Source organism: Bos javanicus, chromosome 7, assembly GCF_032452875.1.
Source record: "Bos javanicus breed banteng chromosome 7, ARS-OSU_banteng_1.0, whole genome shotgun sequence".
Classification (NCBI taxonomy): domain Eukaryota; kingdom Metazoa; phylum Chordata; class Mammalia; order Artiodactyla; family Bovidae; genus Bos; species Bos javanicus.
In genome coordinates this window covers 43044542-43105153 of record NC_083874.1, presented here as the reverse complement: position 1 = coordinate 43105153, position 60612 = coordinate 43044542, and the positions used below count along the sequence as shown (strand labels likewise).

The following is a 60612-nucleotide window of genomic DNA, read 5'->3' as shown; positions in this document are numbered from 1 at the left end:
GCGGAAGGACGTTGACCTGCGGCCTGAGGGTGGTTTCAGCTTGTGCTGTTGGTCAGTTTCTCTCTTCTTGGATCCTCCCCCGTGGACGTTTCTGCAGAGGTCTTGGGGGCAGGACTTTTGGGGCTGGGCTCATTTGGGGGAACGCCCCCACACACACATACACACACTTCCTGCAACCTAGGCCTGCCCCAGGGGTCTTAGTAGGCCGCATTTGGTGGCAAAGGGGACAGGATCCCTGGGGCCAGGTTGCCACACTCCTGTCTTGCACAACAGCCTTCATGTACTTATGCCTCTCAGCCTGATCAACCAGAGCCGGTGAGTTCTGAAGTCACAACGAGCTGGAGCCCTCATTGTCTCAGCTTAGCTATCTCACTTCTCAGGAAATGCCCCCTCACTTCCGCCGGGGGTGGGGGGCGGGCAGCACTGGGTGTCATCGCCCACACCAGCCAGTCTGAGTGGCCCTTAGAACGACACAGCTGTTCCTAGTTTCCCTTATGGTGGGATCTGTAACTTTGTCATGAAGATGGCCACCCTCTGACTGGTTACTTGAGGGTTTCCAGGAAAATAGCTTAGGATGACTCCCCCTCCCTGTGGAGCCCACTGCAGGGGAGACATGGGCAAGGTCTCACCCCATTCCTGACTTCATACTAGTTACAGTGAGAGCACAGGGGGCAGGACGAGCTGCTGGCTGTGGTTCCACTGGCTCTGGGAGGGCTTTGTGCCTGGGGATTCACTGCTTTTCCAAACATTCCTCCCCTTACAGAGGAGACAGTGGAATCCTGGGGAAGCCCCAGCCAGACTCCAGGAAGGCTCCCCTGGTGGTGGCCTTTGAGTTTAAAATTCACATGACATAAAATTCACCATTTTCACCAAAGCATACAGTGATTTTTAGAATATTCACAATGTTGTGGGACCATCACCACTACACAATTCCAGAACATTCTTATCACCCCAAAATAAACTCCATCCCCGTTTGTAGTCACCCACCCCAACCCCTGGCCCCCACCATCTATTTCCTCACCCCATTCAAACTCCTGTGAGTGGAATTAGACAGCACTTCTTTGCTTTCTATGTCACTTATGTCATTCGAAAAGAAACCCTGTCCCCATTACCAGTCTCCTCCATCTCCTTACCTCAGCCCCTGACAACCATGAATCTACTCTGTGTGGATTTGCCTGTCCTGGACTGTTCACATCAATGGAGTCATATACTGGTGGCCTCTTGTGTGAGGCTTCTCTCTATGAGCATCATGTTTTCAAGGTTCATCCACATTATAGTGTGTGTCAGTGCTGCTTTTCATGGCTGAGTAATATCCTATGATGTGAATGGACTATATTGTGTTTACCCATGTATCCATTAATGAGTATTGTGCTGTTGTACCATTTGGCTTTGTGATGCTGTACAAGACTTTTTGCATGGGCTTGTGTTTTCATTTCTCCTGGGCATGCACCATGGAGTGGAATTGCTGGCTCACATGGTCACTTTAGGTGTTAAAAGGAGCTGCCAGGTTTCCCCACAGCTGCTGCTGGATTTCACATCCCTGGCCAGGAGTGTGGGGGTGGTGGCCTGATTTCTGGCCCCTGGGCTCTGCCAATTGGCAGAGCTGCATGGTGGCGGGTTCCCAGGAGAAAGTTGCAACTCCATGTCCCATTGCTGAGGTCATGCAGTCACAGGCAGAATTCTGATTCATGGGCGATGGGGTGGGGCCCACCTGCTTCTGTGAGCCCATTCTCCCCTCTTCCCTGCCCCAAGGAATAGCTGCTGCTGCTGCTAAGTCACTTCAGTCGTGTCCGACTCTGTGTGACCCCATAGACAGCAGCCCACCAGGCTCCCCGTCCCTGGGATTCTCCAGGCAAGAATACTCGAGTGGGTTGCCATTTCCTTCTCCAATGCATGAAAGTGAAAAGTGAAAGTGAAGTCGTTCAGTCGTGTCTGACCCTCAGCGACCCCATGGACTGCAGCCTACCAGGCTCCTCCGTCCATAGGATTTTCCAGGCAAGAGTACTGGAGTGGGGTCCCATTGCCTTCTCCCCAAGGAACAGCAAGGTCACCTAACATCCCCTGCCACCCACACCTGGGCCTTCCCCGGCTAACCTCTAGGCTGCCCTCGGGAACCTCCAGCAGTTCTGCCCCCTCCCCCACTCAGATTTGCCCATCACCTAGCCAGACACTCTTTCTCCTGTCTTAAAACTCACTCTAGGACATCCCTGGTGGCTCAGTGGTTAAGAATCCACCCGCCAATGGAGGAGACATGGGTTCAATCCCTGGTCCAGGAAGATCTAACATGCTGGAGTAAGCCTGTGAGTCACAACTACTGAGTCCAGGCACCCTAGAGCCTGTGCTCTGCAACAAGAGAAGCCACTGCAATGAGAAGCTTGTGCACCACAACTAGAGAGTAGCCTCCACTTGCCACAACTAGAGAAAGCCTGTGCTCAGCAGCTAATACCCAATGCAGCCAAAAATAAAATAAATAAAACCGACTCTAGACTGCCTCTCTTTCTCCCCAGGTCATCCACATCTCCAATTTCTTTCCTCCCATAAAGAAAGTCCCCCTCCCTGGATCTGCCCTCTGTGGTCACAAACAGTGGCCCCTGGGCCAGTCCCCTTCTCAGTGTATCAGGTGGAGGGTACAGCGTGTGCAAAGGCCCTGAGGCCTAGTGTGTTGGCAGCAAGGAGGCCTGTGGGTCAGAAGGTCAGGTGGGGCAGATCTTGGGAGCCCTTGCTGGTTGGGTTTGAGAAGTTTGTGTTTGCAGCCATTTTCAGCATCTCCACAGGGCAGAAACAGGGAGACCAAGGAGTGGGCTAGGGAGGACCATCCTGGCCAGAGATAGATGAGGCTTCAAGTGAAGGGTGAGCTGTGGGTAGGTAGCTGCTTTGACAGCTGCTCCATCCCCCCTCCTCCAGATACCTCCTTCACCTGGCTCCCTCTATTCTGTTTCAGGAACACTTAGGTAGTGCCAGCACCCTGCAGTCTTCAGCCAAGTACATATGCAGTGGGTGCTGTTCTTGCCCCTGTTCTACAAAGGGGGAGGGGGACATTGAGGCACAGAGAGGTTAAGTAATGTGCCCAGGTCACCCAGCCAGCACTGGAGCCCAGGTAGCCACATCTCTTTGCCTTCTGCCGTTTCCTTCCCCCTCCTCCCAGCTTCAGGGCTCAGGCCTGACTTCTGACGTGCTCCGTGCTCCGTGACCTCATCAGACTCTCAACTCCAGTCTGCACTGTGAGCCCACAACACCCACATCAGCCTCCACTCCAAGCTCATCCTGAGTTTCAGGCTTGTACCCTACTGTCCCCTGGATGTCTCCCCGTAGGGTCCCCCAGGAGTCCCAAGCTCACTATGTCCAAGATCTGCTCCTGATCTGCCTCCTACGCCTCCCCACCGAGGTCTGTTCTTCCTCCTCTGCTTGTCTCTGTGTCTTTCCACATCCTGTCCACCTACAGATCCTGTGAGCGCTGCCTTCCAGACACCCTGGACCTACCCACAGCTCACCCTTCACTTGAAGCCTCATCTATCTCTGGCCAGGATGGTCCTCCCTAGCCCACTCCTTGGTCTCCCTGTTTCTGCCCTGTGGAGATGCTGAAAATGGCTGCAAACACAAACTTCTCAAACCCAACCAGCAAGGGCTCCCAAGATCTGCCCCACCTGACCTTCTGACCCACAGGCCTCCTTGCTGCCAACACACTAGGCCTCAGGGCCTTTGCACACGCTGTACCCTCCACCTGATACACTTTCCTCGACATCCCCAGGGCTTCTACCCTCTCACCCTTTGGATTTTTGTTGGAACCTTCCCTGACCACATTTGAGACTGCTCTATTTTTTTTTCCACAACACTGTCTCCTTCTAACACACTGTATCATTCACTTATGTCTACTGTTTCTGTCCTGTCTCTCCCTGGCATGTAAGGATGCTTGGTCTGTTTTGTTCCCCGTCCCTTTGGCTCATTAAATATTGAATCATTGAATTAATATATTACTGAATGAGAAGTTACTGACACAAGCTGGGCTTAGCAGGCCTGAGAAAACCTCCTGAACGAACTCGGAGGGGAAGGGCCGATGCAGAGGTTGTGCACTCTTGGGGTATCCAAACAGGGGCTGGGCTGGGCCTCAGGGGACAGGAAAGGGGGAGAAGAGAGATGGGTGCATTTCATAAGCACCAGGAACTATATATACCAAGCTCCTCCCAAGTACGAGCATCTCTTTAGATCCTCTAAAATGGGGGACACTTTATTCTTTCCGTTATAAAACGGAAAACCGAGGCTCCTCTCACACCTCCTCCGACTCTCCAGATTCTAAACACTGTCCAGACTGAAGTTGAGCAAAAACCACCACTCCCGAGAGGGCTTGCGGTCAAAGCATCGCGAGAACTTCCGAGGGGCGGGTGGGCGGTGCTGTTTGAAAAGCTGCTCGCGCAACCAACAGCCGCTTTAGTAAGGCTGGGGCTGCCCTTGGCAGTGCCGCTCCCGAAGGTCGCTGTATTCAGGCGTTCGCCTGCGACAGCCGTGCCCGGGTAGACGACGTGTTGGGGGCCTGATCAGGACTCAGAGTAGGCACAGTGGGCGCGGGTCGTACCGGTCGCAGGCGCAGTGTGTGAGAGCGGCGGCAGTCATGGACGACGAAGAGGAGACATACCGGCTGTGGAAGATCCGCAAGACCATCATGCAGGTGAGCCGCGCGGGGGCCGCCCTCCTTGGAGAACGCGGTGAGGGCGGGCCTGGCTGCGCCAGACGAACTGGGCACGCGGCGGCCGAGGCGTGAACGGCGGGTGCAGGGCCCACTGATGGTGACCAGCCTCTCCATCCGGGGCCGCGCGGCTGGAGCGGAGGAGTCGAGCCCCAGAGCCCCCCGAGAAGGGGTCAGGATCTCGCTCGAGCTGGAGGGAGGGAAGGCGGGACACGCTGGGCCGCCGTGTATTTGTGTTCCTGGAAGGTTGTGGTGTTACAGCCCCTGATCCTTGAAGTTCTTAATCAGTAAGAATTGATAACAGGCCAGACTAGAAGGTCAGGCAAGGCTTTGTTGGAGCTTATGCTGCAGCAGGAGGGAGCGAAAACAACAGGCGCCCTTCTTAGCTCGTCTTGAATGGGGTGAGGGTGGGCGCGGGTCCAGGGGTCATGCCAGAGTGATGACTTGGGTGGTCTGCCTACCCTCTGGGTGGTGCTGTGTGCAGGGATCACGCCTGGCACCCAGCTTTTGCTCCCGGCACCTCAGAAGTGGCAGTGGAGTTTTTTACTTTTTGTTGTCTATCATTTGCTCCAGCTGGGCCATTGCACAGTTATTTTTAGTCCCGCATAGTTTCTGGGTATTCTGTTGCTGGAGGAGATGTTTGTCCAAGTGCAGGCACTGCTGCAAAGGGTCTCAGCTCCCAGCCTGTCTTATCAGCACCACCTTAAGTGCATAACGCAGAATCCCGGGTTCTTGACGGTGGAAGGAACCCTGGGGCTGGTCTGACCCCTGTCTGGTGGTTACTTAGATGCCTTGCCCACCAACTCAGTCTCAGTGTCACAAAAGTCATACCAGCTTTTTCTGTATACCACATGCTTTAAGCCACCTTGTGAGAGGGGTCCAGTGTGATGCCTTGGGGACTTGATCAAGAGCACCCAGCCTCCTGGGAATTGTGTTGGAGCTAAGGCTGGGCTGTGACCTAGCCTCTCCAACACTTGGCAGAGCTACCCAAGACAGGGCTGGACGAGCTGCGCTTCTACCTGATGGTGTCCGGGCCGCGGGAGAGGAGACCCGGGTCTCTAAGTGGAGACTCGGTGGGGGGGTGGGGGATGTGGGCAGGGCTGGGTGGCAGCTCCAACCTTCCTTTCTCTGTCCAGGTCCTCACCTAGTCTGTGTGCTCACAGAGCCCCAGTTTCTGAGCAGGACCTTGAACTCCTGGGCCTCACGCTTAGGCCTGGTTTCCCAGCCGACACCCTCCCGGCCTGCTGTACCTGTCAGACCTACATCCTGGGGCCTGGCTCTGGACTCAGCATCCCCGCTTGCATCCCAGGCCTTTCCCCAGTCTCCTCTGTGGTGGCCTCACCCACCGGAGCTCTGGCTGCTGTCCCATCTCCACTGTGCGATCACCTGCCCTTTCTCTCTGCAGCTGTGCCACGACCGTGGCTACCTGGTGACCCAGGATGAGCTGGACCAGACTCTGGAGGAGTTCAAGGCCCAATTTGGGGACAAGCCCAGTGAAGGGCGGCCGAGGCGCACGGACCTCACGGTACTGGTGGCCCACAACGACGACCCCACCGACCAGATGTTTGTCTTCTTCCCAGGTGAGGGCTGCTCAGGGCCAGCTCACAGCAGCCACCTGCTGTGCACCCCAGAGTCATGCACCCACCCTTATCCTTCTGTCCCCTGCCCTCCTTGCTGTGGGGACCACTTCTCCAGCTTCCCTCTTCTCGATCACCCATCCATTCTCTCTGGGCCTAAAGATCACATTTCCAAATACAGTTTCATTCTGAGATTCTAGGGCCAGTACCCCAACAGAGGGACTTCGGGGGCAGAGTGGGTTAGTGGAATGGGAAGTGAGAGCAGCTTGCGGGGGTGGATGTACTGCACACAGACCGTGGGACTGCCTTAGGTGCTGACCTGCTGGGCTCCTAGGGTCCGGCTGTTCTGTGGTAGGCCCTGCGTGCTGCCGAGATCATGAGGACCCCCACTGCTGCAGCATGGAGATGGGTGGTCTGTGTCTGGCAGGACCATGCTTTCCGGGTCATCTCACCTCAGCTCAAACTCTGAGAACCCCAGCCCTTGTCTTATGAACTCCCAGACTAAACCACTTAATCCAGGGCTTCCCAAACCTCAGAGCCACTGAGTCCTGGGCAAGCCCAGACTCCCAGACCCCACTTCTAGAAGAGGTCCCCGAGGTCCAGGGCGCCTAGGGCACTGTCATCTCCCATGTGACCTGGAGGCAGCCAGCCCCTCCATTCTGGGAACCAGCGCCCAGTTCTTGCTTTGCACATGGGGAGGCTGAGGCCCGAGAGTGGGAGTGGCACCGCAGTGCCTTGGCAGAGCCAGGCTAGAACCTGGGTGCCCGATGGGAAGGGGCCCAGCAGCACAGACCAGCCTGTGCTCTGCCTGCAGAGGAGCCTAAGGTGGGCATCAAGACCATCAAGGTGTACTGTCAGCGCATGCAGGAGGAGAACATCACGCGTGCCCTCATTGTGGTGCAGCAGGGCATGACGCCCTCTGCCAAGCAGGTAAGCCCGCCCCACTGGGGTGGGATGGAGCCTGGCCAGCACCTCTGTCCCCAGGCCCAGGGACCGGCTGCCACACTAGCTCCCAGCAACCCTGGGAGCATCCTGACAGGTGCTCACCTTTCTTGATGTGAGACCAAGGCCTTATTACTGTGCTCAGAGCCTGGGCGGAGTTGGGTGGTGTTTCCCAGTTTATGATGCGAGATGTCTTTCTGAGCCACAAGGGTAAACCTTGCTCCACTTCCAGGGTGCCAGCTGCCCACGAGGAGGAGCTGGGTTGGGGCGGGCCTGGGGGCCACACAGGGGCGGGCAGCTGCCCCTGCTGCACTTGAGGGTTGATGTCTCTTCCAGTCCCTGGTTGACATGGCACCCAAGTACATCTTGGAGCAGTTTCTGCAGCAGGAGCTGCTCATCAACATCACAGAGCATGAGGTAGGGGTGCGGGAGCTCGGGTGGGATGAGATTGGAGACCCACCCCCCAGCCCCTCACCTTTTTAGGAACAGCAGACGTCCGGGGGCCCCCCAGTGTGGAAAGAAAGTAGGGCGATCCAGCCTTCAGTCAGGAGTTGGGGGGCGGGGTGCAGTTTCTATCTCTCCTAGAGCCCTGGCTCCCAGGATTGTGCCCTGTGGCCCATCTGCAGGGCAGGGTTGTAGGCTCCAGACACCACCCCCTCCCTCGCAGTGTGGAGTTAGGACTGGCGCAGACGCCTAGATCCCGAGCTGTACCCATCCCCTGGGGGCTCCCAGGGTCTGTCGTCCCATGGAGCCCGGGTTCTCTTCTCACAGCTGGTCCCGGAGCATGTGGTCATGACCAAGGAAGAGGTAACGGAACTGCTGGCCCGGTAGTATCCTTTCTGGCCCTTGACTGGGCCTAGCTCCTCTCCCCACCCTGCCTTTCACCCCGACCCCAGACCCCCAGTCAGTCCAGCAAGGCCTTTTCCCTGACCTACTACCCAGTAAACTCCGAGAGAACCAGCTGCCCAGGATCCAGGCAGGAGACCCTGTGGCGCGCTACTTTGGGATAAAGCGCGGACAGGTAAGAAGCCCTCCCAGGGTGGAACTAGAGCCAGGGCTTCTGGGCAGGGCGGAGGGAACCCAGGCTGCTACTCCTGCACTGCTCCAGCTCTGCTTCCTGCCCCTAGGTGGTGAAGATCATCCGGCCGAGCGAGACTGCGGGCAGGTACATCACCTACCGGCTGGTACAGTAGCTGCTTGTGGACAGACAACTGGTGTCGGGCCAGGCAATGGTGTTCATCCCACTCCTGTGAGCGCGCCACACCACTTCCCTCTCTGGAGGCAGCCCCAGTTCTGGCCTGGTTGTGCCCAGCTTCTGTGATGAACAGTCACAGATCACACGACTAACTGCCCGTTTTTCTGCCAGCATGTCCCCTGGGGGACAGAGAGATAGATGGTCGTGACCACCCCCTCACCCTACCCCACCCCCGCTGCTCCTGGCCAGGAGTGTGGGAGCTGGTTGCCTTAGGAAACTTGCCTCTGCTTCTCCTGGATCCTAAGGCACTTCGCCTTGGGCCTTGGATCTGCCGTTCCTGGGCTGAGAGTCCCTGCAGCCTCTCCTGGATGCCAAGCCGTGGCCCTGGATCCCAGCTGACGGTGCCTCTGGAGGGGCCAGGACACCTCAGGGTGGCCCGGCATCCTCTGGCCTCCCCTCACTGTGTCCCCCACGGTGGCCCTGATGCTGCCTGTCCAGGGGCTCTGAGGACAGTAGCAGTGAGAAGAAAACTGGAATTGGTTGCTTTGGAATGCTGGGTGTCTTAAAGAATTAAAGCTATTTTGAGTCATAAGTTCACTCATGTGAAGACCAAGGCAAAACAACGCTGGGTTTGCTGTGAGCAGACTTGCTCAGGCTCTAGGCCACTCCACAGGGTCACTGCCCACTTCCCCTGGAGGAGGCAGGGGTGGGGCTCCAGCACGCCCTCTAGCTTTGCTTCTTGGTGCTCTTCCATAGAAGTTGGGGGTCAGACCACCTAGTTTTCCTCTATACTAACTTCAGAGGCCTCCCTCCCCAGGCTAAGTGCCACTGTTTGTATTTCTAATTAATAGCTGCTTTGACGTGCGATCTACATACCATACGGTTCACCCGTTTAAAGTTCGTGGTTCTGTGATTTTTAGTACATGCACGATTGTGCACCACAGTCAACTGTGGAACACTCCATCACTCTAAAAAAAAGCCCCATCCTGTTAGCAGTCACCCCAGCCCGACTACCACTAGCTCTGTCGATCGGCCTGTTCTGGACATTTCCCACCAGTGGAATCACACCCTGTGTGTCCTGTGTCTGCTTCTCTCCTGAGCATCGTGTTCTCAGGATCTGTCCACATGGTAGCCGTGTCAGGGCTTCTCCTTTTCCTGGCTGAGGGACACTGTGTTTCTTCTTCAGTTGATGGACCCAGGTTGTTTCCATTATGAGTAGTGTTGCTGTGAGCATCCAGGTACACATTGCTGTGATTGTATTTATTTTTCTGGGTGTGGTGTGTACATTGGAGTAGAATTGGTCTTGCAGAAGCTCTGGTCACGCTTTGGAGAAGCTGTCAGACTGTCTTCCCTGTGGCTGCCCCATTTCTCGTTCCTGAGCCCCATAGAGAGGTCCCACTGTCTCCACCTCCTTGCCAGCACTGGTTCTATGGCCTAGGGGATGGGGAGGGGGTACAGGGTGGCCAGTGGTGGCGCTGTGGTTCCGGTTCCCTTGCCAGGTGCTGTGGTGGTGAGCATGGGGCTTGCTGGCTGCCTGTGGGTTACCTCAGATACGTGTCTGTGCACAGGTCCTTTACTTCTTGTTTAACTGGGTTGTCTTCCATTACTGAGTTTTAGGGGTTCTTTATATATCCTAGGCACAAATTACAAAACGGTTTCCCCACGTTTTATATCTCTTAGGTGTCCCCATGTAGTGTTTTTAGTTTTTGACTGCCTTGGGTCGTAGTTGCAACATGTGTGAGATTTTAGTTCCCCAACCAGGGATCAAACCACCTCCTGCTGTGCTGGCAGGTGGATTCTCAACCACTGGACCCCAGGGATGTCCATCCCCCTGTAGTCTTTATTTGTGGGTCTCAAATTCTGGGTTTACTCCTGGGCATCGTGTGACCTGGGGTGGTCACTTTCCCACAGACAGATGGTGCTCTTGACGCTGCTTACTGAGGAATAGTGCTGCCCTGAGTCTCCGCTCTTGGAGTGAACGCATAGACCCATGCGAGTCTGTGTGGAGATCCTCTTTTCATTGATAAATTTAGGTTTGTTTTTTTTTTTAATTTCATTTATTTTTAATTGGAGCATGATTGCTTTACAATTCTGTGTTGGTTTCTGCCACACATCAACATGAATCAGCCATAGGTATACATATGCCCCCTCCCTCTTGAACATCCCTTCCCAAAACTTAGATTTTAAAATCATAATTTTACAGTACATCTTAACAGGCAAACAGGTCTCCCCTTTCTCCAAAACAGACATACATTGTTTTCCAAAACTGTCTCAGCCAGAATAAGCCAGATGTAGATGGACAAATTCTGTCTGATTCCATTTACCTGGGATCTCTAAGCAGTCAGGTCCACAGAGACAGAAGTAGATGGTGCTGGGGGGCCAGGGACTGGAAGGAGAGAGGGAGTTGGTGTTTCCTGGGGACCAGAGTTTCAGTTTGGGAAGATGAGAAAGTTCTGGAGATGACAGTGGGAATGGTTGCACAACTGTGTCAATGTGCTGTGCTTGTGAACTCTGCAGGTTAAAATGGCAGAAACAGTAAACGTGTAGTTTACAGTCTTGGATGTTCTTAGATTTTTACTCTTGCTAATGAACTCCAGAATCAGTGCATTGATTCCCTGAAAACTCCTTTTCTTCTGGTTGGGGGCCTAGTGGGGGACACTGGGTGCAGGCCTGTCCACAGGTGTGGGGCCTCAGATGCGAGGTATGGATGTTCCACCAGCGGTACCAGCTCTCCTTTGGGGTCCCCCCAACCCCCTCTTGTTGCTTGGGGATCGGTTCTGCTGCCGCAAGTCCCTGAGATTGGTCCAGACGCCAGCCTCAGAGCTTCAGGAAGTGGGCACCTTCCCGATTGTGACTCTGGGTCAGGCCATGCCTGAAGGTGGTACAGCCTGTTAAAAGTCCTTTGGTGGGGTCGCGTCTGGAACCGTTTGCAGGCCAGGCCAGGCTCCTCACAGGCACTTGGGTGCCTGGAGCCGGGTGCTTCTTACCTCCTTCATGGAGAAGTGGAGGTCCCCTCTGCCCTGCGGAGCACCTGGAAGTGTTCATAGATCTTTTCACGCATTCTGTCTTAAAAACTTAGGGGTCAGCACACTTGTTCTGTAAAGGCCAGAGGGTGAGTGTCTTAGCTGTGCTGGCCAGGTTGCCTTGCTGCAGTTACTCAACTCTGCTACCCCGCGGGGCAGAAGTGGCCATAAGTCACATGCAACCACAGGGTACGGCCTGGGCTTTTATCTTTGTTTGCCAAACTGCAGGCCACCTTCTGGGCTCTTAGGAAGCTTAGGCAGGGGCAGAGCTCTGACCACCACAGCTGGTCTTACCTAAGCTTGGGGAGGACAGCCGTTTTGGGGGGCTGTCCTGTCAGAAAGGGAGACCTAGCAGGTTCTACCATGATGGGATGTGAATCCATGTCATTCATCTCGTGAGTAGTTGGGTCTCTGCTTAGCCATCCCTGGCCCTCCAGGATAAACCTGTAGGAATGGAGGCAGAGCCTCGCCTCTTCCTGGCTATGCTGTCTTGGACAGTGGCTACTGTCTCCCTGAGGCTCTTTAGTCCACGTGGGTTTCCTGAGCCAGGAGTGCAGGGAAGTGATGCCTTGTGTCTGTGTCCCCACGGCCACCTGGGCTCACACGCCCTATTGGGATTGCCCTGCCATGTGGTGGAATTTCTATTCACAGCTCCCCCCACTGCCCCAGGCCCAGCGAGGAGCTGGGAACATTGCTGAGGAGCTGGGAACATTGCTCAGGCTGCTGCTGCCAGAGGAGGCAGGCTCAGGTTGAAGACTTTATTGTATGCAAAAGGAAAGTACACATTGGAAAACTCCACTGTGGGAACTTCCTGTATCCTAACACCAGTATCCAAACCCGCTCATCTGTAAGAACCAGTTTGTCTTGAGGCCAGCTGGCCCACTCTCCACAAGGCATCCAGCCCTCCTCCCAGGTGCCCTGTGACCTCCTTGGCCTGGCTCAGGGTGGGCAGGGTCCTCCATCACATCAAGTCTGAGAGCGGGTGTGCAGAGTAGCGCAGGCAGAAGCTTCTGGGAAGGCGGATCAGTAATGCCCTGGCCGCTGTGGCCGGAAGGAGAGGCCTCTCAGTGACATGTCCACGGGGGCGGGACCTGCCCACTACCCCAGCTACACAAACTCTGGCTGCCTCTTGCAGCTGTTGCCCCCTACCAGCCGCCCACCACGCAGCCTCACAGCTGGCAGCCAAGCTGCAGCCACGTTGTTGCACCGGTTGGTGGCGTTGCACTGGGTGGTGGTGGTGCACTGGCTGGTGTTGTTGCACTGGTTGGTGTTGTACTCGGAGAGCCTCCGGGCTGGCTCCTCCCCAGGGCCCTCCCAGGCCCCAGGCCCGTACTCGCCGGCTGTGGCACCCAGCTGCTCTTCGCTGCCGCTGCGGCTGCCCTGACTGCCCTCTGTGCCTGCCTCGCCGCCCTGCCTCTCCAGAAAACTGAGCCGGTGCAGTGCAGCCCCACCCACCGGGGACTGCAGGTCTGAGGCCTCCTCCAGCTCTGAGTCGGAGTCATTGGAGGCGACATGGGGTTCTGAAAAGTCCAAGGGAGAGGGACAGAGATTCAGAGGGACAGATGGACGGCCTGTGAGCTGGGGGTGGAACCACTGGGCATCTGCCTCTGGTGACACCAAGAGGCTCCCCCACCCCCCCAGCAGGCCTGTCTCCCTGCTCAGAACCCTCTCAAATCAGGTGCAGGGTCTCAGACACATGGGGTTGTTTCCACTTCTGCGTGCCTGTTTCTTGGACCTGGCAAAACACCTTGAAAGGGTATCTCTTTGCAAGGGTTTGTAACAGATTAAAGACAGGTAACACTTGTGTCTGGGGAAACAGTTCAGTCTGCAGCCCTTGACATGGACCCACTACATCACCCCCCATCTGCCCAGCACCTCCAGGGCCACCCCACTCACCAAGGACCCCATCCTCAGCCTCCTCTGTCAAGGGAAAGGCTGCACCCCCGCTGCCCCCCAGGTACGGTGCCTGGACCACCACCTCGGGTCGCTGGCTGGATACCCCATCCTGCAGAAGCAGAAGAGAGGTCAGGGAAGCGCCACGGTTCTGGCCATGCCACGTTCCATTTACTTTCTTGTAAGTTAACCAAGTAAAAACCCTAAAAACCATTAACACCCGCTGCAGCTGAGCATATGAGGGCTCTCAGCCCCCCATCCCATGTCTGGACAGTCTGAGCTCATACAAAGGGGGCTGAGTCCCTGTGGACACCAGCACTGGAGCCACTGTCCTGAAGCTACAACCAGGCATATCCCCTCCACAGCCTGCCTCCCCTAAAGGCAGCTGATGAGGCGTTAAAGATGTGCAGTGGGGACTGAGCATGGGAGCCAATGCTGCCTGGAAATAAGACCCTCTACCAAGGAGAGCAGCAGGCTGGACCCAGCTGAGCTTGTGGGAGCCAGGACACAAGGACAGGCTACAGAGCGGGCAGAAGTGGGAAACCAGAGGGGCCAGGATGGCTGGTCAAGCGCAGGTTCCACCCACAGATCTGAACCCACACTTCACCCAGTTCTTTGCTTAAAATGTGCCTTGAATGCCCCGGACAGCCCTGTCCAAGCCAAACATCTCCCAGCAGAACCCCCTGTATAATCCCCCCATAGGCAAGCAAGGTTCCTAGCCCCCACCATGCTCAGCCCTGCATCCCTTGTCCACAGTGGGAAGCCCTCACCTGGCCCCCTGGGGCCTCTTCGGGCTCCTCCTTGAAGACCAGGCTGAAGTGGGTGATGAGGGTCTCCACGATGCAGGCCTGGTGGGGGTAGTCCACCAGGGAGGAAAGGGACACCGTGGCCTCAGTGGGCCGGGGCCGCAGCAGCGTGGGCCCAAACACAATGCCCAGGTTCCCTGGTGTCATCTTGTTGTCCTGTTCCACCTCCACGATCCTGGGGGGTTGTAGGGTGCAGGGGCAGGTGTGAGCAGCTCCCAGGACCCTGCCACCCTTGACCCTGGCCGACTCGGCCCTCACCTGCGCAGGTGCCGCATCAGGTACCGCAGTGTGGCCCAGTTATCCCGAGGCAGGTCCCGTAGGAGTTCCCGCAACCGGCTCGCCATGGCCATGGCTGCAGCCTCCCTCTCTGTGGCATCCGGCCGACCCCGAGATGCTGCCTTGGCCTCGGCCTCGGCCTTCAGACTGTCTTTGGCCATCCCCACAAGCTCATGGTAGAAGCGGAAGGAAATGAGCGGCTCAGGGAGCTGCAAGGTGGCAAGGTCAAGTGTGGAGGGTCAGTAGGCAGGGCCCACAGACTGCTAGTCCTGCACTGGCCCCGCCCCTGACAGCGGCCCCGCCTCTACGTACAGGTCCCATCCACTCAATACTGACCATGCCCCAGCTTAGCAACCACGCCCCTTCCTAGCGCTGGTCACGCCCCCAGCAGGCTCCCTGTCCAGCCTAGGAATTGCTCTGTCTTGTCACCATCTATCTTACCTGGCGCAGATAGAGCTTGAGGACATTGCTGATGTCGTGGGGTGAGGCTTGCGACAATTCCACCAGCTCCTTGCCATTCTCGAAGGCCTGGCACAGCTTCTCTACACGTGTCTTCACCCCATTGACCCGGTAGATGCCCTGTGAAAGCCTGCAGTCAGCAGGGGCCCATGCCTCTCCCTCCCTGTGCAGTCCCTTGGCTGGAGTCCCCGCTGTTGTGCCGGCGGTGGTCACCTTGGTGCGCAGCGCCCGCTGCTCGATCTCAAAGATGCACTTCTTGATGATGAAGGGCACGCCGTCGGGGGTGCTGCAGGCAGCACGGCTGAAGTCCTGGCCAAAGAGCTGCAGACGGCCCTGCAGCTTCTTGTGGCCACACTGGATGGCCAGGGTCTCCAGGCACTTCTTGTGGCAGGCCAGGCAGCACTGGGGGTGGGCAGTGTGAGCAGCCCTACCTGACTCTGGTCCAGCTCAGACATCCCTGGCTCCATCTCCTGCCTCATCTCAGTGCACGCGCACACAAACACACACCCCCACCCCACCCCTGACTCCCCACCACAGTGCAGCTTCTGAAATAGTTTTCACCCTTCAGCCTGGGCTCCTCCCACTGCTCTGGCCCCACCTCCAGACCGCAGGTGCTCTCTCCCGACATGGGACACACATCCAGGTGCCTGGCTCCCCTGGACCCGACCGGAACCACTCACCTCCTCACACTCGGCGCCCTGGAAATACACGTAGCTGTTGCATTCCCGGCACTTGGCCGGTGTGCGGAGCTTCCGAAGCCGGTGGGTCCGGGCCGCCTTGGACAGCCCCACGTGGCGGAAGGGCCCGCTGGGCACAGCCACAGGCAGCTCTGGTGTCATGCCATTGAGGTCAGCTGGTGGGGGAGGGGGAAGGTGGTCAGTGTCACCAAGGGAGGTCAAGGCCAGACCCACAGAGAGTCTCCAAACCCTTCCTTCCCCCACTGCCCCGTTTAGAGGCTCCCTCACCCTGATCAAAGGCTGATGCCCCTGCACTGCCCTCCTGGTCGGCCAGCTCCTCGTTGGACGACATGGTGCCACAGGAAGACATACGCTCAAACTTCTTAAAGTCCTCTGAGCAGGAAACAGGGTGTCAGAGGCTCCCCCTGCACCCCCACCCCTGCTGCCCGCTGCACAATGAGCCCACTGAAGCCTGGGATGGGTCGCAGTGTTCCACCTCCCGCTGACCCAGCAGGCCCCTTCACCTGAGCCAGGGCTGGGGTCCAGACTGGCCTCCGAATCCGAGATGGAGATGGGCCACGACTTGTGCACCTGGTGGCCCCGCCCACCTGTGAAAGAAGTATCCCCAGTGAAGGTCTGAGGGGGGCTGCAAGGGGGCTGCGTCCGCCCCCTCTTGGCACTCACCCCTGCGCTCCTTGGCAATCTCTCCCTGGCTGGGCCCGCCGTCCTCCGGGGGGCTACTGGCAGCCTCTGCCCCCACAGCATCGCTGACATTGAAGCTGCTTTTCCGAGCACGCAGGACTGGGGACCTGGTGGGACCAACAGCCAAAAGGAGGGGCTGTGATGGGGGTCACAAGGGCTCCCTGCCCCTGCCCTCATCTCAGGCAGGAAGTCTGGCTCCCTGGGCATGCGCAGAAGGTAGTGTACCAGGCACTGGCGGACACGTGGGGCTCGAAGTCGTAGTGCACATCAGGCTCCTCGCCGCGCTGCAGCTGGCGCACATGGGAAGCGTACTGCTGGCCTGGGTCGTACAGCTTGCTGCTCTCATACAGCATGTGGAAGTGCACGGGCAGTGGGGCCGTCTGCGTGTGCATCATCTGGTAATATGAGATGGTGGCCTGTGGACGGGCGGGAGGTGAGCGCTAGTGGTCCTGGCACCTGACAGGTAGGTGCTCCTCCCACCTCTCCAGGGGAGCCCCAGTGCGCACCGACTTGATGGTCTGGTCACTCTGCCGGATGACCTCCTGGATCTGCCGTAGTGCCGTCACCTTGGTATCCTCCAGCTCCTGCTTCTGTGTCTTAGCATCGGCCACGCATGTACGGTAGGTGGCCATTGCTTCCTCCGCCTGGGGTGGGGGTGATAGGTGGGCGGTTGCCCAGGGAAGCATTAGCCCACGGTTCAGCCCTCAGGGCATCTTCAGGCCCCACAAAGAAATCAACTAGGTACAAAAGGATGGGAAGGCATTCCTTCCAGGAGGCAGAGCCTGGACAAGGGACCGGAGGTGGGCAATTCTGTACAGGGCGTGAGGATCTGTCACCATGGGCCTTGCCCTCCATCACTGGCCCTCACCTTGTTCTTGGCCTCCTCCTCCAGGCGACGACGCTTGTCCAGGGTCTTGGAGGCTGCACCCCCTGCACCGGGCCCAATGTTGGCTTGCTCCTCCTCCGCCTTGGCCACCAGGAAGCGGGCCTTGTCATGGTCCTCGCAGCGCTGCATGTAGCCCTGCTTGGCCTTGCGGAGATTGGACTCTGCCTCTTGCTGTGGGTGTGGCAGTGAGCAGATGACCCCAGTCAGTCAAATACACATTAGAGACCTCTGCCACCCACATCTCTTGTGCACAGATCCTGTGGCCAGTGAAACAAACGGGACTGATGGTGGAAGAGCAGGAGGTGACACCCATAGTGGGACCCTGGGAGGAGCCAGCATCTGGCCTGCCCATTTTACAGCTGGGGAAGGTAAGGCTCAGCTAAGCTCTGAAGGAGACACCGACGACATCATCCTCTTGACACCTACACCCACGCCCACCACAGTGACTTGCGCTTCTGTCTCTTTCACTTCCCTTCTTACAGACGAGACCAGTGAGGTCGCCCAGACAGGAAGTGAGGCACCCTCAAAGAGCACTCAGTTAAAACCCAGTGAGCCTTCTGGGGGCCACACCTTACAGCCTACACCATCAGAAGCTCAAACATATAAGAATTCATATGAGTACTAGTAGAAACATAGCACAGGGAAGGCCTTTCCATGTGACACAGAACCGAGAAACCATAAAAGGAAAGACTACTACTAACGATCACGGGTTTCAACTGGGAAAACAGGCCAACGGGTTAAATAAAAAATCAAAAATCAAAACAATAAACTGGGGGTGAAGGAGTCTGTAACACGTATCATCCAAAGCTGGGTTCTCTAATAGGTAGAACGCTCTGGGAAGTCAATAAGAAACAGGCTATTGTCCAGTCCAAGGTAAACAAAGGATACGAACTGAGAGCTCACAGAAGAGGAAGAGCGTGGCTGTGGCTCTGGAGGTCAGCCTCCCACACTCATCCCCCACGACCCAGCCATTATCTTTTGGGCACTGATCTGAGATGAATGCTAGGTCACAGATCTGAGTAACAGGGGCACAAGCTCATCAGAGCAGTGATGTTTGAAACAGCAACAGCTCAACCACAACTAAACTCCATCAATAGGGACGTACTGAAATGCGCCACATGGCTCTGTAGCTGAGAATGCCTAGCTAAGAGAAAGGCAGGAGGGGTTTCACGTGGACTGAGACGGGGCAAGTCCCTGAATATGGAGGTGTGTTTAAAAGATCAGAAGCAGAATGGGGTACTCGGCAAGCTGTCATCAGGTGTGCAAAAGTTGGGGAGAAGGGCATTTGCCAGACATGCTAGATGGAGCTGCAGGACTCCACTAACTGGAGCTGGTTTCACCACCAACCCTGTTAACACACCTAAAAAGCAACACAAAAGATTCTAGTGCCTTGGAACTGCCCAAAAAGAGGTGAGAAGAGTAACCTGGAGGAAGAAGCTGGAGCATCCACCAGACCTGGTGAGCCCGTTTGGTCTATCCCAGACCTGCTCCTGGCAGCCACAGGTGACCCTGTTCCCCCGTGACAGCGAACTCTGACACTGAGGGGGGCCCCAGGGCCAGGGCCAGGGCCTTTCCTGCCACAGCTTGGAGGTCAGGAGCCTGAAGCAGCTTGGAGGCAGGACCCGCCTCACATGGGCACAGGGCACTCTGCACGATGTCGGTAAAACTTGGGAAATCTTCATCTGGGTGCGTACCAGAGGACTGTGCATGTGTGAGCTGGCCGCCCTGGCCCCTCCCAGCCCCCGTGCCCCACCCGTGGTACCAGCTTCCTCTGGGCGCGGTGCCAGGACTCTTTGATCTCCTTCCTTCGCTTCTCATGTTCGAGCCGCCGCAGATTCAGGGGCTTGGGAGAGACAAGTGTGAGTGGGGACCCCGGCACCTTCCATCCCGCCCACCCTCCCAGGTACAGCCTACCTGCATGAAGGTCTGGGTCAGCAGCGTGCCCACTGCCTGCACCAGGCCATGGCCGAACTCCAGGTCCTGTTCCAGCGCCAGTGAGTAGATGGACAGGAGGGGCATGTGCGGCTGTGGGGTGGGGCCGGCATCAGGGTCACGTGGGGGTGGGCCAGGAGCCCCCCTGCTCCCTCAACCGCCTTTGTACAGACTGGAAACCCCTTTTTTCCGGTCCATCCTGGAGGTATTGAGACTCACATCCAGGCCTGAGGAACCCTGCCCGGTGCCCCACCCACCCAGACACTCCCCCCAAGTTCCCCACCTCCTGCATGACGCTCTGTCTGCAGTTCTGGACGATCTTCTGCAGGCCTTTGGCAAAGTCCATCTCTGCAGGGGAAGGGGTGTGAGGGCAGGGGGGCAGAGGGGGCCTCCAGCCAGACCCCACCCTGCAGACCCTAGCTCTCACCCAGCGCGCTCCGCTTCTCCAGGTAGCCGATGAGGTCCTTCATGTATTTGGCCATGTTCTTGGCGTACTGCAGGGCAGCGTCCACGCCCCCCTCACAGCGCTGCAGCAGGGTGTCCACGTCCTCCGGGGACAGGCAGCCTGCAGAGTAGACACCCCTCAGCCCAGGCTCCACCCCTGCCCAGCCCTCCCCTGCCCCAGCCCACCCCTCCTCCCATCCACCACCCCAGTCCTCTGCCACTTGCTGGGCTCAGGGACTCACCCGCATCACACTCCTCACCGCTGGGGGGGGCACTCTCACTCGCCTGTCCATACAGGTTCTCCATGGACTATATCAGAAGGAGACAGGTGAGTCCAGCCTGGGCTTGGCCCTGTTTGAGGCCCCCCCTGCAGGAGACAGTCGCCACCCCCCTGGACAGAGCGAGTGGCCGTGGTCCACAGAGGGAACAGGGGCACTCACCCGCCCTGCCAGCCTGACCCCAAGCGATATGCAGGCCACCCTTGCTCACCTGGCCTGGGTCCCCAGGGGGCACGGACAGGAGGATGCTGCTGTCCACTTCACCCATGAGGAACTCGGATACACTGCAGGGTAGAGGGGCAAGTGTCAAGGGGCACATGGGTCCACATGGGTCCCCACCCTTCCCCACCCCCACTCGTCCCCACGCCTACCCCAAACTCACGTGCTGCTAAAGGAGACAGCAATGGTCTCCAAGGCCTTCTCAAACTCCTGCTTGTCTGACTCATTGTTGCACTCATAATGGAAGGCTGGGGACAGACAAGGATGAGAGAGGTTGGCCCAGTCTGTTTGGGAGGTGACCAACCGTGCAACTAATTGAGGGGGGAACATTGGAGCTGTTGTGTCCATCACACTCCTATGCATCCTTCAAAACCCACTTCAAACATCCCCTCCTTCAGAAAGCCCTCCCAGACAGAAAGCTCTCTGTGCCTCGTCCCAGCCGGCTGACCTTTGACTTTGGCAATGAGGGTGCCAGCAGCCGTGAGTGTCTCCACAGTGTTCAGCAGTGGGTACTTGGAGATGACCTGGTGCATCACACGGAGGGCCTCACCCAGGCACTCATGGGCCAGTGGCCGGCGGGCCTCAAGGAGTTCTGCCAGGTAGAGTGGGTATGAGCAAGGAGGAAGGGAAAGCCTGTCCACCTAACCACCCAACCCTAACACTTCTCTCCCCAGGTGGGGAGACTGAGGCAGAGGAGGGAGAAGGCAACTGCCTGAGGCTCAGTGTGTGATCTCAGGGGGTGGGGTGGGGTGGACTGTCCCTCTCTGGACTGCTGGCCAGGTCGACAAAGGCCAGATGTCAGTCTAGACAGTCCTGCTTAGAACACCCTTTCCTGTCACTCCAGAAAATAACCTTCCACTGTCGTCCAAGTTGCAAAGCTCTGTTCAGTTCTCTCCTGGCCCTGCCGGCCTGGGAACTGAGGCTTAAACACCCCATTATCTCTCTCCAGACAACCACCCTATGAGGCAGGCCCTGTTATCACTTCCATTTAGAAGATGAGGAAACTGAGGCACACAGGGGAGAAGTCATTTCGCAAGGATCACACAGCTTTTCTAGCTCTGAAGATAGAAGGACACTGCCTGGCTTTATCACGAGGGCAGTGGGAAGCCATGGAAGGTGTCAGAGCAAAGAAAGGTCAAGGTGTGACCTACATCTTTGAGGGAGGCTTTAAGTGCCCTCCTCAGATATTCTTAACTGGAAAAAAAGCAGAGTGTGCAGGCAGAACATGCACCATGTAGTGGAAACAAAACTAAAGAAGCTTGTAGATGGTGAAGGAATGAGCAGACCTGCTGACACCCAGGAGGGTCCTACCTGTACCTCCCCCACCTGTGCGCTTCTGACTCAGCCTGGTAGGTGATACTCAAAGAAAAAGGACTCTGGAAATAGGTGTCTGATCCCTTTTCAACACCGAGGACTTCCACTGAATACCAGACTCCCACTGAATACCACCGACAGGGAGACCCCTATGGAGTCCTTGGCCCCAACATTCCTCGGATTCAGGACTTGCGCCTGAATCAGCGGGGAGCTTCGGGAGGCCGGAAGGAGCTTCAGGAATCCAGGGAGGCCGGCCACGCCCCTTCCCCAGACATTCCTCCCAGGCACCCCGCCCCTCGTGTCTCCTGGGCCTCCGCCACCTGGGTCCCCGCAGCACCCCAACCACGGCAGGTGGGACTCTGACGAAGCCCAGACATGCCCAGCTCTGCACCGGCCAAGGTAAGCGCCCGGCAGCCTTGTGTCCCCAGTGGGCCGGCAAATGCCCAGAGCACCACGTGCTCCTGACCAGAGCCTGCACCCCCACACCCCGCCCATCCCCTCACCTCGGGGCCCTGCCTGGCAGCGCACAGGCCTCTGGTCCAGCGCGGGGTGCACCGTCCCGCAGATACACATGGTATACCATCAGAGCGCAGGGATCGTGAATGCGCACGACGGCCTAGGGTCTTTGGTACCGGGTTTTCATCAGCCAAACCAGCTCTGGCCGGTCCGAAGACCCCGCCCCCGCCGAGGAAAGCTCCGCCCCCGGAGTCCCGCGAGCCCTGGCTGGGGTTCTCGGCTCCCCAAACTCAAGGATCAGGACTCAGACCTGAGTAGACGAGGAGATGTGACTCCATTCGGGATCGGGCTGCCAAGGGCAGACAGAGAAACAGGCCCAGGTACATGGTGTGGAGAGGTGCAGGGAGACCCCGCCCACGTGGATCCCTGCACTTACTGCCTCCCAAGCTGAAAGCCGTTCTGGCTATCCCACAACTATCATTGTAGGCTGAGGACCTCTGGTCACAGCCAGCATCCGTGCAGGGCGTGTCGTTGCCCCATTTCACAGATGAAATACCAGGGTCTCCCAGGCCGGCAGGGGCAGCACCAGCATTCAAACCCAAATCCTCTCTACTCCAGTCCCTTCCCTCTGCCCAGGGCTGCCCCAAGGTGCAAAGAAGGGGGCCCCTGCCCTGGCCATCCTCCTGCACAATGCCCACAGGCTCAGCTCCACCCAGGCCTGGCCTCCAAGGAAGCGCTAGGATCGGAAAGGAACCGAGATTAAAGAGTTTCCCCAGGAAACAAGTCCAGCTCCACCCCAGGACCAGATAACCCCACAGGCTGACACCACCCCCACAGCAGAGGCTTGGCCAGCAAGGGAGCTCCCCATTACAGCCTTTAAAGCTGAGGTCCCTCTCCAGGTGGAGGTTGAACCTGGGCTCTGGCTCAGGTGAGCCAGAGTCAGGGGGCCACCCTGGGCCTCAGTTTCCTCATCCGTAAAATGGGCACATGAAAGGAGCAAGCCAGGGTGTTTAGCATGGCACTGGCACTGCGGTTTCCTGCAGGAGAGATCACAGTGCCCTCCTTGGCTGTTAGGGACAAACAGGAAGCAGATGAAAATAACTCGGCAGGAAGCTGAGCTGTCAGCGGACGCGTGGAGAAAACGGAACTGCCATCCACAGCCCGCTCACTCCTGCAGCTTACGTGCCGGTCCTGCCCCTCATCCCTCCTGAGTCTCTCTCTGTCCAGACCTCAGCGTGCCTCTCATTCACTTCAGTCCAACATGCAGATCTGACCTTGTTCCACCTCTGCTCTGACACCTTCTATGGCTCCCCAGCACCCTCAGGATAACATCCAGGGTCCCTCTGCTTGCCATTCTCAATGTCTTCAGCCTTACACATTTTATACACCTGAACCTTATTCCCCCAAATGCATCTCTACTTTGTATTTCTATGCACATGACATTCCCTCTACCTCAATGCCTTTCCTTCCTAGTTGCCACTGAACTCCTATTCATCTGTCAGAACCCTAGCTGCAGTGTCTTTTTCCACAAAGCCCTCCGAACCATTTCCATCTGAGCCTCCCCAAGTCCTTCCCCAACTCTGTGCTGACCCCCTAGGTTTTAAGGTCTGACCCTGCTTTCCTCCACCCAGGCCTTGGTGTCCCTGCCAGTTCTCACCATCATGCAGAACACACTCCTTCAGTTTCTCAAGACCCTCGGCAAAGCGGGCCACGTCAGCCAGCAGGTGGGAGATGTCCTCCACGGTGTCTGGGCAGGGTCCCTGGATGGGTGCCTCGGCCGGGCTGGCCGCAGACAGTGGGCTGCGATGGCTGCGGCCCAGCGTCCAAGTGCTGGCCCCCGACAGAGGGAAGCCAGCAGCGCTGGCATGGCGGCTCAGGCTGGTTGGCCTCTTGAGAGTGCCCGTGGCCTTAGCATTCGAGGCCACACTTGGGGGTTCTAGGCTGGGCCCCAGGGACACTGCATCAGCCCCGTCTCTCCTAGGCAGCTCCTGGGAGGGTAGGGGGAGCTGGTAAAGCAGGTGCTCCCATTGGGCCCTGCCTCAGTTTCCCTGGAAGTGAAGTGGGGCTCTGGAGGGTCTTCAGCCTGACCCCATAGGGGTCAGAGGCCACAGGTCAGAGGGCTGAGATTTGGTGTTGGGCCCCTCCCACACCTGTTACCCAACGTCCTCTCCTGGAGCTTTCACAAACAACGTCTCTGCCCAAACCACAGCCGGGGTGGGGGAGGGGCGCCCCACTTCCGGAGGTAAGGAAGGGAGGGGGGTAAGGGGGAAGGGAGAGGGGTAGGGCTGGGGTCTCCTGAGCTGTCTCAGTAGAGGCCACTGCAGATGCCTACTCATTGGTAGACACCTCCTCAGTTCCTGTCCTCTGAGGGTCCAGCAGACTCCTGAGCCCACAGACACCGCAGGCCCTGTAGATGCCCCCAGGCTTGCTCCAGGCCTGCCCCCGTGGGTCTCCTTCCACAGTCTGCTCCCTTATAAACCTTCTGCCTAACAGCCTGGCTATAGCTCTCACATCTAACGGTGCCTGGAGACCCCAAATTCCCTGAGCCCCCACCTGAAGGAGTCCAGGCCCAATGTACCCATACCCTGGTACCCACCCCACCACTCCTGGACCCCACAGCCGGCACTGGACAGGGTGGGAGGGTGCATGGCCATCCCAAGGGCTCCTACCGTAAGCTGAATGCGAGGATCCCAGCCCATCCTGCGAAGCCCCTGCAGTCCAGCCTGGTGGGGGCTGTAGCTGGCTCGTACCCCCCGCCACTGGCCCAGCATGTCACTGCCCGGCCCTGCCCTGCTGGGCCTGATCACAGGGTGTCCTCCTGCCCTGGTGCTGCCCAGCTGTCGCTCTAAGGTCCCCGCCCGCCCCGTGCTCCCCTTAGAGGCTCACTCACCCCCGAGGGCTGTGGGCAGGGGCTTCCCGCCCTGTTCTTTTTCGAGATAGACGGGGTTTTCATGAGCTCTCTCTTCTTCCTGGAGAACATGGCGGGGCCAGGCCCGAGAAGCCCAAGGGGGCCTGGCTGGGGGAGGTAGGCCAGGGGTCTCAGTACCACAGCTCCTGGTGTTGGTGGCCTCGGGACCACATTGCCGCTGGCCACCCCCTCCTCAGCTGTCAGGCTCACGTGACAGGCACAGCCCTCATTGGCGGGCGCTTCCCCCCACAGGAAAAGGCCTCCGGAGGCGGTGACTCAGACCCGCCCCTGACCCTCCCCAGCTTCAGCCTCAGCCTGCCCCTCTGCACAGTGGGCTCGAAGGTGGGGTCCCAGGCCCCACCCCCAGCTTCCGCTTTCCTGAGCTCTGCGTGTGCATGTTTGCTGAGGTGCCCTGCCTGGCGGCAATGCCCCAGGCAAGACACTGATGCCCCAGGCACGATCCCGGCAGGGACACAGCGATTGCAGAGATGCTCACCCCCACTCAGCCACACCCAGATGCACCCAAGAGTGCAGATACCTGAACACGACGGACATGTGGGGACACAGACTTTGACATATGCTCAGAAGCCACCCAGCTCCACTGATGCAATGGGTACCCTGGACACAGGCACCTGCCTTCCAGTCCTCCCACCGCTCCTCTGTGTGGCCGCCTTCCACCCTTTGGCAACTCCCCGTGAAGACCCCAGGGAACAGTGCATGGTATAGTGGGTTGCCTTCCCTCCATCCATCTCCCACCCCCACCCCTGATTCTACATTCTGGGGACACTCAGCAGAACAGGTTAACCCTAACGCTAACTGCTGAGGCCACCATGCCACCTCCTCCCTCCCTGGCTTGGCCCCCAGACCTGGGGTGTTGGCAATGTGTATAGCACCCCCTGTACCCTCTCCCCCATAACCACCTCTTCTCTTGGAACCCCCCTAATCTGAGCCTTTTCCCCTCCCCCAGCCTTCCTCCCCTCCCCTTCTGGAGTCTCACCCTCTCATCCCCTACACCTTCCCCACTATTGGCCCCCACTGACCTCAGGTGGGAGGGGTGGATCTCCCGGGCACAGGGCACGCAGGCCACAGCCCCTCACGGCAAACCCAGTTCTCCAGGCCCGGGTCCATCCACTAACCCATCCCAGAAGGCCCTTGAGGATCCTCTGCCCACCACTCATCGCTCTGGATGCCAGGATCGGAGGGTGAGGGCCCACTGCAGGGCCGGCGAGCTGGTGGGCCTCTGCCTGGTTGGAGGCCTGAAGTCTGGGCCACCCCTTCCGGGCTTCCCCAGCTGCCCCAGACATTCCTGAGCCCTGACCTCATGCCCACTTCAGATCCAGCCATTCACAGGTACCGCCTTCAGGCGCCAGAACTACAGGGGCACTCAGGGGCTCCAGGAGCAGTGTCCAGGCTCTTATGAAGGGCACACCTGCACAGGAGACACTCCCCAGCCACCACACAAGCTTTCACAGCTGGGAGTCCAGCTAGCTGTAGCTAGGTTCACATCTGCATCCACACACGCACTCCAGCACACACTCTGTGCCAAGCCCAGTGTCCAGGCACATGTACAGAGCCGTTTTGGGATGAATATGCAACCTGGCACAGGGACACAGGTACACAGTGCTTCACACCACAGCTTCCCTTTATTTCCTCCAGGGCCTCTGGAGTCTGGGTCAAGCTTCAGCCCCTCTGCCCTGCTTTGGTCCCTCCAGCTCCACAGAGGAGGAGGCTCAGAGGACCGTCTCAGCCATGCTGTGGTCATCGAGGAACTGGGTTATGAGTTTGGGGTGCTGCGGGCCTAGCACAGGGTCAGCCCCCACTTCTGTCTCCTTCTCATCTTCCTCTTTGCCCTGATCCTTGGAGAAGTACAAGAATACCTAGAGGTGGATGGCCCAGGGAAACAGGAGGAGAGGTCAGCTTGAGGGCCTAGCCCCCAACCCCATCTTTACCCCCAGCCCCGTTCTGGCATGGCGGTCACCTCCTCTAGCGTGGTCTGGCTCACAGAGAAGTCCTCCACACCATGCTCTGCGCCGTGTGCTGCCAGCAATCCAAAGACTAGCGCCAAGGTGCAGCGCCCTCCTGGCAGCAGCTGGAAGCGCAGGCGGCCACCATGCGCCTCCCGCAGCTCAGCTCCCGGGAACGCCTGGGCCACAAAGTCGGCCGCCAACTTGGATCTCGACAAGGGCACCCTCAGGGTCAGTGTATGGCCAGCCCCGAATCTGGGGTGGGTGGGGTAGACGATAGCTAATGGACCCGCCCATACCATCTTCCAGCCCTCTTCTAGCCCCACCCCTATACTTGGCTCCTCTAGACCCCCAGGCCAACCTGACCCCAACCTCTGCTCCTAGCCCTGGCTACATGCTCATCAGTCTCTAACCCTGCTGCTCCCCAGTCCCACCCACGCAATGCCATGCCCCACTGCAATATCCAGGTCATGCTCACTTGCCGGACCCTCTTTGGCCTCTGCCCATGGACACACCTTCACCCATCAGACCTCCTCCCCATCTCCGTCCAGCCTTGTCCCCTCTCCAGGACAGTCCATGATCCTTGCCTGTTCCCTGGTTAGAACCCAAACTGGCCCCACCTGATCTCCCCTCCAGGCCCACCTACACCTCCACCCTGATCTGCCCGCACCCAGGCCTTGAGGCCTTGCCCCGCTCACCTGCCCTTGAGGTGCTGCGCACTGCCCAGGCAGCGGAACCGCCCATTCACCATGATGGCCAGGCGTGTGCAGAGTGCCTCGCACTCCTCCATGCTGTGGGAGCCCAGTGACGTGAGCTCCAACCAGGCCTGGACCCACGGCACTTGGCTCTGGGCTGCCCCTCCCAGAGACCCTCAGCCTGCAGCTCTGGGCCACCTTGTGCTCTGGACATTTCCTGTCAGTCCCAGACTGCTCGTTCCCCAGGCCCACCTGTGTGAGGTGAGAACCACGGAGCGGCCCTCCTGCACCACGGCCAGAAGACTGTTCCAGAGGAACCGCCGGGCACCAGGGTCCATGCCAGTGGTCGGCTCGTCCTGGGCGCAGAGCAGGGAGATGCTTAAATGCGGCCCCTTCCCCCTCATCTGTCCTCCCATCCTCACACACATACCAGAAAGACTAAAGCCGGGTCCCCCACCAGAGCCACGGCTGTCGCCAGCTTCCGCTTGTTGCCCCCGCTGTAGGTGCCAGCGGGCTGGTCAGCATACTGAGAGAGGCCCAGGCGTGCCAGGCCGTAGCTTGCTGTCTATGGCAGGATGGAATGGGAAGGGCAGAGTGAGAATGGGGTGCAGGGTGAGTGGGAGGGGCTAGGGAGGGGATATGGTGGTGGTTTAGACGCTCAGTGCTCAGTGGTGGACTCTTTGTGACTCCATGGATTAGAGTCCGCCAGGCTCCGCTGTCCATGGGATTTCCCAAGCAAGAATACTGGAGTGGGATGCCATTTCCTTTTCCGAGGATCTTCCTGACACAGGGATCGAACCCAGAGCTCTTGCATTGCAGGCGGATTCTTAACCGGCTGAGCCACCAGGGAAGCCCGGGGATACCGTGGGAAGGTAACTAAAGAGGGTGGGGCCAGAGCCAATACGGGGCGGGGCTGCGACTGGAGACGGGGCCAGACCAGGAGAGGCAGGGCCTGGCCTGGTGGCCGGAAGCGAAGCCCTAACCCGGAGGTGAAAGTAGGCGGGGCCACAGCCAGGAAGGTCTAAGAGAGAAGGGGCGGGCCCCTAAGCAGAGACCGGGCGAGTGCAGCCTGAGGATGGTGGGAAGGGCTGGGGGTGTGGGGGTGGACCCAATGAGTGTGTAGGCGCTCAGGGAGGGCAGGGCAGGGCCAGAGGACCTAAGGTCAGGGGACCGAGAGCAGCAGAGACTGTGGTCCAAGGGAGAGATTGGGGTGGGGACCGGAGGGGTTAGTGGGGAGAGTGATCACCTGGGCAACTTGGGCTTCGGGGACTCCTCGCAGGCGTGCATACAGCTCCAGGTGCTCACGACCGGTCAGCAGCTCGAAGATGGCATCCGACTGAGGGCAGTAGCCCATGCGGCGGTGAGCTGCAGCCGGTTCCTGGGCCACGCTGGGGATGGGGGATGGGGGACAGGGAACTCAGGGCACTGGCTGGCCCTGGCCATGCGAGGGGCAAGCAGGGGCCTTGGGGCTCACCCACCCTGATAAGGGACAGGAGGTAACTCAGGGCCGGGTCCATTGCAGGGGGACTCAAGGCCAGGCTGATCCTGTCCATATATGCGAGAGCAGGGGAAGGTGGGGAGGAACAAGAGCCCAGGAGCCCCTCACCTGTGGCCTTCCAGAATGGCCTCACCCCCACTGGGCAGCGTGTCCCCAGTCACCATGCGGAATGTGGATGTTTTCCCTGCTCCGTTCACGCCCAGCAGCCCGAAACACTGCAGGTATACCCACAGAAGGCACTCATAGAAGCCCGGACAATTGTCCCAGCATCTCTGACTTCTGGGACAGGTTTCTCAGCTTCCACTGGGAGGGCTGTGGGCAAGGGGATCCCTGGGCAGATACTGGGGTGTGTGAGTGGGCACAAGCTGTCACATAGCAGAAGTGCTAGATGACACACAGCATGTATTTAATCAATGGACACAGTAGATGTTCTATAAAGGTCACTTGCAGTCAGTGCTCCATAAATATTGAGGCAAGAGTTGGCTGAATGTTTCCTGCCATGCAGTGGGTACCGACAGCAAGAGCACCTGGTGAGAATTCATGCTGGGCACACAGTCAACCCAAGATGGAGAGGTTGACTGAACACAGTAGGCATTTGCTAAAGAGTGATGGCAATTTATACCAACACACCACAGGTTTTCACAGGTGTGTGCTAGCCCCTAGTAGGTGGCCAGGAAATGGACCACAGCAGACAAGTTTGCACAAAGTAGTTGCTTGAATGTGCATTGGTACAGAGCAGGTGCCTACTAAATATTGGTTGTGAGCAAGTGCTTAATACATATAAAGTATGGACTCATAAATGTTGGTGTTTGATAAAAGTTGATCATCACAAAGGTGGCATTCAATACACTTTTGGTACACCAATGGTGGGGGGGTTCAACAAGCTTTACTGTATACAGTTGGTACTCAATAAATGCTAACATATAGTAGGTGCACATAGTAACTGGCACATGTATGGGAGGCCAGTAGGTGTTCAATAACAAATTTATCCTCACTAAGATCTTGTTAATCCTATTGCACACAGTGGGGATCAATAAATGTAACCATGCAATAGGAGCTTCATATTTGTTGGCTCTAAATAGGAGCTCAAATACTGACAGCCAGTAGGTACTCAGTATAGGACAACAGACAGAGTAGGTGTTCCATAGGGGGAGGTAGACACAAACATGGTAAAGACCAGTGGGCGTACAATAGGGCAGTGTCTCACCCTTGCACCACCTGGACTTACCTCACCAGGGGGGATCCCCAGGCACAGGCGGTCAACAGCTGGTGTCCTCTGCCCAGGGTACACCTGGGAGGATGGAAGTCCATGAGAAAGGTGGGTGGGCCAGTGGAGGCCCCCCCAACCCAGCAGTGGAGGCCCCCCAACCCACACCCACCTTGGTCAGGTCCCTCAGTACCAACACATCCCCCTGGGTGGCCCCTTGTACTACCCGTTCCCGCTCACGGGCCACATCCTCATCCTCCTCTCCCAGGGCGGGTAACGGCCTCAGCTTGGGTCTAAGGACAGAGATATGAGTGGGCCCAGAGCGAGACCCCAGTCCCTGCCACCCTCCCTGGTCCCCACTGACTGTGGTAGGAGGCGGTTGTGGTGCTGAAGCAGTAATGTAAAGAGGAGGAAGATTGGCCCCTGTATGAACATGGCCAAGAGGTTCTTGCCGACCACCTCCCAACGCAGGGGCGACTGGAAATACCCCTCTCCTGTGGGGACACAAAGAGGGATAGGGTCATTTTAGGGTCTTGGTTACTGGGCCTCTCCCCATTCAGGTCACCTTGGGTTCTTAAGGGAAAGCACCAAGCTGAATAGACACTCAACTGAGGTCTAATTGGCATGGAAAACAGTGGCATTGCCACCTCCTTTATTTAGTGCCTTAGACCTCTTGTGACATGACCAAGATGGAGTTAACTTTTATGGCTGCTTTGCTGCACTTTTAACTTTGCCTACCCACCCTTCCAGGTCATCTAAGACCTCAAGTTCTCTTCCTAGGGGCTGCTGTTTGTCCCTACACTGTAGGATTGACTCTTGTCTGGCACTTCCCCTCCTGGAGAGAAGTTCTCACCCAAGCGCTCAAAGGCATCAGCCATGGCCTGGTTCCGCACCATGTCGATGAGGCCCCGGCCCAAGCAGAAGTGAGGAAAGATAAGGAAGACCTGTTTCAGGATCCGGCTCACCTTCTGCAACTTCTGCTCAGGGGCAGATTAAGAAGGAGGTGGGTCAGAAGCCGAGGCTGAGGCCCAGTCTGACCCCAACCCACGGCCCAGCCTTGTGGGTCCCACCTGATCAGAGAAGAGCTCAAGCACGAAGGTGGCCATGCTGCCATTGATACCAATGAAGAGATTGATGCAGGTGAGCACAACATAGGCTGTGCTGGGCACGGAGAAGAAGAAGGAGGCTGGGTACATGAGTGGCGTGATCGACCAGCTGAGGGGGAACAGGAGCCACTGTTATTGCCAGACAGGCTGAGCAGCCCTGAGAAGAATATAGATCTCCCATCCCAAACTGTGTTGTAGACCTCTGTAACATGGTCAGGTCAAGATGAGCTTTTAAGGCCTCCTTGGCATACCCCTGAATAAGATCACACTTGGAGTCCTCTCAGATCTCCATATCTCTCCTTAGGATCTGCTATAGAGTCCCAGCTCCCTCAGCAGAGTTGAGGGAGAACAAGTCCTGGAGGGGCTGGGAACCTCACCCATACAGTAGTAGCAACAGCAGGAGGGCAGGCAGGTTGGCAGGGGCCACATACGCCCTCTGCTGGAAGGCCAAAAAGATGAGCACCACGATGCACGCTGACACCAAGTAGTTACACTGCATTGGAGATGGTGGTTATACCTTCAGTATGCTGAGCTACCAGGGAAGCCCACAGGCATCCTTGGCATTGTGTCCCACCCCAACCTCCCTGTGCTTTGGATAATAGGACGAGGTCTCCATCATCCCCAAGACTTCAGTGGTGCCATCCTAGACAAGTTCCTGACCAGAAAGGGCCAGAAGAGGCAGTGGCAAGTGGTGGCAGGGCCCCCAACCCTCCAGGCGGTCTGCGTACCATGTCCCAGAGAAAGTTGCCAAGCCAGTAGAGAGTGGGGGGCAGGCCCCCCATGCACTGCAGGTGTTTGGCTCGGGTGACACGCTCGTCAATGAGGACAAGGATGAAGCTGGCCGGGACAAAGGACATGGCGAAGACCACGCAGATGGAGACAAGCACGTCCACCGAGGAGGCCATCCTGGGAGTGAAGGGGCATGAGCTGCTCAGAGAGGAGCTGTGCTCACCACTGATGGGACTGAGGTCCCCAGGGCTAGACACAGCTGGTGGGGAATGTCCTGAGCCATTTTGAACTGTTAGGCAGGGAGAGATCGTCCAGGTCTCTAGTAGGATAGAAGTGGATGTGACAAGGACGTGCAGGCAGATGGGGGAGACTGCAGCCCATGAAGCCTGATGATGCCCCATTACCCTGGCCTAAGGGGTGGAGAGGGGAAGTTCTTGTTCTCTGTTTACACAGCAAGAGTGTGGCAGAGCGTAACTTCAGCTTCCACCACCAGAAACAACAGAGAGACCAACCGGGGTGGGGGGATACATGGGACAGGGGGACACGCAGGGTGGAGTGGCACACAAGGCGGCGGGACACACGGGGTAGGGGCACTCACAGTGCAGCCTCAGACAACTGCTCCTTGGTGAGGTTCAGGGGGTGATTGAGCGTGGTGATGCTGTGGGCATGGTGGGAGGAGCCTGGTGGCAGGTGGGCACGCAGGAGAGCGTTGTTGGCTCGGTTTACAAAGGCCACCATGGCGTGCCAGCCCTTGTTGTTAAACCAGATCTGTGATGGAATTGGGGCCAAGGGGTCAGTGACCTGGGATCAGACCTCCCCCACCACAGTGCCAGCTGGCCACCGCCAGTTACCACCTTGAGGCCATCTTGAGTGTCCAGACCAACAGCCCATGCTGTGAGATTGTTCAGGAGGTGGTCGAGGGCCTCGCCTGGTGCGGGGTTCAGCAGTGCCCGCAGTTCCTCCAGGGAGCGGCCTACCTCCAAGCCCGAGGGCAGGCCTGGGTCTCGGCCCTCCAGGGAGAAGCCCCCATACCTGAGGGGCAGTGGAGGTGGGAGACAGCTGAGGGTTGGGAGGGTGGGGCGGCAGGCAGGCAGAGGGCACAGGAAAGGAACCCATGCAAGGGACCCTCCTTACCTGACCTCATTCACCCATTTCTTGGTCTTCAGGCTGTGAGAGAGACAGACACAGAGAGGTGAGTGGGACAGAGACAAAGATGCTGGTGAGTTGAGTGAGACAAATTAAAAGAAGGAGGCACAGAGGGCCCCCAGTAGGCCCCAGACCAGAGCCCCAGCCTGGGCATCCCCCCAACCCCTCCCAGGACTGTACCACATCCTCCCCACTGGACCCCTGCTACAGCTGGCCACGCCAAGTCCAGGGTGGTGCTCACCCTTGGCGCACCAGGCGCGGGTAGGTCTTGACCAGGAAGTCAGACAGGTTTCGGCCTGTTAAGTTCTGGACCACTTCACCAGAGCTGGTTGGCGCCTGGGGTGGCGGGGGACCACCGGCCGCAGCAGGGCAGTCAGGCAGCAGGCGGCGGGCACCAGGCTGGCTGCACTGGCAGGCGGGGGATGGAGACTCCGGGGTCCAGTTGCCACTGGCCAAGACCTCAGCCACGTCCGCAGGGACATCAGGCACCGAGAAGTGGCAGAGGGCAGGCCGTGCGCATGCTGGTGCCCTGTGGGGGTAGGAGCAGGGTGGGGGTGGGACTGGAGGCCCCCTGCTCCCAACCAGGCATGGGGGATGCTCCAGAGCCCAGACAGGGAAACCGAGGCCAGAGAGGAGCCAGGCCCAGGCTGGAGGGCCCTCACCTGCTGGAGTTACTTTTCAGGTAAGGCTCCTCCAGTCCAGCCTCCTCCAGCAGGGCCTCGAGCAGGCGGGCGTGTTCAGGGTCCCCTGGAGTGTCATCACTGTGTATAGTGGGTGCAGGGTCAGGGCTGTGCCCACAGGCCCCTGGGCCCCTTCTCCCCACCAGGCCCCTCTCCTCTGCACCTACCTGAAGAAGGACACCTGGGAGCCATACATGCTGGGGCTCAGCTGCAGAGCTGGGTAGTATCCAAATGGGGGTGCAATGAGGCTGAACACCAGCGCCAGGCCCACGAAGAGGGCAGGTAGCACAATCTGAAGGGCCAGCCCATCAGTTCCCCACCCATTGGCTGCCAGGCTCACCTGCAGCCTTCCCTGATCCTGTTCTAGAACCATCCATGGCTCCCCAGTGCTCTCAATAAAAGTGTTCAAAGTGGGGCATACACCTGGGCTTATGGGGATGAATTAGGTCGTAGAGTGTAAGAAAGACACCAAGGGGCTTCCCCCACACTCCCCTACTAGGTGGCCCCTCACCTGAGCAAACAGGCCACGGCGGCTGCGGCGGGCAAGCAGGAAACGCTTGAGAAGTAAGGCCCGGAGTTGCTGGTAGGTGAGCGCCCAGCTGTGTACGCGGCCTGCGGTGGTCGGCCCAGAGCCCTGTAGTGCCTGTGTCTCAGGGGCAGAGCCAACTGTGGGGGATGGGAAGGTCAGTGCTCGGCCCTGGGGACCAGGAAGGGCCACAGGGTGGGGCAGGGACAACTCACCCAGCCCTCCATTCTCCAGGGCTGTCTCTTCTGGCGGAACCTGGAGCTTCCTAGTCGCATCGGGATGAGCAATACCCAAGCACGGGCCCTGCCTGGGCCTACCATCTGCAAAGTCACCAGTGTTGGGGTCAGGCTTAGTGTTTGGCCTGGGGTCTGGGCCAGTGTCAAGGCTCACAAAGGAGGGGTCAGGAATCAGGGTGGAGGTCAGGGCTGTAGGTTGGGTCATGTTAGGCAAGAGTGGGGACTTGGTCTAAAGTCAGGTTGGACTCTGGACCAGGGTGAGGGGTTAGGACAGGGGCCTGCAGGCATACCCTCTGGGCCTGCGTCCACAGCACAATCCTCCACCACCTTCAAGAAGATCTGGGAAGACAAAGCAGGGGGCTCAGACAGAGCCTGGGGACACACAAGAGGGAGGGGGACTCAAGGGCCACATATCCCTCAAACACTGGGGGTCCCCAAGCCTCCCTGAGGGCCTCTGAGCCTCCAGGCCTCCATGTGGGCCCTGCCTCCTCCCTGGGACACCCAGGTGTCCACAGGCAGACTCTTCTTCATCCTTCCAGGCACCACCTCCTCCAGGCAGCCCTCCTCCTGCCCCCCACCTCATCCAGCAGCCACACCTCCTCCAGGCTGGTGTCAGAGATCCCATAGCCAGCCAGTCCCAGCTCCCCCAGCCGCTGGTCCAGATCATGGAAGAGCTCAGCGAAGCTGCCATCCAGGGCACCCTTGTAGGGCAGCGCCAGCACCAGCTCATGTGGCAGATCCTTGACCAGCCATGTGCCGGGCACGTGGCGCTGCACTATGGCCCACAGCTGGGCTGCACCTAGGTGGGCGGCAGGCATGTCAGGGGCCCTGGGGTCCCATGTTGCCCTGGCTCCTGCCCTACCCCCTTGAGGAAGGGGCTTGGGTGACCCACAAGGGACCAGTCCCTGAGGGCAGAGGAGGTCAGGATTAAGCACCCAATGGCAGGACTTGACCTGGGGTCAGGGCCAGAGTCCACTCAGGGTCAGAGGTAGGTTTGTGTGTCAGCTCAGCTCAGGGGTCAGGTCAGGGGTCAAGCCTGGGGTCGTCAGGCCTGTTGCCCTGAACCAAGTCACTGCCCCCCCACTGGCCCCTCCCTCTGGCTCTCCCAGCCCCATCCACAGCCCCTCACTCAGGCTCTCCCACCCCCGCCCTCACCGGCAGAGCTGGCCTGGCTGCCTGGCTCCCTTTTCTGCCCAGCATCCATGCTGTTCTTCAAGCCGGCTTCACCCTGGGGGCAGAGGGGCACCAGCTGCCATGGCCATCGCGCCTGGATGGGGTCTTAAGAACTGGGGTCGGTCGGAGGTTAGTTCCAGCCCTCACCTTTTTGCTGGTCGCCAGAGGCGGGGGACCCTTGGCCAAGGTCAGGTAGTATCCGGAGCCCAAGTGACGTCGCAGGAACAGAGGAGAGCCACAGCAGCACAGGCGGCCCCCTGCCACTACCGCCACCCTGTCTCCCAACAGCTCCGCCTCATCCAGGTGGTGGGTGGAGAGGATCAGTGTGCGACCTAGGCAGGGGACCCAACCCACACATGTCATCAGGCTGCCCAAGCTGTGGTCCCTGCCCCATGCAGTAAACTCCTACTTATCACTCAAAACCCCATCTTCCATCACCTCTTTGTCAGAAAGATCTGACCTTTCAATCAGCATCCAGGGAAATCTCAGGCCACTCCCAGGTCTTACCTTCACGATATTTGAGCAGTAGCTCCCAGATGCCTCGACGGGAAGTGGGGTCCACACCAGCTGTGGGCTCATCCAGGATAACAACTTGGGAGCCACCCACAAAGGCAATGGCCACTGAGAGCTTCCGCTGCATCCCGCCTGGGTTGGGACAGGGGTCAAGATCTCCACAGTCTTGGGCAGGGCTGCCTCCCTTCTTCCTGTACCTTTCCCTACCCACCTGGACCACAGTGCCTGATTCCTCCTGGGTCCCCAAGTCTGCCCATCTCCTCTGGCATCCCACAGTCCTCAATATAAAGTCCCAGCACCACCCCCCAGCCTCATCTCTGCAGACCTGGAGGCTCCCCCAAGTCCAGGCTCACCTGACAGGTGATGAGTCTGTGCATGCCTCTTGGGGATCAGCCCCATGTCCTGCAGCAGCCGGTCCTGCTCGGGACCCACGGCAGCTGCGCTCAGACCCTTCAACCGCCCATAGAACCAGATGTGCTCATCCACAGTCAGTCTGAGGCCGTGTACAAAAGACAATGGGGGGAGTTACCATGGCAGGCAAGGCCCCAGAAAGCACCCAGCACCCCCACTGCCATGCCCATGGAGACTCACAGGTCAAAGAGCACGTTGTACTGCGGGCAGACACCCAGGCAGGGCCGGATGGCTACCATGCTGGTCCGGACGTCGTGGCCCAGGACAGAGGCGGAGCCAGCCGTGGGTGGAAAGAGGCCACTCAGGATGGACCTGCAGGTGCAGGGGTCTCAGAGCAGCTTCAGAGGGGAGGCTGAGGCTCCCAGAGCAGAGGTACCAGCATTTACAGGGCACCTACTGTATGCCCAGACCAAAGAGGTATTATGTTCCCATTTTACAGGGGAGGGAAGACGAAGCTCAGAGAAAATATTCATCACCTGCCTACTGTGGATCCAAAGTGAACTACAGGGGAGGTCCAAAGGGAACTGGGGCTGGGGGGCTGCAGGGGGGCATCAGGGTCCTCTGTCACTGTACAGATAGGGACCTTCTGACCCCAGAGGTCCTTTCCCTTGAACAAGTGTGCAAGTTGAGACCCAAGAAGAGGAGCTGGAGGGGAGGGGAGCTGTGAGGGGAAAGGAGTGATGGCTGCTCACATTGTGGTCGTTTTGCCAGCCCCATTGTGGCCCAGGAAGGCGGTAATGTGGCCCTGGTAGAAGTCCAGGCTGAGTCCGCACAGCGCCGGCTGCGGGTTGCCAGCAAAGCGCTTTTCCAGGCCGCGTATGGAGACCCCCGGAATCAGGCCAGGGGGCGCCTCCTCCACCAGCACTGAGGAAGGAGGGCAGACTCAGTTATGGGCGCCCTCAGAAGCCTGGGGACTGTTCAAGCTGGTCTGTGGAGTCAGGGACTTGTGGGGCTGGGGTCTGTGGGAGTTAGGGGAGCCTCAGGACCTGGGAAAGTCCAGAGAATTGGGATCCATGAGGACCTGGGTTTTGTAGGGGCTGAGAATCCAGACAGGGAAGTGACAGCCAAGGTTTGTTGGGCCTTACCCTTGGGGTCCTGTGCGGTCAGAACTGGGGCAGGACCCTTGGGGGTCTGAGACCCAAACCAGTAGCTCCTCCGAAAGGGAAAGTTCCACGGTTCGGGGATCCCATACTCGCCTGTGGGGAGTGGTGCTCAGTTATCCCTGAGGCGCTCCCCCTGGAGTGTGCCCACCTGGGATGCAGGGATGCAGGTAAGGGGTAACCAGGAAGCCCCGCCCACCTGCCTGCCTGCCCCAGGCCGTCCCTCAAGCACAGCCACCAGTGCGCAGGTGCCAGGAAGACCCACCCTTTCATCTGTATTCCAGGCCCCCTCAGCCCCACCCCGTCCGCGCCGCCCTCAGCCCAGTCTCCCCTGCGTCTCCTACGGCCCACCTGGGCACACCGCCTCCAGGTACCAAGTGGCAAGGCCATAGAGAGCAGCATCGAGCAACAGAAGGCCAGAGACCTGGGCCAAGCTGAAGACATCTGCTGTAGGCCCGGTGCCCAAGTTGTGCCACTGCGCGCCCTCGCCCTGCTCCTCCAGCAGCGCCAGGCTCTCGCAGCCAAAACCGAAGGCCACGGGCGACAGAAGGCTCTATGGGTGGGGGCGGGTAGCGGCGGGTAGGTAGGTCAGCAAACAAGGGCAGCTAAGGGTGAAGCACCCCTGCACCCACACGGCCCGGCTCTCACCGCGGCTACGCGGCCGCCCATTGGCAGCTGGTCCCTCCAGGCCACGCACAGCACGTAGGGCAGATAGAGTACGAAGTAGGCAAGACCCCCACAGGCGGCTGCCAAGTTCGCGCGGGAGAAAAAGGCGCTCAGCAAGAAACTCTGGACCACTGTGGCCACAGCGAAAGCCGCCAAGAACAGGAACAGCACCCCCGGGTGGCTGTAGGGGAGGATGTCTCCGAGCTGCAGGAGGACAAGGGAGCTGGAGGGAGAGCGCGGATTCGCCTAGGGACGCGCAACCCCGCGAAGTGCCCCCTGCCCGTTACCTCCCCGTACACACGCACCAGTCCCGAGTCGGCAAGGCGGGGGTGCACGCACCTTGAGTACCAGCACAAGCAGCGCGGTGCTGAGGAGGAAGGGCCCGAGGCAGCTGAGGAACCAGCCCAGCCACAGTGCAGTGGCGCTGAGCCCCATGGCGCGCATCGTGTAGCGCAGCCGAGTCTCCTTCTCACGCACCACGGCCTTCACCGTCAACGCCACAGAGTAGATCCAAGCCAGTGTCAGGAAGAGTGGCAGTGACCGGCTCAGCACGCGCAGGAACCTGGGGCAGTGGGCAGCTGCGGTGGATGCCAAAGACCCCCGCGCTGCCCCCATCTGGCACGACAGTTCCCGCCCTGGGACCCCAAGGTGCGGCGAGGACATTGGCCCTTCCTTGTCCTCGGACTCCTGATGGTGCTGTCAGGTTACGTTCTCCCTGTATCCAGAGACCCCAGACCCTGAAGGATCCCGGCTCCTCCAGCTACAAGGTCACGGGGAGTGGTCCCTCTGAACCGTAGTTCTCAGCCTTGACTGCGTGAATATTCCAGATGGCACCCAGGCCCCCACCCTGAGACCCAGGATCTGGCATCTGGGAGAAGTGAGGAAAGGGTGCTCACGTATCGTCCACATAGCAGGGGTAGGGCATCTGCTGGAGGTAGAGGCCGGCATGGGGGGTGGTGCCTGTGAGCACGCGCACGGCTGCGCGCTCCAGCAGGTCCTGCAGGTACACGAAGCCACCCCACACGTAGCGCAGGTCCGTCAGGGGGTCAGCGGCCGGACCGGGGTCCCAAAACCTGAAAGAAGTATGGGAGTAGCTGGGACCTGCCCATCACAACTTTAGCTCCGCCCTCACCTGTGTACAAACTACCTAGACCCACCTGCCAAGTGCTTTAATCTTATCCCAGAAGCCAAGGCATTGACCCCACCCACCAAGCCCTTGGCTGTGCCCATCACACCATAAACCCCGCCCATCGTGGGTTCCTATTGGTCTAAGGACTTGGGCCCCACCTACCAAGATCTCTGATAGGTGAGATGCTCCCTAGCACTCCCCCTCTGGTTCCGACCCACAAGGCCCCCCACCTGTCCTTGATCTTATTGGTTCTTTCGACATCATCGATATCCATGCGGATCTTGATGCGCACGTGGCCAGGGCCTGGGGACTGCGCGGGGTCCGGGGAGTCCTCGGGCCCCAAGAAGACGATGCCGGCCCAGAAACGGTGCTCGGAGAGCAGCTTCAGGGCCCGCTCCACCAGGGCGGCCTCTGAAGGGGCGGCCTCCAGCTTGTCCAGAGTCACGCACTGCGGAGGAACCTGGGCGTGAGTTCGAGGCCCCAGGGTCCTCCCCTGGACCTGAGGGCGGAGCCGCGCTTCCTCCTAAGAGGCCCTCAGCAGGGCTGCCTCTCCCCTCGGAGATGTTTTCCCAGGTGGACGGTCCCTCACCTCCATCACACGGCCCAGTGTGACCGCCAGGTGTCCCACATCAGCGTGGGCCTTCTGCCAGCTGTAGCCACCGCTGCGGGGATTCAGAAAAGCACGAAGAGCTTCCACTCTGGCCCCACCTCCAGGTCTTGGCTGCCTCCTTCCCTTGTCCTGGATCTGCAGGAGCCTCTGTAGGGGTGTCAGAGAAGATGGGGGTCTGCATTGGACGTTCAGGGCCTGTTACCCCTCTTTCCATCCCAGTGAGCGGCCTGAGCTCACCGTGGATACCACTCCCCACCTCCACACCCTCGCCTGGAAGTCCCTGCCCTTCTCCCAAATCCTCATCAGGGGTGACCCTGCTGCCACACACCCCCGCCCCCCACACCCCTCTCCCACTCCTGTCCTGGCCCCACCTGTAGCATGGCGACATTGGCACTATCGTTCAGGAAGTTGAAGAGCTGGGGTCCCAGCAGCCCCCACACCTCCTGGATGTCCTTCAACAGCGCCAGCTCCTGGAAAGTTCGGTTGACCTGGAAGAGGTGGGTGCTGAGGTCCACACTAGCCTTAGCCGTTCATGACCCTTCCCTCTAGTGAAGCCCCCTGCCCACCCCTCTTGCCTTCTCCCCTATGCTCTATCCTGCACCTCTGAGCACTGTCTGAAATCTGGCAATCCCTCCATTTCAAACCCCGCATCCTGGACCCAGCCCAGGAGCAGCCAGTCTCGGGACTCAGAGCTCTCCTGTGGCCTGGCTCTCTCCTCCTCAGCCGAGGCTGGGACTGAGGGCCCCTCGCACTGTCACCTGGGCCATGATCTGCCGGGTGAAGGGTGTGTCAGGCGTGAACAGTACTTTCCCCAGGACCAGCGGCTTCAGGCGCCTCCAAAGTAGGCGGGACAGGGGGTGGGTGTCCAGGCCCCCCGTCAGCTCAGCGCAGGTGGGGCCTAGGGCCAGGGTGGGAGCACCATGAGGCCCTGTGCCCACGTCCTGGCCCTGCTTCCCCAGGGAGAGGGGTAGAAACCAGGTTGGTCACTCACTCAGGCTGTTGTCCCGCAGGGCCTGCGCTGGCTCCTGCCCCACAAGCTCCTTCAGGTCACTGGCCTCATACCAGTTGAGGGAGGGCCCGCCTGGTTTGCTGGGCCCCCTGGCACTGCAGAGGGCTTCTGCCACCGCCTCCAGGGGACCACCTGGCCTGTGGGGTCTCTGTAGCAGGGCCCACAGCTCTCCCAGGCTGGGCAGCTCCAGGAGCTGGAGGAGGGGGGTCACCAGAGGGTTGGGCAGGCTTCCCTTCCATGTGACCCCACCACCAAGCTATAACCAGGGCAGGGCCCTCCACCAGGAGCACCCTTGCCCTCTCTTTCTGCCCTAGTACCCCCATACAACTACTGAGGACAGGTGCCCAGGGTTGCTCTGTCCTCTCCCCTTCCTGCAGCCCACCCCTCTAGTTTCCTGGCAGGGGCGGAGACTGCATTGGCCTCCTACCTCCTGGGCCATGTCCTCTGCAGTCTCCACAAGGCTGCCCACGGACTCCTGGGCATGACCCAGCACAGAGCCCAGGGACTCCTGGGAAGAAAGATGACAAGATGACAATGAGGTTTGCGGACGTCTTACTCGGGATCCAAGTTCCCAAGGGATCCATGCAATCATAGCCTCATTTTACTAACAGAGAAACTAAGGCTCCAAGAGGCACCTGAGCTTGTTCAAGGTCTCAGGGCTGGAATCTAAGGAATATCACTGCAGGGAAGGCCCAGGCAAAGGCCTGGAAGCTGGCCCCTGAAAGGGGCAGGGTGAGACTTGGTGAGGTCAGGGTCCCAGATCTTGCCTTGTCCCCACCTCACCCCTTGCAGCAGTGTCCCCAGCAGCTGAGTGGCCAGGGACAATCCCTCCTTGGGCTGCTCACTGGGCCAAGGAAAGGCTGAGGGAGTAAAGCACAGAAGACCAGGGTGAGGCCAAGTTTAGCTGGAGCCATGTCCCACTTGTCCCACTCCAAGCTGTGCCATCAGGTGGAGGCGCAGAGCCCAGTCCCGCCTACCACAGGCCCGCCTTCTTACTTGCTCGGGCTGTGTGTGCAGCCTTCAGAATGGGCATCAGCTTTCTCAGGCTAGCTAGCATCCTATGGGCACTGGGGCCCCCCAAAACAGTGCGAGCATCTGCCAGGAGCCGCGAAACCCTGGATACAGAGAGAAGGCTGGAGGCGGAGGCTAGGCGAAGCTGCCCACCCCTGTCCCGCCGCTCCCAGTGGTTTACAGGGAGTCCTTGAAGTTGCTGAGGACCCCAGGCTCCTCGCCAGGGGTTTGCCACGGGAAGCAGGTGTTGTTCACATTGCAGATGAGGCCCTGGAGCCAAGGGATGGTGCCTGCTGAGGGCAGCGGCTTGTTGGGAAAATGACCTGCAGGGACACCAGGTGTGGGGTTCTTGGCTGAGTCCCCACCCCCAGTGACAGAGTGCCCCCCTCAGCCATTATTTGAGCGTCCGGTCTGTGCTCCGGGTTCTCACTGGGGCCCCTGTGCATAGAGTGACCACTGCTAATCCTAACCCCAAAGCTCTGGACGCTTGGGGGCTTACATTCATGCTGCTCGAGTGGGGGGTGGGAATGGCGAACGGCCACCAGGATGAAGAAGAGAAAGAGCGGCCACAACAACTCCACCAAGAGTTGGATCTGCGGGGGCAGAATAGGCTTGGGGAGTGGCGGCCTATGGGGGGCTGTGGGCCGCCCCACCCCCGGCCCACCCGACTGGACATTACCGGCTGCCTCCTGCGATATAGGAAATTCTTCCAAAGCAGCAGCATCAGCTGTGTCCAGAAGGCCATGGTGGAAATGGACAGCAGACAGGACGGAGAGGTCAAGCTGAGGACGTACTGTGTGCTTGCGGGCAACTCTCTGTTCCTCTCTGAACCTCATCATCTATTTCATTGCTCAGCATTCTTGGAAGCTCTGCTTGGAGCCAAGAAAACAGTAGGTGCTTATTAAAGGGGCTCTATTCTCCGGAGGGGTGGAGTAAGCCAACGGGAGACCTGCTCGAATCCTTCCTCACATCTGATTGGTTGCGCGGGATCTGTCGCTTCCTCCAGAGCAGCAGCTGGGGTCCCAAAGGCGGGGAATTTATCCTGCAGGGGGCGGAGCCTAGGCTTAACTCTTTCATTATCAGGCTCCACCCTAAGCCCTCCTGGGGTGGGGGGGCTTCCAGGTCCCGTCCCCCAGCCTCATCCTTAACCCAGGCAAGGATTCCCTTTCCCCCCTCTCTTCTCCAATAATGATAGCTAGGAGTATTTTATACTGCTGTCTGGAAGAAGGGCTATCCCAGGCCACCAGAGAGGCGAGTCACCCAGCTGGAAGGGGGCTCCAGCTCTGCCCACCCGTCACGTACTATTCGTCGCTCAGAAGAACCCCAAGATCCAGAAAATGAGTAAGAAGCAGGGGCGCTTCTGGAAGCAGCTATTATTGATAGTGTACCTTGCTTGGAGTCCAGCCTGGCCTACTTCATCATCGTACACACGGAGAAACTGAGGCCGCCAGAAGGACAGGGAATGGACCCAGGACCCCTGACCCCCACTTCAGGACTCATTTACAAATGGGATCGGGGGGCGGGGAGCGGCCTCAGTTTTTCTATTGGTAAAATGGGGGAGAGAGCTTAGCGGCGTATCAACTGGGAGAGCGGCTGCAGGTAGGTGAGTCTATTGCCCAACCTCCTCTTGGAAAATTAGTGGTCAATTCTGCAGCTTCCAACACCCCCCGGCCAGGGAGTGAAAATGAGTGAGAGTCTAGATTCGGGCCACACCCTTTAATTCCCACGGAATCTGCCTCCCTTCTACCCATCCGCACCTCGGCATCCTCTCAGGACCTTCCCACCATTCCAGCCCCCAGCTCTCTCCCTTTTCCCTACCCTCCGCAGCGGCCGCGGAGAGCGGCTCCTTTAAGAGGAGCCCTTGCCGCTGGCGAGGCGCCCCAGCTGCGGATAGTACCTAGCACCCGGGGCCTGCGGCCGCCGGTCTCGGGCATAGCCCCGCCCCGTCCACTCCCATTGGCTTCTATATGCGCCACTCAAAGACCTGGCCAGCTGGAGCCCCTCGCGCTAACGCGGGAGGCGGTGTCACAGCGAGGCCGCGCCGAGCCGGGTTTCTTAAAGGGATCGCTCTTTTCTTGCTGCATCACCGCGAGGAGGAGGAGCGCCCGGGTCAACTCGCACAGGTTGTCCTCGGCACAAAATCTCCAGGCTCTTTGCACGTTGCATAACCGCCTGCAATACCGCAGCTCTTGGTCTCAGATCTCTTTCTCCCCTCTTTCTCCAGAGGGGGCCCCAGTCCTAACCAAACTCGCCCTGGTACCCTGGGACTCTATTTGTCCATCCAGAAAAGGGGAGTTTGACTAGAATCATTTGTTCATTCATTCATTCCACAAACATTCCTCGGTCCCTACAGTGGGCCAGGCTATAGCAGAGGGGGAGGTGGCCCTCAACATTCTAAGATTAGAATCTGGCGTCATAATGGTCACCCCGATTTTGAAGAAAACCTCCAGAAGTTTCTCCTTCCAGGAAATTGGATATATTTCACAAGATAATGATGAAAATGAAACAAGTGTGTGAATCCACAGCTCTGAAGGTGCTGGGAAGGGTGAGCAGTGTGGGAAGGGCTCCAGAAAGGGGTTGTTGCTGATGGGGCTTTGAGGATGAAGAGGAGTTTGTCAGGATAGAACTCCTCTGTGAGGAGTAAATGCACTAAGGCCTGTAGGCTGGATGAAGCTGCAGTCCTGAGGACCCACTCAAGAGATTTGCCCTTTGCCCGACCCTGGAGGCCCCAGAGGGAATCCAAGACAGGCACCACTTCCAGGTAGTCTTGGACACCAGCTCCAACACCTTCATTTCCAAAAAGAGGTTTTATTTACTTTGGTCCACAGTTGGTATTTTCACATTATTTCTTGGTCCTAGGGCTCCTGGGCAGGGGCTGGTCCCTGTGGAGGCCTTTGGGTGGGGGTCCCTGTGCAGTACTTGGTGGGGGAGTGGGGACAAGTGGGGGGGTGGGGGCTGGCTTTGTCTCAAGCGCTCAGAACTCCACTGTCCTGCCTGGGCCTCAGTGTCCCCACTGGGCCCCTGGGAGGGCCCAGGATTGGTGATCTGAGAGTCCTAGGGAAATCCATGAGGCCTAAAATATTTTGGGACTGTGGCCTGACCTTCTCTCAGCATCCTCACCGCCCCCCGCCCCCATTCCCCTGAACAAAAAGTATTTTCATTTCATTAAAACTGCCTGAAACTTCTGTGGGTACAGAAACCACAAACTGATCGGCAGAGAAAAGAGAAGCAGGGAAGATGTAACCGGAAACCACTTGGGGCCAGTTCCCCTCCTTGCCTGGGTTTCTTCTTCCCCCTAACAGCTTGGCCTAAAGTCTGCTGGGAAACCTGATGTCTGGAGCTGCCCTGGTGGGGACCCCCCACCCCACATGCATCTGGATATGGCCTTCACCCCTTTCCCCCAGAGTCTCAACTGGCAGCATTCAGACATGTAGAAAAACAAGACAAAAATCACAGAAAGACCCAAAAACCCAGATGGGGCAATGATGTGGGGAGATGGCCCGCATGGGTGTCTTAGTAGCCTGCCTCCTCCTGGTAGTAGGGAGGACACTCTGAGGGTTCCCCTGGGCCTGGGCCATCTCCAGCAGCTGCTGGAGCCCCGTCGGCCGCTGGGCCTTGAGGGCAGTACTTGGGGTCGTATATCTGCCGGCCCAGGCCAAAGACCTGACCACTCTGGTTGGCACCCTGTGTGTAGCCCATCTGCAGGGACATGGAGGAATTATCACATTTGTCTGTCCCCAGCTTTGTGTCATAAATGTGCCGCCGGGTCCCTGGAGCCGTCATGCCCACCTGGAGAGAGAGAAAAGACATCAGGGAGGGAAGAGGAGAAACAAACCCCAGAGGAGAACTTCCTGAGGGTTCCCACACCTTTTCCCGCCTCCCTGTGTGCACTCACAGTGGACATTCCTTTTGTACAGATTCTTCCTAGCCCTGCTCGGAACCCGCTTTTTTCTGACTCTGTGTTGAGTCGATCTGACATTTGGGTCCAGATTCCCTGCCAGCCAGGAAGCTCCCCAGGCTGGGGCTCAGGCCTGACGCGGACCTGAATGCTCCAAAAGCATCACACGGATACATCAAACTGATACACAGCAGGAAAAGTGATGACTGCAGGATCTAAAAATATCAGAGTTGGATGGGCCTCTGGGCATCCAACTTTGAAGGAAACCAAGGCAGAGCTGGGTAGTAACTTCCCTGGGGACACACAGAAAGCTGAGGCAGAGTCAGGGCAGGGGGGTCTAGGGGAACTGGGGCGACCCACCTGGCTGGCACACTTGTTTGTGCCCATCTGGAGGCTGATGGTCGAGTGGTCCATGGGGGGCAGGATATGGTTTTTGGGGTCATACAGATGCCGTCTGGTGCCATAAGCTGTCATACCGGACTGGCTGGCACATTTGTTGGTGCCCATCTGCAGGGAGGCAGGAAAGGTCAGGCTGCCTCCACAAAGCCTCCAGACCCTGCCCCGAAATTGAGGAGCCACCAGAAGCCCACCACCTATGCACCCCGATGCTGAAGCAGCCAGGTGCCCACCTGGAGCCCAATGACGCACTGGCCCGCCTTCATGGTGGCATCATCAAAGTTTCGCTCCTGCTTCTCTGAGTATTTGACGCCAATGTCCACACCACTCTGCAACCCCTTTGTCTTGGCCTGGGGAGAAAGTGGGAAGGGAGTATCATGGTTGGGGCAGCCAGGTCCCAGGTATCCAAGTCCAGAGGAGGACCGGTGATCCAGCTGCAACCTGGCCTTGTACCATCCACCCAGCACTGTGGACTCAATGGCTTTCCCTGACCCCTGGCTTTCCCTCCCCAGGCAAGAGAAGCCCCACCCTTCCAGCTGCACAGGCCAAGAACTGTGGGGGGCATCCTCACCTCCCATCTCTCTCACCTTCTATCACCTCCTTCTACCCAGCCCCAGCCACCATCTCTCCCCCACACCTGTCCCCTACTCCTCACTGGTCTCCTGGCCTCACTGCCCACGTAGTAGCCACAGGGGGTTCAAAACACAATTACCTGACACAACCCCCCCAACCCCCCATTCCCATGGCAGAAGCTCGCTGTTCCCTCCTCCTGAAATGCTGTTCCAGCCTGCCCTGGTCTCAGTTTTAGACCCTAGATGTCACCATCATGCTTTCTTCTTTCAAGGGGCTTCTCCCAATTTATAATTTGTAAAGCAATGATTTGAAGAGCAAACCCTAATGTGAACTCTGGGTGTAACAAGGTGCCTGTGGAGGGTCACTGACTGCATGAGAAGTGGGGGAGCCTGTGCAGGGGTGGGGCCATGGGAGGTCTCTGTACTTTCCACTCCATTTTGTTGTGAACCTAAAAATGCTAACACATAAATTTTTAAAAAATAATTTTAAAAAATAGGTTCATTTATTGCCTGTGCATAAAGGGGTGGACTGTGTCTGCCTTGGTCACCCTTGAATTCATAGTGCTGGGCGCCTCATGAGTGCTCAGAAATCTTTGTAAAAGAATGAATGAAGAGCATCTGAAAAATCTCTGCCTGGCTTGCTGTGTGACTTTGGGCAGGTTGCTGACCCTCTCTGAGCCTCACCTTCCCAGCCAGGGCAAGAAGAGACACCTGCACCTGAGTCAAGTTCCCACTTTCAAACAGGTCGTTGGCCTCAAACAGGTCAACAGGATTCATGCCGTAGCTCACCATGGCCTTGATGAAGTTGGAGAGGTTTTCTAGCTGGGAGGAGACAAGAGAAGGGTGGTGAGGGGCCTTGGTCTCCCCACCTGTCAGATAGGGTCCCCCAGCCCCATTCTGGTTCCACTTCCCTCCCCCTGGTCCCTCACCTGGTGCCAGTTCTGCATGGAGCGGTTGATCTTAGGGACTGAGCCTGGCTGCAGTTTATTCATGAGTCTGAGGAGGACACATGGGGTGGGGGGAAAGGGGGAACCTCCATTAGTGTAGGGGAACCTCAGAGACCCAAGACTCATTCACGGCTTCCTGGCCACCCTCTCTCTGGACCTAAGTTTCCCCTATTACAATCCAGTCTCCACCCACCAAAGAAACAAAGAGGCCAAAAAATGACACCAACCAGTGCTGGGAATGCAGTTCAGAACCACTGAGCTATCCAGTGATTCTGGGAATTTCCATGAAGATTTTTAAGGTGCAAACCATGGAATGTTTGAACCACAGCTGAATTAGGGGCAGCAAAGAAAGGCCTCCAGAAACCTTAAGGCTCTCCTAAGAGAATGCTCCCTGTTAGAGATCAAAGAAGTAACACAGGAAAAAGAAGAGCAAGACCAGACACTCATCAAGAAGCAGCAGGCAGGAGTCACACACAGCATGACCTCATCATGCATAGCATGTCAGGGTGATGGGCACAGCGCACACACACACTCACGTGCACAATATGATCCCATCCTTCAGACCCTTCTGGAAGTCTGGGCCAACGGAGAGACCAGTGAGTCCCTCAATCCAGCTTCGGAGCTCCGCCTCTTTCTGAGGGTCATATTTGGACTGCAGCTGGAGGGGTAGAGGGCACAGGGTTGGGATGAGCCCAGTGGAGCTCCTCATAGGGCAAGACCCAGTGTTTGCGGAAAGAAGAAACATAGTAGTCAGGAGGTCCCCACACCATTGGAGGAGACTCTTCCCTTTTCCCATCAACACAGATAAACTCCAGTCTCTCTCTGATAAACATCCGGGCTAATCTACCTTCAATGGTGCTAACCCCCCAGGGCAGCCAACATGGCCCTGCCACCACCCTCCACCTAAAGGATCTGCCTCCATGCCTGCCACCTCCCTGGTCTCCCAGCACAAGAGATACTGGCCTTTCTCTGTTGTTTTTAAAAATTATGGTGAGAAACATACAACATGTACCACTCGAAAGCTCATAAATCAGTGACATTCAGTGCATTCACGAGGTTGTGCAACCGTCATCTATTTGGTTCCAGAACATTCCATCACCTCAAAAGTTAGCCCCTCCCTATTAGCTCTCCCCACCTCCCCAGCCTCTGACAAGCAGGAACCCACTCTCTGTGTCTGTGGATCTGCCTGTTCTGGCCATTTCCCATCAGTGGAATCACACCCTGTGTGTCCTTCTGTGTCTCCTTCTCTCACTGAGCATGGTGTTCTCAGGGTCCATCCATATGTAGCAAGTGTCAGGGCTCCACTCCTCTTTTTATATAATTTTATTTATTTGTTTCGCTGTGCTGAATCTTCATTGCTGTGCCTGCTTTTCTCTAGTCATGGCCAGCGTGGGCTTCTCACTGCAGTGGCTTCTCTTGTGGAGCACGGGCTCTAGGGTGAGTGAGCTTCAGTAGTCGCAGCTTCTCGGCTCTAGAGCATAGGCTCAGCAGTGGTGGTGCACAGGCTTAGTTGCTTCATGGCATGTGGGATCCTCCCAAATCAGGGATTAAACCTGTGTCTCCTGCATTGGTAGGCAGATTCGTCACCACTGAGCCACCAGGGAAGCCCTTCACCCCTTTTTCTGACTAAGTGATGCTCCTGTGTGTGGAGGGACCACACTGTGCTTATCCATTAACCCGCTGATGGATATTTAGGTCACTTCCATCTTTTGGCTCTTGTGAGTCAAGCTGTATAAACATCCATTTATAAATTTTATTTGAAAACCTGTTTTCAGTTCTTTGGGGTATATACCAGGGAGTAGAAGTGTTTGGTCACATGATAATTCTACCTTTAATTTGGAACCACTGAACCTTTCTCTGCTCCTTGAACTGGCCACACTAGTGGCTGCCTCAGGGCCTTTTCATATGCTGCCACCTTGGACTCCTGTTTGCACAGGTCCCTCCTTTCAATCCAGTTGTAGCTTGAAGGTTACCTCCTTGGAAAGGTCTTTCCTGACCACCTGGCTGTGACGACCCTCTGCATCCCCCACCCCCAGTCCTTATTATCTTCTTTTTAAAACAATATTTATTTGGCTTGGCTGTTGCGGCATACAAGATCTTTAGCTGTGGCATGCGGACTCTGAAGTTTCAGCATGTGCAATCTAGTTCCCTGACCAGGAACTGAACCCAGGCCTCCTGCCCTGGGAGTGTGGAGTCCTAGCCACAGGACCACCAGGGAAGTCCCTGCTTTATCTTCTTCCTAGCTTTTTCTACCTTTTGCAGTATGATCTATCTCCTAGCTGATGGTCCAAGCTCATGACAAGTGACAAGAGGTAACCCAACTCAGGCTCTCTCTCAGTAAGGAGGCTCATCCTCCCCCATCAACACACACTGCCCACACATACAGCACTGGCTGCCCCCAGGGCAGCATCCCACAGCGTCCAGGGAGGCCTAGGACAGGGTGTGTGTGTACAGCCCCAGGGCAGCTCCCTGGAGGGGTGGTAAAAACCTGAGGACCTGGCTGCCCAGTTGCTTTAGTTGTGTCCAACTCTTTGCGACCCCACAAACCATGGCCCACCAGGCTCCTCTGTCCACAGGATTCTCCAGGCAAGAATACTGGAGTGCTATCCTCTAGGGGATCTTCCCAACCCAGAGATTGAACCTGCGTCTTTTATGTCTCTTGCATTGGCAGGCGGGTTACCACTAGTACCACCCGGGAAGCCCCAACCCCAGACCCCTCTTTCACTTCTACTCACCCTGTGCCCGCCGTGCTCTCTCCTCCACACCCCCTAGAGACAAGGACTCAGAGTTGCCCTTGCAGCCCCCACCTCGATGACCATGGACAGGTTTCACCTCATGCCTCTGTCTCCCCAGCTATGTTTGAATGGTCTTCCTAAGGCTTTCCAGACCTGGGCTCCACTTCCTGCTTCCTGCATATAAACCCCTAGACATGAGATCAGGGCTGAGCTGCTCAGAGTGCAGGGGAGACAAAGGCGGGAGGCTGGCCTGTGAACCTGATCTGTTCAGCCCACTCCCTCCTTGGATCTCCTCCCTCTCCTGTCTCTGGTTCCCACGCCTGGCAGAAGGGTGGTGGGGGAGGAGGGGGTGTTATTAGGGTCGCTGAACTTGAAGCAGGCAGGCTGGTCTGGATCTCTGGCCTGCCTGCCCAGCTGGGCCCCATCCTCGTCCTCGACAGCTCACTGGGGCTGGGGCCAGGGAGGGTCCCGGGCAGGGGTGCCTGGTCTGGCCCCACCCGCTAGGCTGCCTTCCACCCTGCTGCCCAGCTGGCCTTCAGCGCATTCCTCCCCACCGCAAACTGCCAGGAATGCAGCCGCTGCCTCCCTGCTAAATCAGGACCAGCTGTTCCCAGCGGTCCAGACCCCCCAGCCAGCCAGAGATCTCAAGGGTATGCACTGGACCTCAGCCTGCCTGTATGCCATCCAGCAGTGGGACTGAAGCCTGGGGTGGGGGGCAGGGGGTCTTCTTCCTCTCAAAGTGGACAGTCTAGAAACAACAGGAACCTGGTTTCCAATTCAGGTGGGTCCCTGAGGTGACTCCGGTGAGGGGGTGAGGGCCCCGCCCATTCTCCAGGCCCGCAGACTGAGGGCTGGTTACAAGGAGCTTCTGACCTCATCCCCCACAGGGCAGGTAACAACCTGCCTCCATCCCACTCCATCGCAGGAAGCTGCCCCCACCCCGCTGAGGTGCTGCGCCCTCACCCACTTCCTGCTGCTTCGGGGGAGATGCCCGGCTGCCCAGGAGGACTGCTGGCCATTGGACACTGCCTATGCCAGGTCTGGGTTCGAGTCCTGACCCTGCCTCTGATCTGCTACGTGGGTCTGGGCCGTCTTGAGCGATGTCTCTGAACCCCATGTGCTAAGCAGGGTCTCGGCTGGGTGGGGACTGTCAACACTCTGCACCCACCAAAGCATTACTGCTGGAGTGTGGAATTGTGTGTTCAAGGGGGAATCGATGGGGAGCTTGCCGGGTGACCATGCTCAGATCCTGGGCTTCCCAAATGGGCTAGTAGTTCACAGAGTTGAGATGTGTAAATTCTCCCTCTGGTCTGATGACCTGGCAGAGACCTGGGGGCCAGCAGGGCTGTGTCCCCAGTGTGCCCAGGCAGGCTCCTGTCAGCCGCTTCCCTGGGGCCACATTCCCAGGTGCCTGGTGACAGTGTGTGCCTAGGGGGTGGACACGGATGACAAACTTCCCTCCAGCTGGAAAACCCTTGTGTGTCCGGCTTAGGACCTCTCCCCCTGCCCTCCAGGGCAGGGATCACTCTCTGCTCCTGTTTCCTTGGATGCGCTGAACCTGCTGTGTTACCTTGCAGAAGTCCCTGCCCTCTTGGGCTAGAACCAAAAGCACTTTCTGAAAAAGAAGTGTGCCCCATCCCCCCATGCCCTAGCCCGCATTTTCAAGTTACAAAACCCACATGCTAGGGTCACATTCAGGGGACTGGTGGACCTCTTTGCTATTTCTTTAAGTGTGTCAGATGGTGACAAAGAGAATGGGGAAGGTAGGCCCCCTCGATTCTAACTCCCCCCACCCACCCAGTGCCCCACCTCCCAGGTGTAAGAAGTCGGGAAATTCTTTTGGGGGGCCACACCCTTCTCAAAAACACCTGGCCCGCCCCTTTCCTTCCCCGAAGCGTTAAGTGGTCCAAAAGCAGAAGTGGGGGAGGGGATGAGAAGGGGCCGCTGGGGTTCCCTCAGGACCTTCTCAGGCCTTGAAGCGCTAGAGGGGCCCAGGGCTGGGGGGTTCAGAGCGGTGGGCGAGAGGCTTCGGACGAGAAGAGGCTGAGGGAGCAGGACTGGGTAAGGGGTTGGACCCAACCGCTCCTAGATGTTGGGGTGGGTGCCAGAGCACAGACCTCACTGTTTCCCCAGAGTTTAAGGAGCGTCGGAGGCACCCTCGGAGTTTCGGGGGAGGAGAGCCGCCCCCGATGCCCAGGGAGGCCAGCGGGGCGCCCGCCCTGCAACCGCGGAGGGTGTGACGGACTGGGCTGGCGGAGAGGGCGCTCCCCTCACTCACCCGGTTCTTGACCTCGGCCGAGAGCCCGTACGAGGGCCCCTTGTTGAACTGCGTGGAGCTCATGGCTGGCGGGCGCGGCGCCGCGGGACGGGACGGACGGACCGACGGCCGGGCTGGCGGGCGAGCGGACAGGGGACGCGGACCCAGCGCCCCGCCCCCACCGCTGATTGGCGCGGGGCGCACATGTCCTTATATGGCTGCGCCGCGCCGGATTCCTGAGGCCTCGGGCTTCCTGAGCCCCTGAACCGCCCGACCCCCGCCCCGCCCCCTCGGAACCCCAGGGAGACTGAGGCCGGGAGGGACGGGGCCCCGCACAGCGGAGACCCGGCACCCTCTCCTACTCAGTGCTGGGAGCCCCCGGGCGGCTCTCCCCATGCTTTCTGGGCCTCAACTAACCTTTCTACATGATGATGGGAGGGGGACAATGGTTGAATGAGACCCTAATTCCCTTTGGACACTAATGCGGGGAGGGGGGACCCTTCTCTGATGCTTAGAAGCACCTCCCAGTCTAGGTCCGCTTCTGGAAACCCTCCTAGCTGGGTGGTAGGCAAGGGAAGTAGGACAGGCTCTTCAGCGGAGGGGGTCATTGGCGCTGGGACTTTGATGGAGGAGTAGGAGTTTGCCAGTCCAAAGGGTATTGTTTGTCCTGGCAGAACAAAAAGTGCAAAGACTTGGAGGGACCATCAGTGGTTGAAAGTGTGCAGAGATCAATCAGATAGGTTGGGGAAGTGGGGGATGAGAAGGGACCCTAGATTCTGGGTTGGGGGATGGTGGGAATGGGGAGAAGATGTAACATCAGAGAGTTGAAGTCAGGAGATGCCTTGGGGGTAGAGTTGAGGACACCAAGGGAACCAAGCCAGGCACACACTTGCCACTCAATACATGCTGCCTGCTTGTGCAGATAAATCAATAAATTAGTAAAGGAATAAATTTCACTTTTTCAGTAACATTCATTCACACACCTATTTACTTGTTTATCAAAAGCTCTATGACAGGGTCACTGGGCCAATCCCTTGCTAAGCTATACTGACTCCCTCCTGGCTCTGGCCCTGCCCATCCCTGGGAAGACAGACCCTGGCATAGACACTCCCACCCCATGTGAACACGTACAGGACAGAGAGAGGTGTCTGGGGTGGAGGAACCCCAGGAGGGAGTGGGTGCTCCCCTGGAGGGGTAAAGGAAAGAGGCATGTAAGAGTGGGCATGGGAAGTGGGGTTTTGAAGCATAAGTAGGAGTTTGAAACATTTGACAGGTGATCTGTGAGGGCTTAAGAGATTACTCACCCTGCCCTTCCCAGGAACACCCCTCCCCAGTGCCCCACTTTCTCAATGTCTATTGACTCTTTCTCTGACTATGCATCTTCTATGCTATGTGAAGGCTCCTTTCTTCAGAGCTCAAGTCCTAGCTTGGATGGTCTTGGGTGAGTCCCTTCCCATCCGGGTCTCAGTTTCAGTATCTGTGAAATAGGGACCAGTGGTCAACCAGACAGTGTGGCTGAGTATGGGAACAGGGTGGTTTCTCAGTGTCTAGGTGGGGAGTTGTTTGGGTGGGGGCTGTACTGGTGGACTCCTTGCAGATTCCACAGGGGGCAGGACCAGGGCACTGTGGGGGCTGGCAGTAGTGGGAAGGAGGCTCGAGCCAGCCTGGTGGGCTATAGCCCATGGGATAGCAAGGAGTCGAACACAACTGAACAACTGAGAACACACTATATTCTTAGCCTCCTGAAACCCAGAAATTCAGATCAGACATATGAAAATTCAAAACCCTGAGGTTCCAAAAGCTTAGAATATTATAATTTGAGAAACTCCCCTCAGGACCTGAGGCTTACAGAACTATGTGGTTCTGTGTAATCTTAACCTCAGTGGGCCCCACCTGGGTTCAAATTCCCGGTCAGCTGAGATAAGGGCATGTCAAAATCTCAGGAATTTTGGCTCAGCCTCGGAACCTGGCCAAGAGGCCTGGGGCCTCTGCAGTTGCCCTACAGCCTTGAATGCTGGCGCCCATCTCTCCGTCCAGGACTGACCCTGGGGACACTGTAGGGGTAAGGAGGGCTGTGGAGTGACGCAGGCTCACTGGGGACAGATTCAGGTACTCTGGGATGGAGGCCACGGCTGGAGGACTCAGGGTTGCAGGAAACCCTGGAGCCTCAGCCTTGGGTGCTGAGCCCCAGGGTCTGGGTGGGTGAGCACAAGGGGCTGCAGGTGCGATGAAGGCCTTCTGGGCTTTGCATGAGACCCTGGGGGTCCTATGCGCCAAATGATGCAGTAACAAGAAAACAATGATAGTTACAGTAAAATGACAAGCCTGTTAACTCAGGTCAGCATCTCCCTTGCTCACAATCTGCCAGGCTCCCTATCACCCCTCAACAAAGGTGTCCTCCAGGTCCCCAGGTCTCCCTAGCTCACTGTGTTCCAGAGGCATGGGGCTTCTCCTGGCTCTGCCTCCAATAATCAGCCACAAGCTTGCCTCAGGGCCTTTGTTCCCGCGGTGCTCTCTACCTGAAACTCCGCTTGGCTTGTTCACTGTCTCCCTTCTAGAACCTTCTCAGTAAGCCGTAAGCAGGGCTCCCAGCTCCAATGCCACTCACACATCCCAGACAGGTCCCAAGTGACACTCACAGCGTTCTGTGAGATCCAGCCATCTTCTGAAGTCCCCAACAGAAGATGAACCCAAACCAAAAAACAGCAGAAACCAGCACAACATTGTAAAACAGTTATCCTCCAATTAAAAAAGAATAAAATAAAGTAAAATAAAGTCTCCGACTGTCCCCAGAAGTGCGGAGCCTGGTCCTTCTCCGCATCTTTGTCTCAGATTTAGAACTGTGTCCCCCCATTTTCCTTTTTTGTGACAGTAACTTTCATTTGCTCCCCTGGGTCGAGTGTCTCCCTAACATGGAAGTAAGCGCTAGACGGGGATTACTGGTACAGCAGTCGCTTGCCACACGGCCCTACTTCAATACAAATTACCTCAATAAAAATAAAGTTTAAAATTCCATTCCTCAGCTGCACTGGCCACATTTCCAGAACTTAGGAGTCACATATAGCTAATGCATTAGACCTCGCTGCACATTTCAGGGACCCACAGCCTCCTCACTCACCCCCACTGAGTGGCTGGGTTTTCTCCCCAGGTCAAGGGTACATCAACTGGCCTCACCATTATAAAAGATGAGTTTGTGTTCTCCTTTTGTGACCAATAAATGATCTGGGGGTGACCTGTAACAGTGTCAAGAATGTGCATTGGTTGAGCAGCCACTGTATGCTAGGCCCCCATACAGGGCATTCTCTATGAAACAGGCAGAGATGGGATGACCTCAGCTTCCTGTCCACCTCAAGGAAGTGGGGCTCCCTGGATTATGAAGCCAGGCAGGTAGGTCTGGAAAGTTCTCTGAGGCTCTAGAACAGCTGAAAAGTCTCCTCCCCGCCATGCCTGCCTCACACCCTGGTCTTTCTCAGAGACCCTGACTGTCCCTTCTTAATGTTCCCTGGGTGTCCTTCCCCAACGTCTGTACTCAGGTGTCCTCTCCCACACCCAGCCTCTGGCTCCTCCTGCCCTTCCATGCTCCAGGCTGCAGCCCACCCGTTCTTGCTTTGGAGAATGGGGTGGAAGTACTGTACCTGGCATACAGTAAGTGCTTAGTGAATGTTGGATTCTGTTACTACCGTGGCTGCTAGGAGGCGCCCGGGCTTTTCAAAGATGAATGAATGAGCATGTCTGTAGTCCATATGTGGGCTCTCAGGTCTGGGACATCTCGGGCAGTCAACAAGGAGGGCATGGTCAGGTATAGACCATTTGCGATCCCGCTTTAGTTGACAAAGGGCTGTCCGCTCAGCCGTCCTGGAATGACTGGAACGGCAGGTCTGGCGCCCTAAGAGCCGGAGAGAGACGGGTGGTGCTGAGCGGCCCGCGTTATCAAAAGGAAAACCTAGTCAGGATGAGACGGTTGGATGGCATCACCGACTCAGTGGATACGAGTTTGAGCAAAATTCTGGAGACTGTGAAGGAGAGGGAAGACTGGCGTGCTGCAGTCCATGAGATCGCAGAGTCCAATAAGACTGAGCGACTGAACAACCAAAAGTCGGGAACGGACCGAAGGCTGGAAGGTTGGGCAAAAGTAGTTCACTTAGCCTCTTCTGGACCCCTAAAATCCCCCGGACCGCCACCAAGTGCAGAGAGGGTGAGAGGTCCGCCAGTCCTTCCATTCACCGACCTCCGCGAGAAGGGGGAGGTGGTACTTAAGCAAGGCCCTGCAACATCACGGGCCTTTATGACGTCACGGCACATCAGGTTAGTCGGCTTAGGGGAACAGCGGCCCCGGCCGAAAGGAGAATTCCGCACAAGCTTTCTGGGGACGTAATTTAAAGACCGCAAATCAAATCATTTTTCAGCCAGAACACTCTACTGTGAGCCTATTTTCAGTATAGTTTTCTAGAGTGCAACGTAGAAAACAGCTCCAACAGTCGTATTTCCTTTCAGTATATTTTATCACTTCTAAACGCCTCAGATATTGACTAATTTTGACGCTCGAATTGCAGAGGTGGAGGCTACTGGGGGCAATATGCAAAAGACCGAGGCCAGACGCAGCCCCACCCCTCGGCGCTCCCGAGCCGGCTGAGACTCAAGAAGGCGGAGCCACCGCAGGCCGACCGCCGGCTTCCCAGAGTGCCCCGCGAGCGCAAGAAGGCCGCTCTAGCCTTCGCGGCGACTCGCTGGCGTCAGCTGGGGTGCGGAGGCGGAAGATGGCGGCGGCGGCCCGGCGGCCGTGAGGAGCGCGGCGGCGGCGAAGATTGCCGATGGCGGCCAGGAGGCGCCCTCGGGGAGCCGCGGGCCGTTAGGGTGCTACGCTGGGCGGCATGTCGGAGCACGCGGCACCCGGGGCCCCGGGGCCTGGGCCCAACGGCGGTGGCGGTGGTGGCGGTGGCGGCGGTGGTGGTGGCGGCGGCGGCGGCCAGGCCCCCGCGCGCGGGCCTCGCACCCCCAACCTCAACCCCAATCCTCTCATCAACGTGCGCGACCGGCTTTTCCACGCGCTCTTCTTCAAGATGGCTGTCACCTACTCGCGCCTCTTCCCGCCCGCCTTCCGTCGACTCTTCGAGTTTTTCGTGTTGCTCAAGGTGACCGCAGCCCTGACCCTTAACCCCAGCGAATGGACCCCTTACCCCTGAGTTTCGACCTCTGACTCCGTCCGGGGCAGCGTGCCTCTCCCTCCCGGAGGCATAGACCCGGCGGGGCCGGTTGTGACCCTTCCCTTAAGCCTGCCACCCCCGTCACCCTTCCCAGAAACTTCTACCCGGCAAGGCCCGAGCCTCCCCGAGTTAGTGACCCCTGATCCCGATTCCAGGAACTCACTCCCAGCCCCTCCAGGCCGCACCCCACCGCTGGCCTCGCCCTTCCTGGCGTCCCCACCTCGGGAGACCGGAGCCCAGTCCCGCGACCCTCGACCCTGTCGCCTGGGATCCTCATCCCGGGACGACCCCGTCCCCACTACCGAACCTGATCTCTCCGCGAATCACATACCCGGGGATTCCGGGCCCTACCGCCACTGCCGCCTCTTTGGACACACCCCCGGACCGCCCACCTGCACCGGAAGCTGCTCCCCACTTTTCTCTCCCCCTTTTTCTTGGGGCGAGCCTCCTGGACCCTTCTGCTCCAACTGAGATTCTACTCCTTCTGAACCTCTGGGGGAAGGTGACCAGGCCGAGATCACGTCACCAGGGTTCCTGGCAGAGCCCCAGCCAGCGGTGCCGCTGGTGGCTCGGTGAGGGGCGTCCCGCGGACCCGCCCCTCGTCCTCCCTCGGCTGTGCAGGCGGTTCGCCGGTTCCTGGAGGGCCGGCGCGGGTCCCTCCAAGGAGGGGTCTTACTCAGGGAGGGAGCCGCTGGGTGCCGGACCCCGGCTGTCTGGCGGGTCTGAGGAAATGGAGAAATGGCTGGTCCTGTTTGTGTCCTGTCCTGGGGGGCCCCCTGGGTGGGGGCCGGGGCTACGGTTGCCGACTTACGAGGGAACTTGAATTCCTTGTCCACAGAAAAGGGTCTGAGGCAGGTGAGGCACGGGCCAGCGAGGTTGGGAGCCACCAGCTCTTTGGGGTTGGGTAGCAGGGGCGCGTGCAGGGCTGTCCTACAGACCTGGGAGTGGGTCCCCACTGAGCCTCCCATTTCCTGAGCAGCAGCAGGTGTCCCCCCCCCAGGGGCCTCGACTCTGGAGGGTTCCTCAGTAGGGCTTCCCTTACCTGGTGTGTGGGACCCATGAGCAGCTTGAGAGTGGGCAGAAGGCCGGGTGTGGGCGTGGTTGCCTCCTGGAAGGAAGCCCTGGCCTCCCTGCACCCTCAGGAGGAGCCCGTGTCACCCGAGGGAGTGAGTGCCCTGTGTGAAGTGGGCCCCCACGGACCTCAGCCTTCCTAAGAGTCTGGCCTGAGGCCTTGGCTTTGTCCTTTCACTTGCTTCCCAATTTGGGACCAAGGAGCAAGTCAGGGATTGGGCCGACTGGGCAGACAGGCCGCACATCCAGGCTGTGCCCCTGGTGTGGGGGCCCGTGGGATCAGGCCACCCTTAGCTCCCTACATCTTTTCTCTCCATGGGGCTGCGGCCAGAAGGCCCCCCTCAATTCTCAGGTCCTTCCCTGACCCCTGGTGCTTTTGGTTTCCCTCCTTTGCAAAGTGAAGGCTGAGTTAGCCAATCTCTGAGGTTGCCTGAGTTCCAGAAAGCTCTCTTCTTTGCTTTCCAGCTGCCTAGCTTCTGGACTCTTGCTGCAGAGATCAAGTTCCCCTCCCCACCTCACTTGGTCGCCTCTTCCTGTGGCACCTCTTCTGGTCCCACCTGCAGAGCTGGTTCCCACCCCCTCCCACCCCCGCCTTGCTCCCTGCCACCACGTGCCCCCTGCCACCTTGTGCCAATCTTTGGGACCAGAGATGAGTGGCTGACCAGGAGGAAGAGGGGAGAGGCAGCAGCCACCAGGGCAGGGTCCAAGTCAGAGCAGACAGCCTCAGGCTGGGAGGAAGGAGGTGGGTCCAGGGATGGCGTGTGCAAAGGCCCTGGAGCTGGCGGGACAGCGTTGCCAGTGAGGTGGAATGTTCAGTCACAGGGTACCAGAGGTTGGGGGCTAGAGTACCCAGGGCCTGTGATATGGCCAGGCCAGCTGCCAGGCAGAGGACAGAAAAGGCCTTGGATGGATTCCTGAAATGCTGAGGGGGATAAGGGGGCGGGGCCACCGGGTATGTCTGCCGATAGGGTCTTAGGAGGCAGCTGTTTGCCAGCTTGTTCCATGGAGGCCGTGGGGAACCAGGTCCAGCTCAGGGGCAGGCCTTGTCCAGTGGGGCGAGACTCTTGGCCCATCTCTAGGCACCCACCCAATTGGTCAGGGTGATGGACCCTACCTGGGGTTTCAGTTCATGGTAGGGGGGCTGTGAGGGGTGCTGGAGGGGACTTCAGGGTGACAGTGGGGACTTGGCCACTCTGAGGTCACAGGTTCCCCCATCTATCCATATGCCCCTCTCAGAACCTAGATACCCTGCCTGGTGTTTCCTCCAGGTTTAACTCCTGGCTCCACCCTCTCCTGGCTGTGTGGCCTCTGCCTTGGTTTCCTGTCTGCAAACTGGAGATGATGGCAGGCACGTGCCTTGCAGGGACGAGCCCAGGCAGCCCCTGGCATCGTGCCACCTGCATGTCAGCACTTTCTGTGATGTCTCAGCATGTGGTGCAATGTTGTCCTCATGGC

General features: G+C 58.2%; 5 protein-coding genes and 1 long non-coding RNA gene across 18 annotated transcripts in view; 3 read left to right on the top strand and 3 right to left on the bottom strand.

Moving 5' to 3' along the window:
* The first annotated feature begins 4412 nt into the window (after positions 1 to 4412).
* Positions 4413 to 8987, top strand: POLR2E (RNA polymerase II, I and III subunit E). Its single transcript, XM_061423408.1, has 7 exons — positions 4413 to 4663; positions 6087 to 6261; positions 7073 to 7188; positions 7537 to 7617; positions 7972 to 8030; positions 8143 to 8221; positions 8328 to 8987. Exons 1-7 carry the CDS (start codon positions 4607 to 4609, stop codon positions 8391 to 8393), a joined length of 633 nt encoding a protein of 210 aa, XP_061279392.1. The 5' UTR covers positions 4413 to 4606; the 3' UTR covers positions 8394 to 8987.
* A 3146-nt stretch (positions 8988 to 12133) lies between these two features.
* ARHGAP45 (Rho GTPase activating protein 45) lies at positions 12134 to 25861 on the bottom strand. Of its 4 annotated transcripts, none has more exons than XM_061423391.1 (23): positions 25709 to 25861; positions 23418 to 23748; positions 20439 to 20582; positions 20154 to 20238; positions 19983 to 20055; positions 19736 to 19802; positions 19477 to 19614; positions 19333 to 19397; positions 19032 to 19142; positions 18880 to 18960; positions 17100 to 17288; positions 16738 to 16875; positions 16457 to 16647; positions 16214 to 16338; positions 16054 to 16137; positions 15818 to 15922; positions 15533 to 15705; positions 15066 to 15254; positions 14835 to 14972; positions 14376 to 14602; positions 14082 to 14292; positions 13315 to 13423; positions 12134 to 12938 (listed from the first exon to the last, which is right to left on the bottom strand). In XM_061423391.1, exons 1-23 carry the CDS (start codon positions 25844 to 25846, stop codon positions 12526 to 12528), a joined length of 3525 nt encoding a protein of 1174 aa, XP_061279375.1. In that variant the 5' UTR covers positions 25847 to 25861; the 3' UTR covers positions 12134 to 12525. The 4 variants fall into 4 exon arrangements, with proteins under 4 accessions (XP_061279375.1, XP_061279373.1, XP_061279372.1 ...); XM_061423389.1 differs by lacking the exon at positions 25709 to 25861 and adding an exon at positions 24651 to 24935; XM_061423388.1 differs by lacking the exon at positions 25709 to 25861 and adding an exon at positions 24430 to 24624.
* LOC133251225 (uncharacterized) lies at positions 20577 to 26534 on the top strand. The gene is made up of 2 exons (XR_009737540.1): positions 20577 to 21703; positions 23392 to 26534. It is a non-coding gene; the product is annotated as an uncharacterized LOC133251225 (long non-coding RNA).
* On the bottom strand, positions 26293 to 44771 carry ABCA7 (ATP binding cassette subfamily A member 7). 8 transcript variants are annotated; one of them, XM_061423383.1, is made up of 48 exons: positions 43835 to 44771; positions 43047 to 43119; positions 42757 to 42946; positions 42577 to 42670; positions 42259 to 42400; positions 42063 to 42181; positions 41850 to 41926; positions 41494 to 41574; positions 41049 to 41259; positions 40816 to 40955; positions 40429 to 40545; positions 40037 to 40204; positions 39678 to 39895; positions 39215 to 39391; positions 38658 to 38880; positions 38301 to 38522; positions 38004 to 38205; positions 37638 to 37748; positions 37245 to 37416; positions 36733 to 36864; positions 36495 to 36634; positions 36136 to 36273; positions 35776 to 35960; positions 35611 to 35683; positions 35052 to 35254; positions 34746 to 34794; positions 34435 to 34539; positions 34205 to 34359; positions 33861 to 33985; positions 33676 to 33774; positions 33255 to 33542; positions 33002 to 33034; positions 32722 to 32899; positions 32466 to 32635; positions 31867 to 32044; positions 31516 to 31631; positions 31103 to 31247; positions 30886 to 31009; positions 30397 to 30526; positions 30205 to 30325; positions 30054 to 30116; positions 28934 to 29040; positions 28574 to 28715; positions 27758 to 27892; positions 27580 to 27683; positions 27331 to 27423; positions 26647 to 26887; positions 26293 to 26545 (listed from the first exon to the last, which is right to left on the bottom strand). In XM_061423383.1, the coding sequence occupies exons 3-48, from the start codon at positions 42820 to 42822 to the stop codon at positions 26399 to 26401; spliced, it is 6459 nt and encodes a 2152-aa protein (XP_061279367.1). In that variant the 5' UTR covers positions 42823 to 42946; positions 43047 to 43119; positions 43835 to 44771; the 3' UTR covers positions 26293 to 26398. The 8 variants fall into 8 exon arrangements, 7 of the variants coding, with proteins under 7 accessions (XP_061279367.1, XP_061279366.1, XP_061279368.1 ...); XM_061423382.1 differs by lacking the exon at positions 43835 to 44771 and adding an exon at positions 43466 to 43828; XM_061423384.1 differs by lacking the exon at positions 43047 to 43119.
* Positions 44772 to 44865: 94 nt separating this feature from the next.
* On the bottom strand, positions 44866 to 53053 carry CNN2 (calponin 2). Its single transcript, XM_061423406.1, has 7 exons — positions 52904 to 53053; positions 48427 to 48548; positions 47873 to 47939; positions 47628 to 47765; positions 46605 to 46721; positions 46336 to 46482; positions 44866 to 45866 (listed from the first exon to the last, which is right to left on the bottom strand). The coding sequence occupies exons 1-7, from the start codon at positions 52964 to 52966 to the stop codon at positions 45591 to 45593; spliced, it is 930 nt and encodes a 309-aa protein (XP_061279390.1). The 5' UTR covers positions 52967 to 53053; the 3' UTR covers positions 44866 to 45590.
* A 4539-nt stretch (positions 53054 to 57592) lies between these two features.
* The window catches only part of TMEM259 (transmembrane protein 259), a 6930-nt gene continuing 3910 nt past the window's right edge, over positions 57593 to 60612 (top strand). Inside the window, exon 1 of one of the 3 annotated variants that reach the window (XM_061423395.1) lies at positions 57593 to 58014. In XM_061423395.1, the coding sequence (XP_061279379.1) occupies positions 57754 to 58014 (261 nt within the window). In that variant the 5' untranslated portion in view covers positions 57593 to 57753. The remainder of the gene's footprint in view (positions 58015 to 60612) is intronic. The other 2 variants (XM_061423394.1, XM_061423392.1) reach the window with 2 other exon arrangements.

Coding starts and splice junctions, on each gene's coding strand:
- POLR2E (XM_061423408.1), top strand. CDS start 4,607: ATGGACGACGAAGAGGAGACATACCGGCTGTGGAAGATCCGCAAGACC. Junction 6,262..7,072: donor GATGTTTGTCTTCTTCCCAG/GTGAGGGCTGCT, acceptor CTCTGCCTGCAG/AGGAGCCTAAGGTGGGCATC. Junction 8,031..8,142: donor ACGGAACTGCTGGCCCGGTA/GTATCCTTTCTG, acceptor CCTACTACCCAG/TAAACTCCGAGAGAACCAGC.
- ARHGAP45 (XM_061423391.1), bottom strand. CDS start 25,846: ATGAGTGGTGGGCAGAGGATCCTCAAGGGCCTTCTGGGATGGGTTAGT. Junction 20,239..20,438: donor CCTCATTGCCAAAGTCAAAG/GTCAGCCGGCTG, acceptor GTCTGTCCCCAG/CCTTCCATTATGAGTGCAAC. Junction 15,706..15,817: donor GGCATCAGCCTTTGATCAGG/GTGAGGGAGCCT, acceptor CTCCCCCACCAG/CTGACCTCAATGGCATGACA.
- ABCA7 (XM_061423383.1), bottom strand. CDS start 42,822: ATGGCCTTCTGGACACAGCTGATGCTGCTGCTTTGGAAGAATTTCCTA. Junction 38,206..38,300: donor TGGGCGGCCGCGTAGCCGCG/GTGAGAGCCGGG, acceptor CCCCACCCATAG/AGCCTTCTGTCGCCCGTGGC. Junction 35,255..35,610: donor CAGCCAGGCCAGCTCTGCCG/GTGAGGGCGGGG, acceptor CCGCCCACCTAG/GTGCAGCCCAGCTGTGGGCC.
- CNN2 (XM_061423406.1), bottom strand. CDS start 52,966: ATGAGCTCCACGCAGTTCAACAAGGGGCCCTCGTACGGGCTCTCGGCC. Junction 46,483..46,604: donor AGTGCGTCATTGGGCTCCAG/GTGGGCACCTGG, acceptor GCCTCCCTGCAG/ATGGGCACCAACAAATGTGC. Junction 45,867..46,335: donor CAAACAAGTGTGCCAGCCAG/GTGGGTCGCCCC, acceptor CTCTCTCTCCAG/GTGGGCATGACGGCTCCAGG.